This window comes from Hesperophylax consimilis, chromosome 17 (assembly GCF_061612785.1).
Source record: "Hesperophylax consimilis isolate HC1 chromosome 17, BYU_Hcon_1.0, whole genome shotgun sequence".
Taxonomy (NCBI): domain Eukaryota; kingdom Metazoa; phylum Arthropoda; class Insecta; order Trichoptera; family Limnephilidae; genus Hesperophylax; species Hesperophylax consimilis.
Window position 1 is genome coordinate 29,447,335 of NC_142852.1, and position 72,089 is coordinate 29,519,423.

Here is a 72,089-nt window from a genome sequence, read left to right on the forward strand (position 1 = left end):
TCTAGGACAGTTTACTGATTTTGTTCTCAACTCTTTGGGGATCAGGTGAGAGGCACGAAATATAAGACGTGAATGAGCTATGATGATGTCCCGATGGAGTCCATAGTTGATTACGGGCGGAGCCGGGAATATTGTCCTTCGCGCAAATAAGGTGCGCGGGTTATCACTCGCGAGACTTGTAAATTGTTGACGGCAGATTGATGACTGACTGACTGCTCGCTGCGTCGGGCTTATTAATACTGTACAGCCGACGGCAACAGTAGGTAGGTGAATTCGCAAATAAATCGGAGACACTCGCTCAGTCTGGGCCTTTCGGGAAATTTCGGCGGCGCTGCAATTACGCATAGGCTAGAACCTTCTAGCGAGTTGGCGTAATGTGCCAGATCTATTTGCGACGTATTGTCGTAGGTAGGCCGCGTTGTTTACGATTCGTTTTCGGTAGTAATGTGCAAGTATCTAAGTAGGTCTAACTGTTTATTATTAATGAGACAATTCTGGATTGTTCTCTCAACGCCACAACTCTATGGATAGTGGGAAACAGATGGATTCCATTTACACAGATTTTTCAAAGGCATTTGACAAAGTAAATCACGACATACTATTAAATAAGCTCTTGAAAATCGCTGTATGTGGAAATCTTCTGAGATGATTTTCTTCTAATGTTAAAAATAGAAGTCAAGATGTTGCCTTAAAAGGTTTCATGTCACAAATTATAACTATTCCCTCAGGGATACCACAAGCTTCCCATTAAGGGCGTCATTTGTTTACATTGTATATAAACGACATAAAACGTATTATTAGTCATCCTTCTTTCCTAATTTACGCAGATGATATGTAATTATATAAACTTATTGACTAACAGATGACTGCAACTTAAATTAATCAACTATATCTAAATACAGAAAAGTGTAACGTTATTACATTTACACGTAAAAAACAGCCGATTAATTATACTAACAAATTAAACCATATACCCCTACAACGAGTAGAATCAATCAGAGATCTTGCAGTACTGCTAGATTCTAAAATGTTATTTACGGACCATGGAATAGTTAGGGTAGCTACTGTTAAAACTCAATCTGGTTCGTTGGTTCGACCAGTGATAAAGCTTTGCCCGTTACCGGAAGAATAAAATTATTATTAGTGATAATTCTTAAGATATACATCTAAAATAGAATACGTTTTCATTTTCCAGTTTTGTTGTGTTTTATTTTTATTTTCCATTGGGATCTATATTTTTTTTTGTTGTTGTTTTAGATGTCTATACTCTAATTCTCGTTTTGTTTCTTACTCAGATTCTAGACCAAAGGAATATTACCAATTTTAAATATTTTTCAAAACCGAAATTTTTGTTATGGTCCAGGAACCATTCTTTGAAAAGTTATACTTAATTTAGTAAAAGTTATTTTTGTTTTTAATTGTTTTCTGCGAGGCATTACGGATACAACTTGAATGAACAATTTACCTATGTATATATTTAAATTTACCTTTTATTAAATTTTGTATCATAATTATTAATTCGTTCAAATTAGGTGGGCGGAAATGTTGGCACCTAGCATCGTGCTACCTACCTTCTATCCTTAGTAAAATTATTGTGGCCTATCTACCCAACTGCCCTCTCCTCTCCTATGCCGACGTTAGTTGAGTTAAAATATTCGTCCTTTCAACATCGTTTGATTACGGAGCCCCCTTTATCGACCGTGTCGAAAATTCAAAGCCACCGTGAGCTCGCGCGTGGTGAAATTTGTGAATTGTTGTGAACCAGCGCAAAGAAGGAAAGAATACCGTGGAAGAATAGAAAAGGGTAAGTCGGCATTCCGAACCTTTCCATTTCCTATGATTCCGCGTTGCGACGGTGCGTTTCCGTCCCCAACAGACCATATTGAACATATTTTAGAAAAAGCTTATAAACAATTGGGATTTATTATACGCATTACAAAGCCTTTCACTATAGCACACACTAATTCTGCCATATATGTCATACGTAAGGTCACAACTCGAGTTTGCCTAAGTCATTTGGAATCCTCAATATCAAACATACATTGATCGTATTGAAAATATCCAATCCAAATTTATTAAACACCTATCGTATCGCTTTAGCGATCATTGGTTTGACCCTATTGCTTTATATAAACACAAAAAAAAATTTGATGCCCTATTCTTATGAAAAATCGTGAACAGTATTGTTGATTCATCATATCTGCTAGAAAAGATTGCATTTCGTTGCCGTGAACAAAACACCAGATCGAACGACTTATTTATAACACCACACTGTAAAGCCAAATATGCGCATAACTATTAAATAGGACGTGTCTGTGAAACTGACAATGCCTTACGAGATGTGGACATTTTCAAGTGTAACTTGAAAACATATAAAATGCAACTTGCTAAACTGATACCTTTATTTTTTTTACTTTGTGTAATAATCCTATCATCCTAGTTTATTTTATTGTTTTTATTATAATTATGCAAAAATTGTATTACTACTAACTGTCTTTAATTGTTTTTATAACATTTTGTCTTTCCTTATAATGATTTTTCTTTATATTTCTTTGTCATTTTTTTTTAAATATATTGTATAGGTGCATACATAAATATATTGTATTGAATCAACGACTAGAATTAATGGAACACTATTGGTCTAATATTATAAATAATTGCTGTTTATGCTATAAATATAAATGACTATTTGTTTCCGAAGTAAAAAAAAAAAAAAAAAAAAAAATATCAATAAGAATTGAAAATAAAATGTGATAATCTACTCGAAAACTTATATAATTTTCTATTACATGTAGGTATTCAAGAATACAATGATAGTCTAATGAACTGCTTAAATGGGCAAACGATGAAGAAATACTGTTATTATTAATGTCAACAAGACAAAATGGATATGACATTCAGTTTTGGAAGAAAAGTTATTTTTACCGTTTTCTACTTTGTGTTAGCATTATATATTTTGTTCAAAGACAAGTAACTTTCAACACTTTATATTTATGTAAACAACCTACGTGTTTCGTAGGCGATGTAATAGGTCATCTTTAATCCCTGAATGCATACTGTAATAATTAATTTAAGCCTTTGGTTTACAGACAAAACTTTATGAAATTCTGGAGGTAAATAAGCATAAATTACATTATCATTTGTTTCAACTACCTAATTTTACAGTCAAAATATCGACAAATTACCCAATTGGTGTATGGCTGACAACTTATCCCTCAACGTCGATAAATGTAAGACGCTAATATTTTGTCTAATCAAGATCTCATTATAATTTTACCACGCAATCGCTGCCTCAATCGCGGCAGTATTTACTTTACTAGTTTTTGTTCAGAATGTTTTATTGGTAGGCGAAGTCCTCGTTTACGTATTTTATTTAGTCATTGGGTGACGCCATGAACAAGCCACGCCCAATGTATGCGCACATAATGTGTCTCAGACCTTATGAGCAGCTAAAAACGTGACATAAGTGTAGAAATGTCAAAATAATGTGGACGTAGTTTACTTGGGTCGAACCAGTTGTGAATAATACAACAACCTCTCGGTGTCTTATATTGACATTTGGTAAACGCAACAAAAACTATGCTATAATAATGGAATCATTATATGAATGTAAGTATTTCGTTTCGTGAAATTATTTAATGAAGTGGAAATATAAATAAAAGATGTAAACGTTTAATATGTACCAACTTATTATTTAAAAAACACTTTTGGTAGCTAGATTATAATGAAAAGCAAGTTTTTCAGTTCCTGGAATTGAATTTTAATAGATATTTGGTTTAAATTAAAATCGGGTGTTCACTAGGCGGCCATTGATACTGATGTGAAAGTTTTAGGGTTAGTGTTTTACCTCCCTTATTTAAACCAAAATAAATAACTATGATCCTAAAATAGGTTCTTAGTTTAAGTTCTAAAAACTTGGGTAAAAAAAGGAATATTAATATGTCAAAAGATGGCTTGAGGGAAAGACGTCAAAGAATCCGTTTTTTACGAAAAAGCTAATGAAATGCGGTATTTCATATTTCTGCAAGCTGATATACTTACTCTGATTATTAACTAACTGATACAAAGTAATTTTTAAATAATACATATAAAGCGTATCGCTATGTAAATTTACATTATCTACAATGAGCAAACAAAAATGTACTATCGTCAGAGGCGGATTTGCCCTTAGGCCTATGTAGGCCCGGGCCTAGGGCGGCCAGATATTAGGGGCGGCCAATCGTGACAAAAAAAGTCACAGATGATAACAAGAAATTACTTCCTAAGTACCTAAATATTCTACGTACGAAATAGCGATATGCAAGAGCGTGTTCACACACAGCGCGCCCCCACGCCCCGCAGCCGCCCTCGCCACTCCTATCATGCTCCGTCGCTCGCCCGCTCGCGTATTTCCAATCCCTACAGAGTTCAGTTTTTTTTTATGTTAGATAATGCTTTACGTAAATTTTTTTACCAACGTTTTAATTTGTATTTTAAGTTTAGTTATTATATTCGAATATGTACCTTAAGTTGATTTTTATTTAAAAGAGGTGCTGGTTTCTTTTATTTGTTTGGAGACTTAATAATAACTTTTTATCCAGCCCGTATCTGGCAACCCTAATTGTAACTGTGAAACACTTATATATTATTGTATGAGAATAAACATGAAACTAGTTAAATAAATTAAACCTAAAACTGTTTTAAATGTTTTATTAAAATCCTTGAAACCTTAGAAAGTATTACAAACTAGCAGCTATTATAGTTAACTAAATTTCTGAATCGATTTCGATAAAAGTTGTCAATAAAGTGAATTCATTATGTAGTCTATAGTCGATATCAGGGGTCTCCAAACAACGGCCCGCCAATGTCATCAATCCGGCCTGCGACAATCGACAATTATACAGTAATTGAACTAGCGAATTTAGCAAGCGTATTTTTTACATTAATTCCACACAGGAGCCTTTGAGGAAAATATCTTCCCTCACGACCTATGTCATCTTAGGTGATGCTGTGTGGAGGGTCTTTTTAAGGAAGGGAAGGATAGGAAGTTCTGAAAAGGAAAATGTATGAGGGGTGGTTGGGTAGGAATCTGGGGATTAGTGTGTCCAGGAGTGACATACGTATGAATACATCCCTCCAACTGCGGTGCAAGGCAATGGGTCAAGATAGTCCGGCTGGAAAGGTCAAAAGGCCTCCCTCACCCAGTCTCTCTCGATCCGGCCCGCCACGCAGCAGGTGGGCAGACGTATCCGCCGCCAAGACCTGGACAAATCTCACCCCATGAACCATGAATGATAATCGCAGGAAAATTAAAACGGTTTTGACCCTAGGAACTTACTGAAAAGTTTGGATACTCCTGGTCAATATGATGGGTACTGAGAAAGGGGCGGCTACATGGTCTGGGGCCTAGGGCGGCCAAGACTGCAAATCCGCCTCTGACTATCGTCCGTAGCGTGTAATCATGATTAGTGTTGATATATCTGTAAATTATTTCTCGAATGTTGTACAAGATTACGGATTAAAAAGTTTAATGTGACATATTCTGACAATAAACTGGCACTTAAAAGATCTCAGGTCTAATTTAGTTACTTTAACCTACTTACGTAAGACGAAGCGCTGCGGACAGTTCCGATGTGTTGAAGAAACGTCTGTAGAATGTAGAAAAGTAGATGAACCAACTTCAATTTATGATTTAATAAAAAAAAGTCACAATAATAATATGTTTATTGAAATAACCCCTAAATGCACCATTACTGAATATTAACCGTCGAACAAAAATATTGTCGTGCGAAAGCACGTGAATCATTAGATTGACTTAACCATAGACAATTCACAACAGACAAGTTTTTTTTAATTAGCCTATTACGGTACCTACTTGCAACTGTGATAATAAAAATGTTCAAAAGGGTTCCATGATAACTCAACACTGTGACAATTCAACACACTTTTAAAAAGTAATATAAAGTCATTAGAAACGATGATAGAAATAATTTTTTTACCTAACCTTACCTATTCTACTTAAACAAGTAAATAAAGTTTTTGTTCCATCACTTTCCATGACTTTAGATAACTTTTTAAAGATGAGATGAATTATCATTGTGATGATTTATCCGGTCACCGTTCAAAAGATAAAAATCAATGACGTTACAATTTTAATGTTCATGAACAAATCGGTAATATCAAAAATTGTGAATGGAACTTAACTGGTTTATTTTATACTCAACATCTTAAATGCAAAATTAATTCACATGGATATTTACTAAATATAATTAAAATAAAATAATAATAAACCAATATTTCCAAAACCCTAGGTACAGTAATTTCTAAATAATAAGAAGGCAAGCCGAGGGTATTTTTTGAACTGAGAGGAAAACACCTTATGGGCCGTTTTCGCAAGATTTTGGTCGCTAGAGGCGCTATTTTTCTACCGGTCCAGCTTTTTGTGTTTAACTGTCAGATCCCATAAATTTTTAGGCCGTTTGACGCAATTTAGTGTTTTTTAAATATTACAATAATGCCTGTTGTAGTGTTCCTATGTGTAGACATAGGGGTGTTTCCCAAAGATAGAGACTTAAAAGGGATTCATTCTATCAGACGTCTAAAATGGGCACCGAATCCTATATCTGTAGTCTGTAAAGCTCATTTCAGATTATGTAGTCAATGATATTAACCATAACAGTAAGTACATTTAATTAATATCTTACTATAATTCAATATAATATAAAGGTATAGTATAATGAACAAGTAAAGAAACATTATATTTAGCCTTCTTTCGCAGTTGACATTATATCAAACAATAACCGTAAATATAAGTGTAGTCAATCACAACTAACATTCATAATTATGGTAGACATAATATCTTATTTCCTTTTTTTAAATTAACCATATTTTTAATTATTGCAAAAATTTTATTACACGGTTATCAAACTGGCTGGCACGAGATTTCTAGGCGGCTGATTCTTCATTGTTGGCAATATAATTTACTTTGCATTTCTCGTCCAATGTCTGTGTATCTCGTAATTGTAATTTAATTTTCAGTAGGAGTGTTTTAGGAAAAAAAGATCAAATTGTTATTATTTCTTAACGTAGACCGTTTTGTATTTTATATCATGCAAGTATGGAAGTTTGAGCCAAATTTTATTTTCAGTTGTACTGTACAGGCAAAAGCTACTGAAAGGTGTAGTTCCTTCAATATTTCCCTGGATAAAAGTAGAAGGAAGTAATTTAGAATTAAGAAACAGACTGGGAAGGCATCTGAAACGTGAAAAAACATATATATATATATATAAATTCTACAAAACCAAAACCACGAGATGAAGCGGCGTTGCCTGTGAATCTAGAAGACCCGGCGTTGTCTGTGAATCTAGGAGACACGGCGTTGCCTGTGAATCTAGAAGACGCGGCGTTGCCTGTGAATCTACAAGACGCGGCGTTGCCTGTGAATCTACAAGACGCGGCGTTGCCTGTGAATCTACAAGACTTGGCAGTGGAAGTCATATTGCCTTTTGATACTCTGTGTGATAGACCGACTCTAGATAAAGACACTCAGACAGATAATAAAAATGAAAGGTTAACAAGAGAATTTTTAAGTCAAACCATAAAACACTCAGTTCAGTATAATGACATACAAGAAAGACCCTGCCTCAATTCATTTTTACACCGGTTTAGAGTCATACGAGAAAGTGCTGTTTGTTTTTCAATCCTTAGGACAAGCCTCACACTGTTTCCAATACTTTTATGGTAATCCTCCCAATAATATAAATGCATTTCAACAATTTTTTTTAACATTAATGATATTGAGAACACACAAAACATTTTTTGAAATTGCAAGAATGTATCTTATGTCTATTAAAGACGTTTCTAATATTTTTATTACATGGGTCTAATTCATATCACTGCAGTGGAAAGAGCTCAACCTTTGGACATCAACTGATTTTAGAGACAAATACCCTAACACGAGTGATTGACGGCACGGAATGTCTAATTAAACGGCCTACACTACTGACTGCCCACGCAAGCAACCTTTTCTACCTATAAAAATAGAAATACTGTTAAAGTACTTATCGGTGCTACTCTTAGTGGCCTCATAAATTATGTGTCTCAAAGCTATGCAGGCTCTCCCAGTGATCGCCAGGTCATTGAAAAAAGCAACCTTTTATCCCTGTGGTGATTCTATTATGGCTGACAAAGGTTTTAATGTCCAGGGGCCTTAGCATGAGAAGTCGATATAGCCCTATAGCAATACGATATCGTTAAAATACGTCATCAATGAGCACTTAACGACATATGCTAGCACGATCAAAATATAACAACCGACGATTGTTAAAATTCCTTGTCTATGGTCAAAGTAGCGACGGTATCGTTAATATTGCGAGCATGAGAATGTATCGATAGGATAACTTCCGACCGACGGTTGCTAAAAGCCCGCCGAATATAACGTGGGGTCTTGAGTGTCAGTTAAAACTTTGGTTGGCTGTCGATATACGTATTTTTTTTAATAATGTCGTTCATTATGCAAAATTTCTGGTTCAATGAAAGGAGGCAGGTTAGGGAAGATCGTAGGATTGAAAGGCGTCGTTTACGCGATCAATTGAATCCGTTCGAACTTGCAGAGACGGAATTCAGACAATTGTTTCGAATATCTCGTATTATGGCTAGAGATCTCATTGATCAATTAACTCCTTTTCTAGTGTCAAAAAATACATTAGGACTTCCAGTATACATTAAAGTGAGAGTATTAAATATTATTGATATCTTAGTAAAACAAAAACACAATATAAATCTATCCACCACTGGAACGACCACGTGAAATAAATAAATTTGCTTCGAATGCTGATGATAATTTTTCACAATAAAGTGATTAAAATGATCAAAAGTGAAGTTTATTAATTAGTTGTATTATTTATGATGTTGACAGGTACTCGCACCCATCAGCTTCTTTGCTACAGGGAGCTACCAACGTGGAGTAGGCCAAGATCACTTCTTGGCGATAGGGCAAACTACCGTTAGCAAGTGCATAAAACTGTTTATGAAAGCAGTTTTAGAACATCTGTACAGAAGATGGATACATTTTCCTGCTACAAATGAAGCCCGCAAGCAAGTAGAGAGTAGTTTTAGGGAAAAATTAAACTTTCCACATGTTCTGGGATGCATCGATTGCACCCACATCGCCATCGTCACCCCTTCCAGACACGAGGAGCAGTACAAAAACCACAAAGGATTTTATTCGCTGAATGTTCAAGTGGTAAATATTTTTTCAGAAATAAAACAGCCGGATTGTTGTTTTCAAATTTTATTGAAGGTTTTTTATGTTTGATAAACAGGTCTGCGATGCTACATTGAAAATATTGAGCATCAACACACGCTTCCCGGGTACTGTCCATGACCAATTCATTTGGAATAATAGTTTAGTCAAAACTGAAATGAACAGACTATACAATCAGAGAATTGGGACATATTTCTTGCTAGGTATGTATTTCAACAACTCATTTTAAAAAAAGGCAAAAAAATCATAATTTAGTAGTTATATGTACCTATTATAATGGGTGTTTTGTTTCAATCAGGCGATTCTGGATATACACTCGAGCTTTATCTGATGACACCAATATTGAATGCAGTCGAGGGGAGTGCCCAATACAGATACACAAAGGCGCACTGTGAGGCGAGATGTTCCGTAGAACGCCTATTTGGGGCATGGAAGGCTATATTCCGTTGCCTCAGGAAAGACAGAGTTCTCCATTATGAGCCCGATGCTGCTGGTCAAATAATTATTACTTGTGCTATACTATACAACATGATGAAGCACTATAAGTCAGTTTCCTTGTTGAACTATATGCATTTAAAAAAGTAAGGCAACAGTACAAAATATTAATAAATTGTTCTCTATTTTCAGATTAACAGACGATTATAATGATAATGTAGAGTTAAGAGAGGTTGAGCTGCTGCACCAGCCTGAAGATGTCAGCAGGGTTGTTGCAGCCCGCAGAGTGAGAGACGAACTAGTGCGAAAGTACTTCTCCCACGAATGATAATATATTAAACAAGGAAACTGACTTATAGTGCTTCATCATGTTCAAACATTGTATCGTATGTACCTACATTGTAAAAACAATTCACGCCTCACAGAGACATTGCGAGAGTTTGAAGAACTGCTACTAATCAAGTATACATATATGCAAAGCGCTGCATGCAATATTTCTCAAAAAGAACTTCAATAGTACTTTAAAACATTGTATTGTATGTACCAACACTGTAAAAACAATTCACGCCTCACAGAAACATTGCAAGAGTTTGAAGAAATGCTACTAATCAAATATACATGTATGCAAAGCGCTGCATGCAATATTTCACAAAAAGAACTTCAATAGTAGTTTCAAACATTGTATTGTATGTACCAACACTGTAAAAACAATTCACGCCTCACAGAAACATTGCAAGAGTTTGAAGAAATGCTACTAATCAAATATACATATATGCAAAGCGCTGCAAGCAATATTTCACAAAAAGAACTTCAATAGTACTTTAAAACATTGTATTGTATGTACCTACATTGTAAAAACAATTCACGCCTCACAGAGACATTGCAAGAGTTTGAAGAACTGCTACTAATCAAGTACATATTCATATATGCAAAGCGCTGCATGCAATATTTCACAACAAGTACTTCAAAAATACTTTAAAACATTGTATTGTATGTACCTACATTGTAAAAACAATTCACGCCTCACAGAAACATTGCAAGAGTTTGAAGAAATGCTACTAATCAAATATACATACATATATGCAAAGCGCTGCAAGCAATATTTCACAAAAAGAACTTCAATAGTACTTTAAAACATTGTATTGTATGTACCTACATTGTAAAAACAATTCACGCCTCACAGAGACATTGCAAGAGTTTGAAGAACTGCTACTAATCAAGTACATATTCATATATGCAAAGCGCTGCATGCAATATTTCACAACAAGTACTTCAAAAATACTTTAAAACATTGTATTGTATGTACCTACATTGTAAAAACAATTCACGCCTCACAGAGACATTGCAAGAGTTTGAAGAACTGCTACCAATCAAGTACATATTCATATATGCAAAGCGCTGCATGCAATATTTCACAACAAGTACTTCAAAAATACTTTAAAACATTGTATTGTATGTACCTACATTGTAAAAACAATTCACGCCTCACAGAAACATTGCAAGAGTTTGAAGAACTGCTACTAATCAAGTACATATTCATATATGCAAAGCGCTGCATGCAATATTTCACAACAAGTACTTCAATAGTAGTTTAAAACATTGTATTGTATGTACCAACACTGTAAAAACAATTCACGCCTCACAGAAACATTGCAAGAGTTTGAAGAAATGCTACTAATCAAATATACATATATGCAAAGCGCTGCATGCAATATTTCACAAAAAGAACTTCAATAGTACTTTAAAACATTGTATTGTATGTACCTACATTGTAAAAACAATTCACGCCTTACAGAGACATTGCAAGAGTTTGAAGAACTGCTACTAATCAAGTATATGTATATGCAAAGTTACACAACAAGTACTTTAAAATATTGTATTGTATGTATCTAAATTGTAAAAAAAATGACATTTGTTGTTGAGTTTCACTTTTTCACAAGAAACATAAAAATTATGAACATACAAAACGTTAATAAAAATTAAGATTTAACACAAAAAATATACAAAAAACTTATTACCTTGAAAATTATAAAAAAAACTTAACTAATCGTATTCATCCTCTGACTCCAACTGCAACGTATAGTTGGGCGAGTTGGCAAATGATGTTGACGGTTGTTTCGATGGTTGAGTTCGTCTAGAATTACAAATGTTTTATTAGAGATCTTATTCCTTCTACTTTCATCGTACCTCCTAGCTGGACTGCTTGCCTCTCCAAGGACAATTGTTAATAATCGTGTTCCATCCCTTGTGAACATACTTCGCAATCTCTCAAGTGACATATTAAATAATGCAATATTTAATTTAATTTGTTCAGTTTTGTACATTAAATGTTTTTAAAAGCCTGTATAGATGTATAGCAAATAAATACCTCGCCAACTGTCGTTGGAGTAAACAAACCCTTTCACGTTCCACTGCCGTGTATCTCTGAAACAAGAGATGATAATTCATTAATTTACTAACTTAATTTACCTTCTATAGTAAATTAGTTATTAGTGCCAGTGAGACGAGACCAGAAAAGCACCATGTCTATGTAGACACTGTATCTTGCCCGGTCTCGGGGTGCCCTGACAAATAATTACAAAAAGGAACAGGAAATACCTCAAAAATGTCAGCAAATCGATCCATTGAACTCTGAAATGATAAATAACAACTCATTAATTTATTTTAAATAACAATAGGTAGTCGACATACTAAAAGGAAGATTATAAATTAATTTATTCATTTTGAATTTCTCGCCAAGCTGGATTTTACATGTTTATTAATTTTTTTTAACACAAAAAATATCTAAACAAACAGAACAATAAAAACTCCACCGCGCGAAATGGAAAAATAGTACATTGGGAATAGTACAATAAATAAATGAAATAAGTCAAAGCTGGGCATTTTATTTTGTTCTACTAAGATTTAATTCTAATTTAAAAGTACAGCGCCACACTTATAAGTTGGCAGTGGCCTAAACATGAATTGACGCTATTTCTTTATATTTTAATCTGGCAACTTACACGTGTAGCGCTGTATTTGGGAGTGATTCGAAGAGAAATAGGAAATACCTTAAAAATATTGGAGAAATTATTAATAGCTCCCACAAGCTCCTTGGATGATTTGTTACTAGCCTCCTGCGCCATCACCATCCGAACCCCCACATCTGGCTTGTCAGTTAGCTTCCTCTTCTTGCTCGGGCGAGAAGGGGAAGCTAACTGCGCCGTCTAGAAATCTGTGGGCCCTTCTCCAACTTCATCGGAATACTGTAAAACACACAAATAATTTTCATTGATAATGAAAGATCAACTAAATTTTGACAGAATATATTATATTAACATTTTAAGACATTAGTGAACTCAACATCCTGCATTATGAGTTCAGGTCCCTCTCCTATACAGCTTTCTGGAAGTCCGCTGCCCTCAGAACTGGCTCTGCCGATGATGTTGATGACCTTCTGTGTCAGGTCAGTTAACACCGGTATCTCGGCAGTGTTTCCAGTCGTGAGGGCAGCTCGCTTGGCATCAGCGTTTTGGGCGCGCGATTTACATTTTAAGTCACGCCATGTCTGTAAAATGTAAAAATAATGTCAGGTTAAAAGTGATTTACGGTCTTATATCAAGTGTCTCGATGATAGATTATAAAGTCATTATTAGAAGGTCAGCAAAGTTTGCTGCAACCAGTTTGTATAGGTAGGTACAAATACTCACTGTTTTCCACTGCTCGGCTGACTTAGCAGGACCCAATTCTGCCAGTTGTTCCGCCAAATTCCGCCAAATTTCCTTATTTGAACCCTGAGGTCCCACAAACCTTCCAGCGGCGAACTCCGAATGGTCAGCCATATAGCTGGTTAGCAGATCCATTTGACTGGTCGTCGACCTTACTCTCTTCCTGAAATCATAATATCAGCATTTTGAATATCTTAAAATACTGCGTATGATTGAAATATTAGTAAAAATAACTTCAAAATTTTGACACAATAGAATGTAAGTATATCTCTTTGATAATAATGGAAATTCTTTCACATAAAAAGATAAATAAATAACTTACCCAGCTACCATTGCTTGCGACATCGTAAAATATTAAAAAAACAAGGCGGTTACAATGATCAAGCTTGAAATCTGACGTTTGACGTCTGACGTCTATCCAATTCATAGACAATTCCGTCCCAGTATTGCCAGCGTATATCGATTTGTATTTATTGCCTTATCGATGTCGTTAGAGATATCAATAGTGTTCTCATGCTAGGGAAGTCGTTATAAAATGGTCGGTAGATACGCTTAGCAATACGATATCGTTAAGTTCGATCGATTCTCATGCTAAGGCCCGGTTTAAGCACAGAAAATGCTATCGCTAACCTGACAAAAATCATCTCTAATAATATCGATGGAGGAATTAAATGCACTGCACTATTCCTGGATCTAGCCAAAGCGTTCGACACTATATCTCATAAAATTCTGTTGAAAAAACTACAGTGCGTTGGAATACAGGGTCAACTATTAAAGTGGATGGTTAGTTATTTTGAAAACAGAAGCCAAAGAGTGAACATTAATGATACTCTAAGCGATTCAGCAAATATTAAGTTTGGTGTACATCAGGGAAGTACTCTAGGGCCAATTTTGTTTAATATATATTTTAATGAGCTATGAAACAGTTCCCTTGCCGACCACATTATTACCTTTGCAGACGATACGGTCTTGTTATTTGAAGGTAAAAACTGGATTGAAGTTCACAGTAAAGCAGAAGCTGGTATAAACAGTGTTAAACAATGGCTAGATAATAATCTACTCACACTCAACACGGAGAAAACAAAATTCATCCGCTTCAGTGCAACTCAAGCGGGACAACCGAAAGAAACACAAAACATTATTATACACCACTGCAATAATCTAACTACTTGTAATTGTAACACCCTAGAATGCGTAGATAGTATAAAATATCTAGGAATTATGATAGACAAATTTCTGAGATGGGACCTACATATAGACTCAATTTCCACAAAAGTCAGAAAACTTACGCATCTTTTCCTGGGCATTAGAGATATTCTCTGCATTAAAGATCTGAAATGTTTATATTATGCTCTGTGTAACTCGTTACTTGAATATGCATCTTTGGGATGGGGCGGATGTACCAAAACAATACTGGATCCCTTAGCAAAAGCACAGAAATCACTACTAAGGGTCATCCTAAAAAAACCATTTAGGTACCCCAGTGATGTATTATTCGAAGAGATACGAGTTCTTGATATATGGCAACCATACATAAAAAAATTTATACTAAACACTCAAAAACAACGTCACCACTACCCTTCCATTGATCATTATCACGACACTAGACATTCAAGGAGGAATCCAGTTGTTCCACCTACTACTATGACATCCTTTGCCCAAAGACAATTCTATTACCTTGGTCCAAAATTATTCAACCTCTTACTCGATTTATAGAAATCGAAAAGCATAAGCATTCTGCGTAAATTAGTTAATGATTGGCTAATGTTTAAGTTAATGAACAGATAAACAAAAATGTTCTGTACTCACATTTATTCATTGTTATTGGCAGTTAAATAAAAAATTCCTACCATGCATCTGATCGATACAATGCGATTGATAATTTTTGTGATTGATAATTAGTTGCGCGTGAGGTTTTAAAATTGAAAAGCCTTAAATTCTTTCCCTTCACCCCCCTTTGCCCCTTGTCCCCTTTCCTTAATCCGAGCCAAAGACAAGGAGTATTGTTATCATAGCATCTTACCGCGAACGTTCGTGTCATCTTGAAAACCCGCATATGTTGAACTCGGCTGTGACTGTTTTTTTGGAGCATCACAATCGTCCAGTGAAACGTTTTTACCCGCCTCAGTGAATGTCACTGTTTTGTTTTGTGTTAAGTGAGCGAATGTTAAAAGGGAATTGCCCTTAATTGTATGCAAGCTGATAAGTGTAAAGAACCAGCGGCTTATGGAGGACGAGACCAGGGTAAGTCTTTGGCCTTTCCCAATCATTTCCTCTTGCAAACACTAAGGCAAATTCAATTCGTTTTTGTTTGTCTTAGTCTTTATCGCAACCGCAACCCCCGCACAAATGCGAACGAAAGATTTGCGCACCACCAATAATGTTTATACAATATGTTTTCATGTACCTTGTTTACATTTTTCTTGATTATGTATATTATATTATAATATGTACCTTGATTATGTAAATTAATACACAGCATAGTAAGAGCTAAGAAATTAAGAAACCCACCTAATATTTTTCTTATATTGTAACTATAAATTGAACTAATCCAATATGTTATCATGTACCCTGATACAGTGTTCCTTAATTATGCATATTATTACATGTACCTTGATAACATTAATCGGGTGTTTTAATTAAAAAAAACTAATAATCGTGTGTACAAATATGTCTGAAAAAGTTTTTATTTTGATTACTTTGAAAAATATATATGTATATAGACTATATATTACTAGCTTAACTATTAATGTAAAGTATGAAAATATAATTCATAACAGCAGCGTGTACAAATGTTAACTAAACGAGGCAATTTGACTGTCCTAAAACGGAAAATTTCCTAGTTGGACAGCCAAAGCTTCCTTAATATTATGTATGTAATTATTTGTATCTAATAAATAAATAAATAAATAAAAATAAATTTTAAATACATCTTTTTGGTGCAAACACAAACTTTTTTTAAAAATAGTTCGGCTTAAGTTTAAAATACACATTTTAATACACAAATATATTTTAAGGATTATCAGCACCTCACTTTTTTTCGTCATATTCAAAAATTATTACAAAAGGTCGGAAACTTCGATTACAAAGAGGTGTACGTTTTGATTATTTTGTGGTAAACTTCTATTTTCGAATATAAAGCTTGTTTTTTTTCTTCTTTCTAATCCCGTTTATTACTAACAATGCTGGTAAGGGAGATCTGTAGAGAGATCGTGTAGTTGAAAACATAGGTAAAAGAGAATTAAGTTTGTAGGAAATAAATAAAAATTATAGCGAAAAATGTGGATGACAGTTTCTTTATTTGAAGGAGTCCATTTCAAATTATTCGCTGACGACTGTCTGTTTTTAAAAATTAACTTAGATCTATTAAAATAATAGTTGTTACAAATCGTTGTTGACTTATTTCTAAATATAAACAAACGCCAATATATCAGTTAACTAAAATAAATTCAATATTCAATGAATATAATATAAGTTGATATAATTTAAAAAAAGAATCAACGATTCTTAGACAGAAAAGGTAACAGTATTTTAAACCGTTATTCAGAAAACCATTTTATTCTTTTCTAGACCACATTTTGCATCTTCACAAAATGAAAAAATAATACAAAAATAAAATAATTGTTAGACGTTAGGATAAAAAAGCAAAAACATTAATTTATTAATATTCGTATGCAACACTAAAAACACACACAGGTATCTACAAAAAATTATTTATACCATTAATAAATAAATTGATATCTTTAATAACTCAATTAAACACTTAAAAAAGTCGTTTTTTTTAATTTTTTTACAATGGTTGAAAAAAATGTGACCTTACCGGGGTACCCCGTTCTGAGGTCACAATTAACCACATTAAGCTGATAATGTGATGAAGCCCTGTAAAGTGATGAAGCCCTGTAAAGGTGTTTTAAAGAAAATCGAAAAACGTTTCCCACCCGTCGACTTTTCTGGTTGAATGGGTCGTCTTGAACTTTTATCACATCACATCCACGTCTCATCCCCCGACAATATATATATAGTCCAGAAAAGCTTCGCCCTTCTGTGCAAAATGATCCAGAATTTCACCCGGATCTTATACGGACGTGAGGTGGCGGGAGCGCACGATGACATCTCTATCGGAAGAATTTACTGTGACTGAAAACAATGGCCGTCAAACATGCGGGACCGAACACACTTACTGTTAAACACTAGGTGCGCCAACTTCGAAACTTGGATGATCTTCGAAATAAAATAAAGTATATCGCGAATGGTAGAAGAAATCGGGGACGCCCGACTATATTGGGTCTATCAGGTAAACCAGAGATGTTGAGAAAAACAGCAGAATACGATTTGCCGGTTTATTCTCGAACGAGTGTAACTTATATGAATTTTATTGGAACAATCTTAAATCGATCTTAATAAATTGAAAAACTGGCTTATTAAAAATATCCTAATATAGGTTAATATCTAAAAAAACGGTAAATTAATCTTAAGGGGGGGCTAGGGTTTAAATTTTTTTTAAATAAATGCTTAATATGTTAAGAATATTGTGTTCAAATTTCAAGTTGATTGGAGCAAAATTTACGAAGTTACGAGTATTTTTATACCTGTCGGATTTTAATCCCTACCCGACCATACGGATAAGCCGAGCAGAGCAGGAAGCTGAGAGACAAACTAAAGAAGGCAGGATTCGTCGTAGACAGGAGCAAAAAGGTGCTTTAGACATCATGGATGATAGCAACATCCTTTATGGACCTGGCATTGATGATTCAGTGTGAGGTAAGCCGATAAAATTTGCTTATAAACGTTTAATACCAGATTTTTTAGTGTTCAAAACTTTATAACGTTTTTCCCACAACTCACGTTTTCAAAGTCGGTGCCCGTCATAACTTCAAAACTACTTTACCGATCCTTTTGAAATTTTAAAAACTATTTCTGTACATAATTAACCAGGTAGAGTTTTTTCAAATTCGGTAATAATTATTATTTTACAATAACAAATTAGCCGATTTTTTTCACTAAAAATAGCATTTTTCCCTTCAAAGTGTTCCAAAAAAGTTAAAAACTAAAATTTCGAAAAACGCTCCCAGCGTTACCTGGGAAAAACTATTATCTAACGAATGAACTTTGATTTTTTGATTTCAGATGACCCAGCACCGAGTTATGAGGGGCACCGCCATTCTACTTTTTTTTGAGACACGTCCGAATAATTGCTGCCATTGCCGTGTTTTTTTTAATATTTCTCCCTGAAAATTTTATACAACATTCTTAAAATGTCATACTTTACTGTCCTATTAGATTAAACAAAGAGATTTTAACTGTGTTGTCACAAAAAATTGCGTTTTTTCGTACGAATTAACCCTAGCCCCCCCTTAAGGTCTCTAAAAAAAATTACGTCGTTACATAAACAATTACAAACAAAAGAAAGAAACCTACATATTTCAGATGTGAAATATTACTGGGCCTACAAAGTGACAAACACTTCACCTTTAAACAGCACATAGAAAAGCTGAAAGAAAAAAAATCATTCAACTAATTGATGTATTTGGTAGAATCTCTTACCTTCTACCAACAGAAGTAAATATGGGCTTATACTTTAGCTAAATACAGTCCCACCCAAAGTATCTGACAAATATATATGAAGAAACACACACATTACTAACCTAAACGATTAGCAAATAATACATAGTAAAATTATTAATAAAACTCATCGACTATAACCTATATGCGCCCACGAAAATACTATCCAAAGAAATCAAATAGTTAAAAATTAGAAAATTGTATGAATATACGAGAAACATATGACATTTAAACTACAAAATACAAAATGTACCAGTACACACGAACACAATATTTATAAAAACATCACACCAACACTATATTAGACAGTATAGTAAATTGTACACAAATACCTTAATGACTGAAAGTGGTAAGAGAAGCATAGGTCATGAGGGTTTTGATTTTAACATCCCTATTAGAACATGAATAATTAGTAACATGATAGTGACCAAACATAAAAATTTTGATAATTTTCTTCACTTTAATTCAGCACGTGTTTCATCACGTTGTAGTTGCATAAACATTTATTTTTTATTTTTTTATTTAAAATACATACATATTACAGATTTACAGAAGAAAAGCATGTGGTTTTAAAAACTAATCAAAATAAAATGTTTCCTTTTTAAAGTTACTAACCAATTCAATAGAGAAAAAAAAGATTCCCGTATTTGAGTTGGGGAGTAGTGCCATTACAATAAACATAAGGTAAAGAAAATAAAGAAAGTTTTTATTTATATAGTAAGAAAAAAAAATTAATATAGCATGAAAACAAAAGTATAGACAATGAAATAGACCAATATAGCAGTTACTAAATACGATACACAGTAAATGTAAATAAATTTAAGAATATGGATGTTGTAAAATAAAAACAATATTATTAAATTTCGATTAATAAGTAGGTGGTGAGTACATAAAGTTATTCTATTCAGTTGGAATAAAGCAGAGCTGATAATATTGCAAGAGTAGGTACATAATAAATTGCGACAATAAGCTGTTGGTTAGTTAGAATTCTGATATAATATTTCAAGAGGATATGTTAGAAAAATAAAAATATATTTATATACATATGTATTTTTTGTAAATTAATGATGAAATGAAATAATTTATTATTACTAAGTATGAAATATTCAAATTTGCATTTGATCCATATGAACATTTAATCAAAAGATACGTAAAAAATCGTTATATAAAATTAAATCTTACAATTATCACTGGCTTGATCAAGTAGTTGTTTTATTTGTGATTTAAAAACTTTATAATTTGGATTTTATGTGAGAGTGCACTAAAAAATTAAACCTTGATAAGTGTAATGGTGTTGAGAAGCACTCCTTTTAAATTATGGGATTTCTAAGTTGCCACGTGATCTTGATCGGTTTCTTATTTTTGGAAATGTTACCGTAGTATTCGAATGATCTTTGTGAGAATAACGGGAAAAAAAAACATGAATTGTTTACTATCGACGGTGAGTCAGCACATGTCTCGTCTAATATATATTTCGATAAAATGAACAAAGATCATGAAAAAACTAAACATAGGACATTTATAATGTTTTTATACCGTAATACTTCTCTTTTGAGGCATGAATAGTTCTGTTCGGCACAAAACAGATCAGGAAAATAACACTTTCGAGAACGTGAATAGTTGCACTCGGAACATTTAAAACATCTTTCTCCACTGTGAGTCAGCATGTGGCTCGTTACAATGGCTTAAAACATTAAAAACGTCTTTCTGGACAGTGGAAACGCGCGTGATTCTTTCTTTCGAATAAATAAAGAGTTGCACTTTGATAAATTAAAATTTAGAGAATCTCCCTTAAGAGAATATGAATTATTGCACAAAGGAAATGAATTTTTTTTTCTCCAACGTGAGTCAGCACGTGGCACGTCAAATATTTCTATTGAGTACATGTATAGTTGCACTTATTTGGAACACGAAAAAGTGTTTTCGCCACTGTGAGTCAGCATATGTCTCGTCAATTTTCCCTTTTGAATAAATGAGCTATTGCACAAAGAACATGAAAATCCTTTTTTTCTAGTGTGAGTCAGAATGTGGCTTATCAAATTTCCCTTTTGCGAAAATGAGTTATTGCACAAAGAACATGAAAAAGGTTTTTCTCCAGTGTGAGTCAGCATATGTCTCTTTAGGGAGCCTGTTTGAGAAAATGAATAGTTGCACTCCAAACATGAAAAAGGTTTTTCTCCAGTGTGATTCAGCATGTGGATCGTCAAATATTTTTTATAGAAAGATGAATAGTTGCACTCGGAACATTTAAAACATTTTTCTTCAGTGTGAGTCAGCATGTGTTTCTTTAGATAGCTTTTTTGAGAACACGAATAGTTGCACTCAGAACATGAAAAAGGTTTTTCTCCGGTGTGAGTCAGTATGTGTTTCTTTAGATAGCTTTTTTTAGAACACGAATAGTTGCATTCCAAACATGAAAAAGGTTTTTCTCCAGTGTGAATCAGCATGTGGATCATCAAATTTTTCTTATAGAAAGATGAATAGTTGCACTCGGAACATTTAAAACATTTTTCTTCAGTGTGAGTCAGCATGTGTTTCTTAAGATAGCTTTTTTTAAAACACGAATAGTTGCACTCCAAACATGAAAAAGGTTTTTCTCCAATGTGAGTCAGCACGTGGCTCGTCAAAGATCCCTTTTGAGAACATGAATAGTTGCACTCCAAACATGAAAAAGGTTTTTCTCCAGTGTGAGTCAGCATGTGTCTCGTCAAATTTCCCTTTCGAGAACATGAATAATTGCACTCGGAACACAAAAAAGGTTTTTCTCCAGTATGAGTCAACATGTGGCTCGTTAAATTTTTCTTATGGAAAGATGAATAGTTGCACTCGGAACATTTAAAACATTTTTCTTCAGTGTGAGTCAGCATGTGTTTCTTTAGATAGCTTTTTTTAGAACACGAACAGTTGCATTCCAAACATGAAAAAGGTTTTTCTCCAGTGTGAGTCAGCATGTGGCTAGTCAAATTATCCTTTCGAGAACATGAATAGTTGCACACAGAACACAAAAAAGGTTTTTCTCCAGTATGAGTCAGCGTGTGGCTCGTTAATTTTTTCTTATGGAAAGAAGAATAGTTGCACTCTGAACATTTAAAACATTTTTCTTCAGTGTGAGTCAGCATATGTTTCTTTAGATAGCTTTTTTTAGAACACGAATAGTTGCACTCCAAACATGAAAAAGGTTTTTCTCCAGTGTGAGTCAGCATGTGGCTAGTCAAATTATGCTTTCGAGAACATGAATAATTGCACACACAACATGAAAAAGGTTTTTTACCGATGTGGGTCAACATGTGCCTCGTCAGAAGGCTCCTAAGAGAAGACGTATAATTGCACTCAGAACATGACAAAGGTTATTTTCCACTGTGAGTCAGCATGTGGCACTCCGTGGATTCAGTTGATTGTGTCTTCAGATCTGACGATAATTTTGAAAAAAAAGGATTAATAGTAAGCTTCATGTGACTTATTACTTTCGTGTCAGAAAAAAACTCATGTAAAAGTAAAAAAAAAATAGGTTCCCACAGGAACAGGTAACTAATTTGTGCCTTGCACTTATTTATACTTTCGAATTGAAACGTCGAGTTTTAAATAGATTTACTTTTTAAAACAATTTTATCAATAAATAGTGATTGCAATGTAATGTTCAGAATTAAAAATTATTATTCTAACAAAGACTTTTCATAGATAATGGTTTTTAGCTACAGAAAACATTCATTCACCGGGCATCACATTCATCTTCAAATATCTCATCAGTATTTTCAGACGTGTTGCTGCAAGATAAACCATTTCGGAGGCCGCATATAACAGAACTCTCCAATACTGCTCGGTTGTTTTTTTTTCAGGAATTTATGTGAATACGGGAAATCAGTGCGACAAATTTTAATTATTATTTCCCTTTATTTCTGAATTGTAAACTGTTAGTATTTTTTACGAAATCACTTCTGCAGCAACCAAATCAAACACACTCGACCATTTAGATTTCACTTTTAAGCTCCATTCGCGTATTTATGTTTTGCGATATTCATGAGCATAACATAAAAAGCATCTTTTGTCACAAATGCAGTCTTCCAAAAAACTTAATTTATTTTCTAACTGCCTTAGAAATGTTGTAGTAATAATAGCTAATTTTACGTTTGGAGCATTTTTTCTTTGACCATAAAATGAATGAAAAAATTGAAGCTTCAAAAATTATTTAAAATCAAGTAATTTTTTTAAACCATAATCTCACAATTATTTGTAGGTAGTTTTATAAGGAGTTCCACATTGGAATTAATATTTTCACATGTTTTAGTTTCGGAGACATAATGTCTTAGAACTTCCTTTTGAGATAATTTTTACCAGAAAACATCAGCATTCAGGTGTTTTTGTCTAGATTAACTGGACTACTAAGAATGAAAAAAAACATTTTACCTGCTGTCTTGACAATTCTTTCCAAGCGTTCTAAGCACTCCTTTTTAACATCCGGCAGGTCTATGTCAATTTCCGTAGATGGAAATCCCCCTTCATCTTCTTCGCGGGGTCCAAGCTCCGCCTTGATGGTAACAGACTCTATATTAAAGCAACCTGAAAAACCGTCAATGTACAAAAAAAATTGTTTTTAATTAAAATTAAAATTTTTAAATAAAAGTAAAATATCTACGACAAAAGATAACATTGATTGACCACACAGGAGCAAGAATAAGGTGAAAAGACTTTAAGCTTAATTAAGGAAATAATAAAGATGTCACTTCAAGGACCGATGTTTCAAGAAGGAAAACATTTACTCTTAACTACCTTCAGAACACGGTTTTATTATTTTAAGTCAATGGAATGATATTTTCTTTCGTAAATATTTAGTTAATAGACACGAAGATATGTTAAAAACAGATGAGGGTTTATTGTGAGCAATACTTGAGCTAAAAGAGTTTTGTAGTTAAGCTGTTATAGCAAAGATTTATTTTAAAGTAAATACGTCCTGTTTGCACGACATTTTGAAACGGACATGGATTCCGAATATCCAAATTTAATATTCTATATTTTATACGAATGCAATGCAACTAACCGTCTGTCTGAGTACTCTCTGCATATTGCAAACATTCCTTCTTTATATCTGGAAAATCGAAATTTATATCTGTATACGGTATTTCATCTCCGCATTCTTCCTGGGGCCCTGGTTCCGTCTTGATGGAAACAGTCTCTTGATTTGGTAGATCCATAGCACTGCTGTTGTAGCGTTTGGTAATTTGTTCCGGCCAAACAAATATACCTGAAAAAGAACATAGTTGTGACGGAACCCTACTTTTTATCTGCTGTGAAAATTTGGTTTGGCTTGTAATATTCTGTAAAAACAAAGAAATAGTATTCATAACACATTATTGGAAATTAGAATATAATTACGTGTGTACCTTGACCTTGAAGTTAAGACAACTGGAAACGGTTGAAAAAGTCGTCGTTAATGGTCAGATATATTAATATTTAAATAGGAATTACCGTTCCGCTTTGGGTACCGATTGGCGTAAGTTAAACTAGATAGTTTTAGATATTTGAGCATGACATAAGAACAGTGGTCGCTACCAAAATGAATTGCAATGAAAATAAAAATTATCACTAACTAATATCAACTATCTTAACGATACTTAACAACTATCACAAGTATGGGATTATGCGTTAAACAGCGCTGGTGACTGGATGAAACAATGGACGTTAAAGAAAGCATGTGTCAAAAAATATATGAGTTACACATAGACAGACAATTATTGTTGTAATTTCCAAAAACCCGATCTCGTCGGGGAGTCGCTATATGCACAGCGACTAGTCGACTGGGGGCGTGGCCAACATATCCGAGCATACCCGAAGTCAGGGGCATTTAACTAAGCTTTGGCCTCGAAACTCATTTGAAACCGCCACGCCCACCTCAAAATTCTTATAGAAAACGACTAATATGGCTAAAAGCTCAGATCTCATTGGTGAGAGCAGAAGGATTGGTTTGATCTCTCGCTCTCTACCATAATGACTCGTGTAACAGAAAGAGATGACGGAATTTTGCCGTTTGACAGTTTCAAATCATTCAAACAAAATGAGTGTGGTTTATTTATACACGCGGGTTGTCATTTTCTGCCGAAATACTATCATTTCCGTCGAAAATATTGCGTGTTAAAGTTGTTCGTGATAAAAATACAATATAAGCCACTATAGTGTTAGCGAGTTACAAACATATTATATTCAACCTACCTACGTAAGTTCAAGTTTAAAGTCAATTAACAGTTTTAGGTTATTCGTTCGGTTTTTTGAACAATGCTTCATACTTGACATATGTCTTCCTCCACAACGTATAAATGTTATTTATTTTATCGATAAACTTATTCATGTTATTGATTAGTGTTATCCTGTATTATCTTATTGTTTTATTGAAATTAAAGATTTTTAAACTTATGTAACCATGAGTTCATGAGGCTGAAAAATGTCGGAATTTTTCGTCGTACTGTCGGACAATCATGTTTTGGAAATTTTCTTCAGTGTTTTTGCAAATTTCTTGTCATTTTGGGTTTCTTCTTCTCAGATTAACAAGTTTCATCTTAAGGAAATGCACTGTAAAAGTTTATTTTCTTAGTCAGATGAACCTTGCCCTTGGAAAACATTTCGACATTTTTCTGCTTCAAGGACATTTTTATTTTTATAATAGTTTTTTTGGGCTAGTGAATGAATAGAGTAGGCTGAGAGCAATTATGTTGTCTATGGTCGCATCTTTTTTTAAATGGCCTTGAGTGGTTCATTTATGGCCTTAAGTTTCCTCTACCTTGTCTACTGCTCTGCTCCGCACGCTAGGTACTGCTTGTATATCTGTGGTTAAGTACTGTATAATTCTGTTGGATACAAAAAGCCGGAAGATATCGATCTAGAGAGTGGTATATTTATGCCCGAAGTGAAGTGTTTCGGCGCTTTATTTGAAATTGGTTCTCCGTTCAGATTTTTTTAGTGACGTCACGGCCGAGCATTTCCGAATATTGCCGAGCAGCCCATAGCTAATTTTCATCTTTCGTTTCATACGATTCTTGCACCTTGATTTCATTTGGTTATATTACGTTACTATAGGGCCAATATCACAAAGTCGATTCCAAAACCTTAATAAAGACTGTTTGGTATGGCAACCACATTCTAATTCCTGCAAATATAATTAACTTTTGGACAATAGAAGACTTGTGGTAGGCCCTATGTTCAACTTTTGTACAGATTCGTACTAGGGTATATATACTCAAAGTATCTCATCTTTTTACATTACAAAACAGTACACCTATGGGAAAGTAAAACTAGCATTATTTGGAGACTATGTGAAAATTTGGATGCCATATAGCATGTTGAAGGATAAGTGAGCAATAAAGGAAGTTGGGCAATTCATTGATACATATTTGATATTATTTTATTAATGGAAAATAATACATCACACCACACAAAGGAAATATAAACATTGAGGGAACAAACCCCTTTAAAAACATTACAGATAAACCCTGCATTGAGCCGATCAGGTTTTGCCTCATCCTGAAATTTATGTTTAATAAATTGCTCCAACAATAGAGACACATCTCTTACTGAGGAAACTCCAGCTTCAACAAGCTTGTTAATCTCCTGTATCAGGTCAGGATGAATTTCTTGGGTCATCTTGGCCGCGTCTCTGCTGTGGTTGTGGCTCGCTTCTCCGGTTGCCGAGACGTAATAACGTAGCACACATTTAGGTGGGCATGTAGATTGAAGGGCTGCCTTCACTTGTTTCAGAATCTGATAACAAGCCACAATGTTTTACTTTAATTAAAAATAATAGAACCCTACAAAAACAGTAATTATTGGTTTGGTAGGCAGTAAAAAATATAAAATAATATTTTCAACAAAAAAATATCTGATTTCCTGAAGGGCACAGGGAAGTATGCTTCACACCTTCTATTTAGCAGTGTTGAGGCCCTGGGCATCATATTTCCGGCCATGGTACTGTGCTGACATCTACAATTGGCCTTACAGTAAGATTCAATAGATAAGAATGTTGAAAATGTGTTTAAGTAAGCGATGGGAAGTTGCGTATTCCCACATGTTCCCAGCACATTTCCTTCTAAAAAAATGTGTGTTGTCCAAAACGGTATTTATTTATTTTTTTTTTTTTTCATGTTCTCCATGAAACGGTTATACACTAATATATCATGGAGAAGATTACAAATTAAAAGGTTTACACAGGCAGTTTTACTATTTTGTCACATGTGTTCCACTGGATTGCTTTTGGTAATATAAATGCGCCAATTTAAATGCCTCCGATTGCTTTATTGAAAAAAATTTCAAATTATCTCGTGATTCAGAAAAATATTTATATTAAAATTTTAGCCAATCTCGCGTTTTTTATTTTGCACTAAATTCGAAGCTATTGAAATGCTTTATCCGTTAAAACATAGATGCCGCAAATCCTAGGATTAATTCGTCTTCTATGGAAATTTCAAGTTGCATCTTTTATTCAGAAATTCTCTGTGTTTTTTTGCGTGTGTTTTACAACTGTCAGATATATAAATCATTGAAATGTCGTAAATATATCATTTTAATTTAATATTATTGTACCAGTATATCTGCTAATCATTTGTATAACTATTTAACGTGTTTTCAACTCTATTATATAAAAAAATATTGTTTTTAATACATTTCTAAAACCAAATGTGAATTTTTGTGACGCCATTACAGAATGTGTTTTGTTTTTACAAAAACGATTTAATTGATTCACGTGTGCATTGGAAATAAAGTTATTCCATTATAGTGATTTGTAACAAAGAGAAAAATATAAATTTTATATAGATTGGGTGTTTTTTAAACAAGTAACTTTCATTTGAAATCTGTAGCAATTTATGAACATAAATTCGTAATATCAGGCCATTTCTGGAATAAAGGTCCCACTACACAATACGTTCTCGATGATTTCGTTTTATGATTAATTAATTTATTTCAAATTTGAAGGTTTGAATGTATTTTACAAAATGTAAGTATTTACATTAATTATTTTGAATATAAAATATATAGTGGACTGATGAGAGGCAGAGGGATACGAGGGATTGGGCCAGCCGCTGGTGCCGCTCCAGTATCAGCACTAGCTGCAGAACGAGGGCGAGGTCGTGGACGTAGGCGAGGAGCTGTAGCTACAGCTCGGTATGGAGTGTTAGTATTTTTTAATATTTTTAAAGTCGCTCTTTTATTGTGGATCTGTGTTGTGCTATCATATATTTTTTTTTTTATATTTTAATAGTGATCCAGCTTTACTAATAGTGAGAGAGGATCGCGCCAGGGCCCAAAAGGCAGTAAGGGCCCAGTCTGCTTCCTTCCAACTGGAATTTGAATGCAGAAAGTTCCAGAAGCAGGCGGCGCGGATCCTTCTCCCCACTGCGCCCGCAAGAAAAACAACAAAAAAAAAGTAAGTGAACGTGTTTAAATATGCATGATACAATATTATTGTTTTCCTGAGTGTTCTGCAACAGTGAGTTGGATTAGCGTTGGTTATATGTGCATTGTATACATGAGGTAGAATCGGAGCTGTCCATGACACTATGTTGATTTTTTATTTACTTTACCTAGTGGCTTTTTACAGATTCAATAAGCTGTTGGTTAGTTAGAATTCTGATATAATATTTCAAAAGGATATGTTAGAAAAATAAAAATATATTTATATATATATATGTATTTTTTGTTAATTAATGATGAAATGAAATAATTTATTATTACTAAGTATGAAATATTAAAATTTGCATTTGATCAATACGAACATTTTATCAAAAGATACGTAAAAAATCGTTATATAAAATTAAATCTTACAATTATCACTGGCTTGATCAAGTAGTTGTTTTATTTGTGATTTAAAAACTTTATAATTTTGATTTTATGTGGGAGTGCACTAAAAAATTAAACCTTGATAAGTGTAATGGTGTTGAGAAGCACTCCTTTTAAATTATGAGATTTCTAAGTTGCCACGTGATCTTGATCGGTTTCTTATTTTTGGAAATGTTACTGTAGTATTCGAATGATCTTTGTGAGAATAACAGGAAAAAAAAAAGAATTGTTTACTATCGACGGTGAGTCAGCATATGTCTCGTCTAATATATATTTCGATAAAATGAACAAAGATCATGAAAAAACTAAACATAGAACATTTATAATGATTTTATAGCGTAATACTTCCCTTTTGAGGGATGAATAGTTCTGTTCGGCACAAAACAGATCAGGCAAATAACACTTTCGAGAACGTGAATAGTTGCACTAGGAACATTTAAAACATCTTTCTCCACTGTGAGTCAGCATGTGGCTCGTTACAATGGCTTGAAACATTAAAAACGTCTTTCTGGACCGTGAAAACGCGCGTGATTCTTTCTTTCGAATAAATGAAGAGTTGCACTTTGATAAATTAAAATTTAGAGAATCTTCCCTTAAGAGAATATGAATTATTGCACAAAGAAAATGAAAAAAGCTTTTCTCCAACGTGAGTCAGCACGTGGCACGTCAAATATTTATATTGGGTACATGTATAGTTGCACTTATTTGGAACACAAAAAAGTGTTTTCGCCACTGTGAGTCAGCATATGTCTCGTCAATTTTCCCTTTTGAATAAATGAGCTATTGCACAAAGAACATGAAAAAGCTTTTTTTCTAGTGTGAGTCAGAATGTGGCTTATCAAATAGTCATAAAACGTGTGAGTCAGCATATGTTTCTTTAGATAGCTTTTTTTAGAACACGAATAGTTGCACTCCAAACATGAAAAAGGTTTTTCTCCAGTGTGAGTTAGCATGTGGTTAGTCAAATTATGCTTTCGAGAAGATGAATAGTTGCACACACAACATGAAAAAGGTTTTTTACCGATGTGGGTCAACATGTGCCTAGTCAGAAGGCTCCTAAGAGAAGACGTATAATTGCACTCAGAACATGACAAAGGTTTTTTTCCACTGTGAGTCAGCGTGTGGCACTCCGTGGTTTCAGTTGATTGTGTCTTCAGATCTGACGATAATTTTGAAAAAAAAAAGATTAATAGTAAGCTTCATGTGACTTATTACTTTCGTGTCAGAAAAAAACTAATGTAAAAGTAAAAAAATAGGTTCCCACAGGAACAGGTAACTAATTTGTGCCTTGCACTTATTTATACTTTCGAATTGAAACGTCGAGTTTTAAATAGATTTACTTTATAAAACAATTTTATCAATAAATAGTGATTGCAATGTAATGTTCAGAATAAAAAAATATTATTCTAACAAAGACTTTTCATAGATAGTGGTTTTTAGCTACAGAAAACATTCATTCACCGGGCATCACATTCATCTTCAAATATCTCATCAGTATTTTCAGACGTGTTGCTGCAAGATAAACCATTTCGGAGGCCGCATATAACAGAACTCTCCAATACTGCTCGGTTGTTTTTTTTCAGGAATTTATGTGAATACGGGAAATCAGTGCGACAAATGTTTATTATTATTTCCCTTTATTTCTGAATTGTAAACTGTTAGTATTTTTTACGAAATCACTTCTGCAGCAACCAAATCAAACACACTCGACCATTTAGATTTCACTTTTAAGCTCCATTCGCGTATTTATGTTTTGCGATATTCATGAGCATAACATAAAAAGCATCTTTTGTCACCAATGCAGTCTTCCAGAAAACTTAAATTATTTTCTAACTGCCTTAGAAATGTTGTAGTAATAATAGCTAATTATACGTTTGGAGCATTTTTTCTTTGACCATAAAATAAATGAAAAAATTGAGCCTTCAAAAAATTGTTTAAAATCAAGTAATTTTTTTAAACCATAATCTTACAATTAATTGTAGGTAGTTTTATAAGGAGTTCCACATTGGAATTAATATTTTCACATGTATTAGTTTCGGAGACATAATGTCTTAGAACTTCCTTTTGAGATAATTTTTACCAGAAAACATCAGCATTCAGGTGTTTTTGTTTAGATTAACTGGACTACTAAGAATGAAAAAAACATTTTACCTGCTGTCTTGACAATTCTTTCAAAGCGTTCTAAGCACTCCTTTTTAACATCCGGCAGGTCTATGTCAATTTCCGTAGATGGAAATCCCCCTTCATCTTCTTCTCGGGGTCCAAGCTCCGCCTTGATGGTAACAGACTCTAAATTAAATCAACTTGAAAGACAATACAACAAAGTATATTAACAGTCAATGTACAAAAAAACTTGTTTTTACTTAAAATTAAAAAATTTATATTTAAGTAAAATATTTACGAAAAAAGATAACATTGATTGACCACACAGGAGCAAGAATAAGGTGAACAGACCTTAAGCTTAATTAAGGAAATAATAAAGATGCCAGATGTCACTTCAAGGACCGATGTTTCAAGAAGGAAAACATTTACTCTCGACTACCTTCAGAACACGGTTTTATTATTATAAGTCAACGGAATGATATTTTCTTTCGTAAATATTTAGTTAATAGACACGAGTATATGTCAAAAAAGATGAGGGTTCATTGTGAGCAATACTTGAGCTGAAAGAGTTTTGTAGTTTAGCAGTTATAGCAAAGATTTATTTTAAAGTAAATACGTCCTGTTTGCACGACATTTCGGAATGGACATGGATTTCGAATATCCGAATATAACATTCTACATTTTATACGTATGCAATGCAACTAACCGTCTGTCTGAGTACTCTCCGCATATTGCAAACATTCCTTCTTTATATCTGGAAAATCGAAATTTATATCTGTATACTTTATTTCATCTCCGCCTTCTTCATGGGGCCCTGGTTCCGTCTTGATGGAAACAGTCTCTTGATTTGGTAGATCCATGGCACTGCTGTTGTAGCGTTTAGTAATTTGTTCCAGCCAAACAAATATACCTGAAAAAGAACATAGTTGTGACGGAACCCTACTTTTTATCTGCTGTTTGAAAATTTGGTTTGGCTTGTAATATTCTGTAAAAACAATGAAATAGTATTCATAACACATTATTGGAAATTAGAATAAAATTACGTGTGTACCTTGACCTTGAAGTTAAAACATTTGAAAACGGTTGAAAAGGTCGTCGTTAATGGTCAGATATATTAATATTTAAATTGGAATTACCGTTCCGCTTTGGGTACCGATTGGCGTAAGTTAAACTAGATAGTTTTAGACATTTGAGCATGACATGTTGACTATACCCAAGTTTAAGTGCGTCACTAATTGACAGCTCCGTATTTAATATCAATTAAGTGACAAAAAAGTAACCTAGTAAAATATTAAGAGTAAACAAATAAACAGCGATACGCAAGTAAAACTGGCAGTGTTTGCGACAGTGGCAGTGTAATCTTCAGCCATCGATCGTGATTTTAAATACTAAATTTAAAGTATGAAAATATTGTTGTCATCGTAACGTCAAATAAAAACCATAGACAATATTTACTCATTCGCCATCGACTTGTATTTTCTGTGGCTATCAAAGGCGTTTGAATCGGTGGATCATAACGTATTGATCGAAAAACTGAAGCATTTGGGTATTGTTGGTACACCTCTGGAGCTTTTCCGATCTTACTTATCAAATCGCTTTTCGGCAGTAGAATTTGGAGGAGAAATGAGTGAATTAGGTAAAATAACATGTGGAGTACCACAGGGATCAATTCTTGGTCCGTTGCTATTCCTAATCTACGTGAATGACATAACAAAGTGGGGTATTAAAGGAACTATACAACTTTATGCTGACGATACGGTAATTTTTAACTTACAATAATTTAACAATAAACTGAACCTAGCGGAGCTTGAAACGGAGATGAATGCTGATATTTCCCATCTCACAAACTGGTTGAGAATAAACAAACTAACTCTTAACGTAAAAAAAACCCATTATATAGTTTTCGGTAACAAGAAAAATTTCAGCCTCGATATTAAAATTGGAGACAACTGCCTCGAAAAGAAAATGAACACAAAATATTTGGGTCTAATCGTAGATTCCCAACTCTCGTGGGATCTCCATATAAATCATATAAAAGAGAAAATTACCCCTATAACTGGTGTAATAGGCTTCAAGGATTACTACCCATTCCTTTACTAACTATGCCATGGTACATTCACACCTTTCCTATCTCTGCTGTATCTGGGGTTTTGCCTCAAAGAAATTGATAGCTGACCTGCAGGTGGTTCAAAACCGAGCTCTCAGAAATGTGTTTGAACTTCCATGGGACACTCATGTTAGGGACATCTATTCAGATTCTGGTATCCTTCCAATTACAATCCTTCCTAAATATGAAATCACAAGCACCATCCTACAAATTACCCAAAAATCAACTCACACCAACATCAAGCCACTTTACAATCAAGACATCCACAACCACAATACTCGAAATAACAATAAAATACGCATTCCTCAAACACACACTACAAAATATGGGTTAAAATCACTGAACTATATTGCCTATACACTATAAAATTCGCTTCCAGATATGTACAAACACAAAACCACCATGATAAAAAATTGCAAAGCAATGCTTTAAAAGAATATTTTTTAACTACATTTAAAAATGAAAATATGTAACTGTTTTGTCATTTCTTGTTGTATCTTATCCATTTTTTTTCTTCTTTCTGTACTTGTTTTCTATTGTTGTTTGTTCTACTTAACGTGTCATTATTTTAATTTTTAATTTTTATGCTGTATTGAATGTGAAACTTTTATTTGATATCAAAATACCGTTGTAAAATTGTACCTACTACCTCCTACATATGAATTGTAAGTTCCTCCTGAAAATAGAGAAAATGAGTTCTGTAACTCATCGGGATTGCTCTAGCAAGAAATAAACACAATAAAAAAAATTTAATTGAAAAAGGGCTAACTTTACACAAAGAGGCCCAACTCACAAAAATGACCAGATCTGCTCAAGTGATGGATATTTTAACAGAATTGAAACAAGAGTTCCAAGAGCTTCGCAAAGACATCATTGACTTTAAGGTCACAATCGATTACTGCGCCAACGAAATTGACGACTTCTCTAAGCATATCCAAGAAATGGACAAACAAATGAAAAAAGTTGAGAAAAATGAAAACGACATTTCTGTTATCAAGAGTGCACTAAAAGAAGTTCAACGAAAATTGAACGATATGGAACACTCAAATAAATCGTGTTACATCGAAATTCGAGGAATTCCAGAGAAAAACAACGAAAATCTTTTGGAAATCATTAACGAAATAGGTTCAACCGTCTAACTTGACCTCGCTAATCTTGAAATTAACAATTTCTACCGAATCCAACGGAACCTGAAAATCTCTGATGATGTGCCTCCCTATCAACCTGTGCGCCCAGTAATAGTCAAATTTAACAATCAGCTGAAAAGAGACAACTTCCTTGCGGCCATAAAAATATTTAACACTAAACAAAAGCTGAAAGAAGACAAAATAAATACAACCCACTTGAAGAGGTTCACGACACAAAAATGGATCCCATCTTCATAAGCGAGCACCTCACTACACACGAAAAAAATATACTAAGCCTAACAAAAGGATTCGCAAGAGATCAAAACTACGCTTTTGCATGGTCAAGAAACCGACGATGCTTCATCAGGAAGACATCTACATCTAAGATTATAGTGATCTCCCACGAGGATCAACTATTGCCTGAATCATTGATTAAACAGTCCAATATACACTCAGACCAACATATTGCTGGAAGAATAAATTGATTGATAATTTACCAATACGACAATATTCATAACCACTTTACATTCTACAATGATCAACTGCATGTATATGAATATTAGAGGAATGAGGACAAAAATTGATGAAATATACGAAAACATCCTTATCAACGACTACGACCTAGTAAGCCTAACAGAAACATGGTTAAAGGAATCTATCTGTGACCAGAAATTAGTAGATAATCGGTATGAAGTATTTCGGAGGGATAGAGTTCACAAGACAAAAAAAGATGGAGGAGGAGTCATGGTTGCTGTATCAAGAAAACTAGAGGCGAAGAGGATGGCGCATTGGGAATGTCAAGCGGAGGACTTGTGGATCCAACTCAATACAAACCAAAATAACAGGAGTATCAAATTGAATGTTTGCATAGTATATCTACCGCCAACTAAAGAAGAATCTATTGTAAGCTCATTTTTAAACAATCTTAGGAATATGTACCTAACAACACCAAACCAACACATCTTAATATTTGGCGATTTCAATAAGTCTAACATTCATTGGATTACCGATGAAACAAACAATTTATTACCTTTCACCACAAACACAAATACAATCACCTCTGACATCATCGATACACTATCATTCTGTAATCTTAAACAATTTAACGGAATAGTGAATCACCAATCCAAAATATTGGATCTCATTTTATCAGATAAAGAAGACATATCAGTAATACGTTCTTCATCTCCAGTAAGCAAAGAAGATCCATACCACCCTGCTCTAGAATTTAGTTCTTTTTAATTTTCTACGACTTTCATTCAGCTTGATTAGAACCAGAACAAAAAATCTGATTAGAGTTTGTTATCATAAGCATTTAGACTTAATCAAACAAAATTTAAAAGCTAACCCGAATGATTTTTGGAAATTTGCAAAAAGCAAATATAAAAACAGAACCGATATTCCAAAAGAGATGTACCTAAATGATATAAAAACTACCCAAGGTCAAGTTTTCTGCGGGCTTTTTTCTAAGCACTTTCAATCTGTTTATAAACCTCACAATGCAAACTATTCACCACAAATATCTGAAGATTTCTGTAACGAAAGCTTTGGTATGATTACTGTTTCGCCCTTAACGATATTAGTCAAGTGTAAGAATTTGAGAACCAATAAGGGATCAGGTCCTGATGGTATCCCGCCAATATTTTTGAAAATGTACAGAGATGTTCTTGCCAGACCACTTAGCCTTCTTTATAACAAATCATTACAAGAAGGTGTTTTTCCAGTCAAATGGAAAACGGCTTTTTTAACACCTATATTTAAGAAAAAGAAAGGTTGTAAGAGTGATATAAAAAAAGTTTTAGACCTATCTCTAAACTTGACTGCATAGGAAAGTTGTTTGAGTCAATAATATATGACTGTCTATTAGCTTATGTAAGTAAATATATTATCATTGAGCAACACGGGTTTTTCCCTCGGCGTTCCACAACAACCAACCTTCTCGAATACTCCCAGTACATCCGCGATAGCATCTAAAAACGTTTACAAGTAGATGCCATCTACACGGATTTTTGCAAAGCATTTGACCAGCTAAATCAATCATTACTCATCAAGAAGCTGGAAAAGTTTGGCATAAATGGAAATACTCTGAAATGGTTCGAAAGTTACATTACAGAAAGAAAACTGCAAGTGGTTGTAGGAGGGTATTCCGCCGATCTTTTTACTGTAACGTCAAGAATTCCGCAGGGCTCGCATCTTGGACCTTTGCTGTTTTTAATCTTTATCAACGACATAATTTTAAGAATAAAAACATAAAAATATCTCCTGTTTGCCGATGACCTTAAGTTGTACAAAAAAATTACATCATTAGAAGATTGCACCGATTTGCAAAAAGACTTATCATCACTTCATGAATGGTGCACACTAAATGATTTATATTTTAATGAAAACAAATGTGCCGTAATTTCATTCACAAAGAACATTAATAAATTCTCAAACACATATCACATTAACAATATCCCTTTACTAAACACAATTTCAATCAAAGACTTAGGCGTGACATTTGACTCGCCACTTAGCTTCAGTAAACATGTAGATACAAGTTCAAAAAGTGCATCACAAGTATTAGGATTAACGCTAAGAATCACAAATTGTTTTAAAAGTACAGAATTAACCTAACATTATATAAATCAATTGTGCGAAGTATTCTCGAATACGCATCGACAATTTGGTCTCCCAATTATGAGATTCATAATTATAGGATTGAATCCATACAAAGGAAACTAAACCGTGTAATTGCTTATCGTAAAGGTTTATCTGGTCAATTTGGAACATATAATGACCGAATTTTGCACTATAATCTACACTCACTGACGGTCAGACGTAAACTTTCTGACGTACTGCTTCTACACAAAATTATACATGCATCAGTTGATACACCAAACATTTTATCCCAAATTAACATCAATACACCATCAAGAAAATCAACAAGGAGGATAAAAGACATTTTCTATATTAAAGCGTACCACACAAATACAGGATATTTTTCCCCTGTACCACAAACATTAAGAAATTATAACATTATACATGGCTCTAATAATGAAATAGACATTTTTAATGACCAATTTAAACACTTCAAAAAAAACGTATTACCTTTAATCATATTAAGCTGATTGTTGTGATGAAGCCCTTTATTTAAAGAGAAGCAACATTGTACCTACCTAATCAGTATCTCACCAGTACAGGTGTGACAATAACAAATCGTTTATGAACATATTTGTTTTTTCCTTTTACCCATTCTTATTTGTTATTTACTTCTGCATATGCTTATTCATTTTGTAACTATTTTTGTTATAATAATAATAATAATAATTGTTTATTCCAGAATGTGGGGAGGTGAGTGCAATTCCACACAATCCATAAAATATAACTACAATGTTATATACAGGGAAAAGTAGGTACAAATAAAATAAAATATGAAATGTAAGTAGGTATCATAAAACAAATAAAACATAAGAACAAGTAAAAGGAAATATATAGAGTGGAGAGCGATATCATAAAACTTTTACATTTCTTGTAAGCTTATTGCTAAATCGGAGAGATAATTATGGGGGCCAATATTTTTCTATAATGTTTTTCGATGCTCGATCCTGAGGTCTGGCGGGATTCGATGATGAGGACGTTTCTGGGGTTGTTGATCCTTCCTCTCGTTCCTGCTACCCTGGTTCTCATTAGGGCTGCAAAGCCGGGAACTCTCCCCTCCATGAACATCGAGGAGGCACTTCAGTACCTTGGAAGTCCGAACATTATGCGGTAAGCATTATTATATTGAATCCGAAGCCTTTCCATGGTACGTTTTTTGAAATTGGCCCACAGCTCGCAAGTATACAAGGTAGTGCAGAATACTAAGAATAGCGTCCTTTTCACCTTCGGGCTGCAGAGTCTAAATCTTCTACTAAGCATGTTATTTTTTATGCTCAGTGCTCGCCTCTGCCTGTCGATGTCGTCGTCATCCGTTAAGTTGTTGGTGATGATACGCCCTAAATATTTCGTTGTTCTACTATTATGAGAGGTTCTCCATTCAAAAATGCTGGGGGAATATTTTTTGGTCTTTCTCTGTATTTGACGACCAGCAGTGCTGTTTTTTTCGCGTTATATAACATGTTTGTTTCGAGTGCATATTCTTCGCAGATCTTCAAGAGAATTCATTATCATTTTGTTATTATTATGTATTTAAACATCCATGTATGTAATTTTTTGGGCACCATGCCTGTTTTATGTACCTACTTAAATAAAAATAAATAAATGACATAAGAACTGTGGTCGCCACCAAAATGAATAGCAATGAAAATAAAAGTTATCACTAACTAATATCAACTATCGTAACGATACTTAATAACTAGAGACCGGATTACATGCAACAAAAATAGCCTAAAATATGCAATAAAAATAGCTAAAATATCCACGAAAATCCATAAAAAGAGTCAAAATATGCAACATGAAATAATACAGGATGTCGTGTTTTTACATATTTGGTGATCTGGTGAGGAGGCACGGAATGAAAGATGTTGTGAAGGTCAGAGTGTTTATTTTGTGAGTCAGGGCCGTGATGAGAGTGGGCGTAGGACTGATGTCGTTTTCTCCGGATGCTGGCTGTGATGGCAGGTCAAGCGCGGGTCTGTGAGTCGACGCCGGGCGCTGGTGACCGGACTCGTTGTCTGTCAGGCACTGGTGATCTTGGCAATCAGTACTCCAGTGCTGACGAGAATGCCGAAGGTGCGGTGGACATTGTTAGGCGGTTGAGTGGGAGTTGAGCAGACCAGTGAGGATGCTGCGTGTCCTCGTGGTGGTCATGGTGAGTGGATGAAGCGCTGGTCAGAGACGCTGGAACCAAGGCGCTGTAATCCACGTAGCGTTGGCCAGGAACGGCGATCTGGGCCAAAGCGCTATGATGATGTCCCGATGGAGTCCATGATGAGAGCCGGGAAGAATGTCCTTCGCGCAAGTGAGGTGTGCGGATTATCACTCGTTGAGCACCTTGTTAACTGATGGCGGATTGATGACTGACTGACTTCTTCATGCTGTCGATTTTAAAAGGTGAAGAAGCTTCTGGAACAATTTGGTTGCTATGTAGAATTTTCCAAACAAATAAATAAAAGAACATCCAAGAAGTTTGTTTGGAACAATCGAGACTTCTAGAATTTCGTTCGAATGAAGTAGTTGCGTACCACTACACATATTTTTTTTATTTTAGTAAGCTATTTGTTCTCAAGGATAACAATTATATTTTAGAAAATATCAATTATAAAAAGTATTTAACAATAAAATTTAGAATTTACCTTTAAAAACGTATATGACTAAGTTCTGTTCCAAATGTTCTGTAGACAAATTGTGTCTACGATCGCTCAATATATTTTTGTAAGCGGAAAAGGAACGTTCTACGTCTACTGATGTGGCTGGACAGAATTTCAATTTGGGTGCGATTTTTGAACTTATTGTTCCGGGCAAAATTTCACCTGCCCCGTTGATGAAGTTATCAATTTGGCACAAAGGTTCAAACCCTGGGTTATTATTCAGTATGTTTTCAAATTTTTCTTTGAGTTTACTCGGGAATAGCTTTGGCAACGAGGAATTCCGGGTTCATACTATGGAAATAATGGCCGAATTTACATCAACGAAAATCTCACTAAAGAAAAAAAAACCTCCTGTACATCACAAAACAAAAAATGAAAACAAAATTTAAATATATATGGGTTCAAAATGCAAAAATATTAGTAAGAAGTGAAGGTGAAGGCAAAATCATACACATCAAAAATGAGAGTGATATAGACAGATATATTTAACAATAAAATAAAAACATCTTTTGACTCGGAACACTTATTTTATTATAGAGATACATATTAATTACAAATAAATTTACCCATCCCAGGAACATTAAATACCACCAAATAATTTGCAAAACTATTCCGTGAGTGAGTCCGCATGTCCCTTATGGCCAAATCCGGATTTCGATAAAGTGAATGACTGCAGTACGACTAAGAAAAAGTTTTTTCTTCCCTGTGAGTTAGACTGTGTATGGTCAAACGTTCTATTCGAGAACATGAATAATTGTAGTGGGGAAATAAAAATGTTTTTCTCCACTGTGGGTAAGCATGTTCCTTAGCAATTCTACCTTTCGAGAACGAGAATAATTTCAGTGGAAAACATGAAAAAGGTTTTTCTCAACTGTGGGTCAGCATATTCCTCTCAAGACTGAGTCATTTAGATACTCCCTTAAACCTAGATTGCATTCAGTTGGCAATATTTTCTGAGAGAATATAGTTAAAAGAAGGCTATAATTACACAACTCAGTCACAATAATCGAAATTACACATGATACGTTTCTGCGTGAGTCCTATATCATATTTTACTAAATCAAAACTATGTTTTTTATTTTTTTTATATTATATAATTAATAAATTTACAGTATAATAGTATTACACATTATAATCGAAAATGTAAACTTAAATAATTCAAACAATTAGTTTTCACTGCTTTTGATTTTTTTAATGTTCCTCTTCTTTAGAAGCTGGCGCTTGTGAGAATTTACTCCAGATATCTTATAGGGTTATCTCTCATTTGTGTTATTTTATTAAAAATATTATTTCTTATTTCCAAAAGTATCATTAAATCGTTGACAGCCCTGAATTATTAAAGCCAAATTGCGATACCTACCCAGCCAAAGATATTAGAAGAACGAGATGTGCTATGAGCAGTTCATACTGTGTGGAATTGCTTTGCCGAGTGTCGCCGGTTTTGTTCACCAATACTACTGCACACCTTCGCTTACGCTAAGGCATCGCTAAGGTATCCGCACTAATACATAGAACAGATTTCTGTGCGTACACGTCCCGATACCGTTCAAAGTACCCTAATTAGTTAGTACTCCGCCTACGGTCCGGCGGCCAACATAGCATATCTCGTTCTTCTAATATCTTTGTACCCAGCTATACCAAGGAGAATTAATTTTAAAGGTAACAATAAACTCATTACTAATTACTTTATTATAATATTTTGCTTACAAGTCACTTTTTATGAATATTAATCTTCTGTTTAAATAAAATAAACATGTTATTATAATACCCTATACCTAAATAGAATTAATTTTATATTAATTACTATCAATTATCATAAACACCTCATATCTCGATTTATGTCACGTCATATACAAACCTGGTACTCATTCAAATATTATTACACTAGTAGATATGTCTTTAAATTATGTAATCTCTCACTGCACTTCTATTAACAATTATATCACTTGCAATACTAATTTAGTATACACATTACATGTTCTGTAATTTATGACTCATATTCTCCTGTGTACCACTATATGGTTACAATCCGACAAATCTTTCTATTGAAAAAAAAAAATTTTTATAGCGTTAAATAAATAATTCTCCTTTCCGTGAACATGAATAATTGAAGTAGGAACTTGCATAAGGTTATCGACCCGTATGATCATGCGTGTGTTTCTTCAAATATTTATTTCGTCAACATGAAAAGGGGTTTTCTCAGCTTGTGACTCGTCAAATGTCCCTTACGAGAACATGAATAACTGCAGTCAGAACATGAACAAGGTTTTTCTCCACTGTGCGTCACCATGTGTCTCGTCAAACTATCCTTTCGAGAACATGAATAACTGCAGTCGAAACATGAAAAAGATTTTTGTACACTGTGAGCCACCATGTGACTCTTCAAACTTCCCTTTCGAGAACATGAATAAGGGCACTCGGAACATGAAAAAGGTTTTTCTCCACTGTGAGTCATCATGTGACTCGTCAAACTTACCTTTCGAGAACATAAATAACTGCACTCAGAACATGAAAAAGATTTTAGTCCACTGTGAGTCACCATGTGACTCTTCAAACTTCCCTTTCGAGAACATGAATAACTGCAGTCGAAACATGAAAAAAGTTTTTCTCCACTGTGAGTCACCATGTGACTCGTCAAATTTGCCTTTCGAGAACATGAATAACTGCACTTGGAACATGAAAAAGATTTTAGTCCACTGTGAGTCACCATGTGACTCTTCAAACTTTCCTTTCGATAGCATGAATAACTGCAGTCGGAACATGAAAAAGGTTTTTCTCCACTGTGAGTCACCATGTGTCTCGTCAGACTTACCTTTAGATAGCATGAATAACTGCAGTTGGAACATGAAAAAGATTTTTCTCCACTGTGAGTCACCATGTGACTCTTCAAACTTTCCTTTCGATAACATGAATAACTGCAGTTGGAACATGAAAAAGGTTTTTCTCCACTGTGAGTCAGCATGTGTCTCGACAAACTTCCCTTTCGAGAACATGAATAACTGCAGTCGGAACATGAAAATGGTTTATGTCCACTGTGAGTCACCATGTGTCTTTTCAAATATAGCTTTAGAGAACTTGAATAATTGCAATGAGAACATGAAAAAGGTTTTTCTTCACTGTGAGTCAGCATGTGTGTAGTCAAATCTCTCTTCCGAGAACATGAATTACTGCAGTCGGAACAACAAAAAGATTTTTCTCCAGTATGGATACGCAAGTGATGTTCTAACTTTGACTTGTAAAAGCAGGAGTAGTTACAATAGTTACAAGATAATCGTTTTTCCACATGAGGCGTCTTGAGATCTGTCGATAAGTCTGAAAAAAAATACGAATAAAACTTAATAAGTGCAACTGATTCATAGAACTATTAGATTATGTAATAAAAGAATATGATTTTTTTATTTCTAACGGACAACATTAATTTTACCTGTTTTCTGTGTTCTTCTTTGAAAGCGATCTAAGCATTCCTTTTTGACATCCGGAAGGTCAATGTCAATTTCCGTATAGGTAATTATCCCTCCGTCTTCTTCTAGGGATCCTGGTTCTGCGTTGATGGGTAGTTTCCAAATAAATGTTACCTGGAGAAACAGAAAAACAATATGCAAGTATGATATTCGTTGATATGCTTCGACGAATGTGAGGTTCGAGTATCTGAATACTCGCAGAAGAGCAAATTATAATCAAAAATAATGTTTTTGCGGAGGTATGAAAAATTCTAAGTGACAAGGCGTGAATCGAATTTGTGTGACTGATTTTTGAAAATATGCGAAACTATTTAGCCATATATTTGCACACTTCATAAACTAATCATTGATTCAAGCCACATTTCTGAAGAACTAAAATACAGTGTTGTGAGATTTATTTTAAAAACAGAGAATTACTCCATAAGGGCTTAAACTGTTGGGATTTATAACTAGGCTAACCAGAAATTCAAACAATATAAAGTGTATTAAACTGTTATATTTTGCCTCCGTAAGAAGACAACTTGAGTACAATTCTGGAACCCACATTATAATATACCTAAATGTACAAGCTGTTGAAAGAATACAAAACAAATTCTTACGTTTTTTTCAATTTTAAAATGGGTATTCTAGCAATTATGTTGAACTACAACACTTTGTTAAATTATATGAATATGCTCAAATTGTCAGAGAGAACAATTTTTACTGACTGGTATTTCTATATAAAACTCTAAGTGATTTAGTTGATACTCCGGTATTGCTAGAATTAATAAGCTTTCGGATTCCACAACGTAATACTAGAAGTCAGGATTTAATTCAGTTACCTACCATATGTATTCCTCTTTGTCCAGAATACTAATGGAGGGAAACAATTATACCAAGTCAGTGGACATCTTCAATTTATCTTTAAACAAATATAAAATGTTATTAATGAAGCAATTCAGTTATGTACAATAAATAATGTATATTTCTCAATATTCTTATGTAAAAGCCCCGAAAAAGGGCGTTAATAAATAAATAAACAATAAAAAAGCAGATGCCAATTTCCAATATACATGAACTAATAAATTAAGATAAATAAATTTAAATAATTAAGGTATTATCGATGATATCGGTGAGAATTGAAAATAAAATCTGATAAACTACTCGAAAACTTATATAATTTTCTATAATAGGTATTCAAGAATACAAAGATAGTCTAACGAACTGCTTAAGGTGAAGCAATAAGTGAAAGCACTATTAAGAGTAACCTTTACTACGAATCGGTATAGGTTATCAATAGCAAAAATATACTATGGATACATTTAAGCGTGTTCTATCGCTTGGCTTGATCGGAATTAAAATAAAATTATTAATTACGTCATGAAAAATATAAGCGCAAACTACTAAATAGATTTCTTTTTCAAGAGTTTACAACGAACTCGTATAAGAAACAACTTTTAAAAAGTACAGTTTTATGGCTATGATTATTTGCTGCCACTTGACATGATTTACTTTTTTTCCGTTTTCATTAAATTATTCACAAAAAATTAAGATCCATTTTGGCGCTTACGTAATAATTTTTTGAGTGAAACATTGTATTGAATTCTATGATTTCTTCAGAAGCCTGCGAAGAGCGGCACCGAACAGACGTCAGATCTGTGCCAGTATTTTTAACGGTTTCTTTACTGGTGACATAATTTTAGCTGGGGTCATTTTTAGTTCTCAAACCGTGACGATCAGCTGGCGTATATTTCTGATATCATTATTTTTCGAGAAAGAAATATTATACCTTTTCAAAACATCTATTTGAAATTCACTTTCGTTTTCTTGAAAGTATGTATGAACTACCTGACATCCAATCGAGCTGAAACTCGGCAGATACACTCGTCGTCGATGATAATGCATTGAAGTGGACAGCGCCCTTGAGGTGATTTCTCACGAAAACGGCGCTATATAAATTAGCCAAATATTATTAATATTATTATTATGCATTTATCTGAAATTGAATGACATTACAAGAGTTAATATACTCAATAAATGTTGGTCATACCAAATTGGGATTTGGCTCATTTATTAGCATGGTTGACCCCAGTCCCTGGGGAGGAAGATTTATTATTAAGTAAAATCTAGATATACATTTATTAATAAAAACAGATGTATTTATAGCAACAAAAACTTCGTTTTTTACAGATTCATTTTTTAAATCTCGTAATACTACTTGTTATTCGATGTTTTTATTCCGTGTTTACCAGAGTCAATGATTTATTTCTCGTGGAAAAATGCTTTCCGTTTGTATTAATAATTACTAATGATGAGTTTTTATAGGTCCATAATTAAAAATGGGGAGTAAAAACAAAAACAAATATCCAAATGTAAGCAAGCTAAGAAAACGAGAAAATATTCTCAGGAAATGTGAACTCGCGTACAAAAGATGTGTTTTATTCAATTTACGGTTTTTTTTAAGTAGACTAAATTTAGCTACCAAAATTTGTTTAAATATTGTTATTGCCACCGCACTACTAATTTCAAGATAAAAAAATGTCTATAAATCATAATAAATTCCAAGAAAGTTTAAAACACTATACAAACCTATCTCAGTTTATATTTTCAACCTAATTTTGGTTCATAAGTTCAACATTGGTAAAAAAAAACATAAAGAATTATTGCTCTACTTAAGTTTTTTATAAAGTTGCACTGAAATTCACGAAAAACCAAACCTAGTCGTGCAATTAACTTGTTTGCATTTTTACGTCTTTATCTCGGTACCTATTAGAGATAGAAGGAAAACTGTGAATTGAATTTTTCGCAGAGAATAGTGTGAGAGTTCATTTATAATATAGTTTTTATATTAATTTGTGTCGATCCACAAATTGATAGATTGAATGAAGAATTATTAGTTCATATGAGATGGTTGTGAGTTGTTCCTTGATAATTTCTAATACTGAGATTTGTTTGCTTTAATTGTTATTTGAAATTGCATTTAAAAATGATTTTATAATAATATAAGTATGCAAATTTGGTAAAAGTGCATGTAAGTTTTAAAGGTGTAGGTTTTGCATGGTAGTTTATAAGTAATGTAAGTTAGATTTTCAATTATTTTCAGGTTATTTGTAAGCCGGGAATGTTTGCCTTTCTTTAAAAAAATAATACTATTAACACTTCTTCACTTTAAACTAAATAGAATACTCGAATCGGTCTCGAATTGGATTTTGTGCTTGGAATGTATTATGATACATAATTAATATATATAATTTTACTAACGCTCTTGTTATTTTTAATGATTATTCATATAAATATATAAACAAAAAAAGATTAAATTACAGCATTAAAAAATAAAAATTAAACTGTGTAATTATATTAATCATTAATCCCTAAAGATTAAGAATTCTTCGCAGATGAAAGTCAGCGCGTTCACGACTGCTGTTTTTACAAAAACTCCGCTAGTATGCGTCCACCAGTTGAAAAGTGTTTTAGCAAGCGTGCGGAAGCGTCAACGGAAAAAGATCTTTCCGGGCGCTTCCTACCTATTGCAGGTTCGACGCGCACGGCAAATGTATTATTTAACAATTCCTTGCCTCGCGCAGACATGACATACAATCTGAGTTTCATGATTATTATTATGGAAGGGATAAGAACAGAAATACTTTTGACTTTCATATTCCTCTTATACAGGCAAACGCTGTAGAACTACTGATATTATTAATGTCAACCAGACAAAATGGATATGACATTCAGTTTTGGAAGAAATGTTATTTTTACCGGTTTCTACTTTACACCACGTGTAGCGGTTACGTCACCGCTCCTAGGGTCATCATATCATAACCAGACTACACGAGTTAAAAAGCTGAATCGGACTTACGAAACTTCAATTAAAATATTGGTACTGCGATACGTAAAACGGCTGATAAGAGAATGTTTGCATACAGGGTGATGCAAATGCTCATACAATGAACCGAGGCGATCCTGCGGGTTCGAAGTCCAGACGCTACTCCAACCCGTGGCAGACAAGAACAAAGGAATCAGCAGCTCAATCAGCAAAGAATCGGCCATTATGGCCGGTTCCCCCCGCGTCACGCTTCGGTCTTTCTTCACCACATCGCTACACACTTCACCCTACCTTGCGCGGACTACAACCATGGACTCTTTGGGAGCTGGCCCAGGCTATCATTCCTGGCCAGCGCTAACTTCACGCGCCTAGACCCTGCGACCAGCTCATCGCCGTCTGCGCCTCGGCTCCGCGACCATCGTCGCCAGCCTGTACCTCCCGCTCATCTGCCGACCAGGTCCATCGCACCTTCGGCTACCTCGTTCACGCTAAAGTTCCCGGAAGACTCCTCGCCTTCACCATTGGAGGGACCCACCACTTTCCCGTCCCGGTATAGGTGACTTATTTTCACCCCTTCGGGGCTCTTGCAAGGAAGCTAATTTTTTGGTATAAATGACTCTACAATTTCATAAATAAGGACTCTAGACCTCCTCGCCTTCACCAGTGCTGAATGAGTCCGATCTCTATCAACGCGGTGTCGACCCACTGACCCGCATCTCGACCATTCTACCGCAGTCATCGCCGTCTCTGCCTGGTGTCATGATCATCATCGATCCAGAGCCATCTCCCAACTGCGTAACTCAACTGATTTGTTATACTGACGCACAATAAACGCTGTGACAACAACAACATAATCTTTTATTGTCTCACTACCAATTCCCATATATGTAAACAACCTACGTGCTTCGTAGGCGATTTAATAGGTCATCTTTAATGTCTGAATGCTTACTGAAATAATTGATTTTAGCCTCTGGTTTACACACAAAATATTATAAAATTTTGTAGGTAAATAATCATACATTATATGATATGTTGTTTCGACGATATAGAAGTTCTGCTGTTTGCTGGTGATATCAAATTAAACTAATAAATATCCAATATAAGCGACTACCTAATTTTACAGTAAAAATATGGACAAATTACCCAATTGTTGTATCGCCAACAACTTCTCCCACAACGTCGATAAATGTAAGACGCTAATATTTTGTCGGGTCAAGACACCATTATCATTACCATTACCATTTACCACGCAATCGCTGTCACCATCCCGGCAGCAATTTTTGAACAAATGTTTCTACAGAATATTTTATTGTATGCAAAGTCATCGTTTACGTATTTTATTAAGTCATTGGGTGACGCCATGAGCAAGTATGCGTCCTGTCCGCGAAACATGCTAAAATATTTGAAATTAACATTCAACATATATACTCGCTCCGCATCGAAGGAGTACAGTCGCGAAATTTTGTAACAAGTAAATCAATAAATATAGTTTACATTAATAACTCGCCCACCTGGGCGATCCATTCCATCCAATATGGAAACTCAAGAAATTATTAAAAACATTAAAGAATTAATAAACAAGATCACTTCAGTGAAAGACTCAAAAATAAAATTAACACTGGAACAGAACATTATATCACTGGAAGAAAAAATTCAACATGAACTAATAAACCTACAGAAAAAGATTATAGAATTACAAGAAACTAATATTAAAAACAATCATCACTACGCACAGAAACTAGAAGAAATTCATAATAATAACAAAAGGTCATATGCAAATGTATTAGGTGACAATAAAAACTTCGTGAATACAAGTGCACACATCCCAGAACAGAAGCACGCCATCATAATTACATCTAAAAACACCTTGAAGGCCGAAGATATAAAAATAAAAATTCAAAAAAACATTAATTTAACTAAAATAAAAGTTGGAGTAAATGGAGTAAAAAAAATCGGAGAACAAAAATTACTGATTTCATGTCAAAAAAAAGAAGATGCAGAAAAGTTAACCGAAGAAATTAATAAGGTAATTGGAAAAGAAATATTGGCCGAAGAAATTAAAAAAAAGAAACCGTGTTTAATGTTGAAAAGACTGCAATGCCAATTGACTGAAGAGGAAATAATAGATGGGATTGTACAACAAAATGAAGGATTTACCCTGGAAGACAAAAACAACATCAAGCTTATCAAAGAATTAAAAAACAAATACAATGAAGGAAAAGAAAACGACACCACTAACTACATTATTGAAACAACCGGTAAATTAAGAAAAACGCTACTAGAAAAAAACAAAATAAACATCAAATTCCAAAGAGTATACATAGAAGACTGTAACCCGCTTACTCAATGCTACCACTGCCTTAAGTTCGGCCACACAGCGCAAAGATGTCTCGCCAGGACGCAGCCCCCCATTTGCCCTCACTGCACAAAGGAGCACATTCTGTCTAAATGTGAAAATAAAGAACAACCTCCAACATGCAACAATTGCTGTGTTCAAAACAAAAGATTTAATATGAATTATTCTACAGAACACAGAGTTGATAGCATGAAATGTCTCTATCGGCAAAAAATGCTTCAACTAGCTAGAGAGCGCATCGACTATGAATAATACGGTAAATTTCATTTCTTTAAACTCTAATCTAAAACTTTAAAAATGAATGATTTTTTATGTAACGCATTAGATAAAAAAATGTATATTGAAGAAAATTTATGTCAATCTATGAAAGATTTTAACTTAATTTGCACTGAAAAAGGATTTACCCTATTTCATATAAATATTAGAAGTTTAGAACGAAACATGGATGAATTAGTTATAACATTAAAAGAATTAAATTTTTTCCCGGGCCTGATTGTCTTAACAGAGACACACTCTGCAGGCGAAATCAATTACACTATTCCAGGCTACACATACCATGCGACAATAAACAAAATAAACAAAAACTCAGGTATCGGATTATTTATTTCTAACCAGTATAATGTTCTCAATATTAAAGAAATAATTAATGTGAGTAATGTTAATATATTAAATATAGAATTTAAAGACGAAAATAAATATTACAACATTATTGCTATTTATCGCACGCATAAATCGATAGTACCTCAATTTATAGATGAATTAAAAAATATTTTGTTAAATTTTAGAAATAAAAATACCATTATTGTTGGAGATATGAATTTAAATATCGCAAACGACTATTCTAGTAAAGATAAAGACACATATCTAAATATGTTAGCAGAACTCAATTATTTATCGTGCATAAATTCTTATACTAGAAATGTTGAAGGTCAACGCCCCTCATGCTTAGATCACATTTTTACAAATATTCCTGATATCAAAAATATAAAATCAGCTGTCATTCATACATCTATCACTGATCATTATTCATGTATTTTTAACTATAAATCAAGCAATCCAACTTTGCCATTATTTAAACAAAATAATTACTCAAAAAAAGTACTTAATATGGATACATTAAAACACCAATTAGAATCAGAAAATTGGAATAAATTATTACAATGTAATGATGTCAATATATGTTGTAAAATGTTTGAAGAAAAAATATCTAAATGCATAAATGACTCGACAAATAATAATATAATAACCAAATCCAAAGTGTCGAACTTGAAACCTATAAAACCATGGATTACTCATGGTTTAGTAGTATCTGTACGACATAAGCAAGCTCTTTACAAATTAACTACTCAACAACCAAATAATAAAAATTTACTAAATCATTTTAAGGCATATAAAAACAAACTTTCATATATTATAAAAAACACAAAACAAAAGTATTATAAACAAAAGTTGAATCAGGCTGAAAATGATAGTAAAAGAGTGTGGACAGTTATAAATGAAATAATTGACAAGAAAAAAAACAAGAATAACGACATCGCTACTATATTTCATGACAACATGAAAACATGTTGTAAAGAAAATCCCTCAAAAGCTGCAAACATATTTAACACCTTCTTTGCGAACGTAGGGGAAAATCTTGCCAATCTCATTCATACTGACCCAAATATAACATTTCCAGACTGTAGTATTGATACTGACAATAATATAGCAACATTCCAAGTCACCACAGAGAACGAAATAATATCAATTATAAACGGTATGCAAGGAGGTTCTGCCCCGGGTTTTGATGGAATAACAGTTAATATTTTAAAAAATATTAAAAATCAAATTTCTAAACCGTTAAAACACATAATAAATGTAAGTTTCCAAAGCGGAGTGTTTCCATCAATCTACAAACAAACTACCATTACTCCAATATTTAAATCTGGTAACCCAGAAGAAGTTAGCAATTACCGACCCATATCAGTAATCTCGAACATAGCGAAAATTTTTGAAAAGATAGTTAAAAAAAGGATAAACCAATTTGTAAAATGTAATAAATTAATTAATGAAAATCAGTTCGGTTTTATGGAAGGTAGAAGCACTCAGGATGCAATTGCAAAATTAACTAGTCTTGTTCATAATTCATTAGATAAATCATTAAAATGCATTGGAATCTTCATAGATCTTAAAAAAGCTTTTGATAGCATATCACACGACAAACTTATAAGTAAATTAAGAAACATTGGATTAAGTGGTACAGCTATAGAATGGATAAAAAGCTACCTTTTCAAACGCCCTCAAGTCGTAAAAATCAACGATGTACTTAGTCAACAAAAAACAAGTCACTTCGGCATACCTCAAGGTACAGTCCTGGGACCGTTACTGTTTATTATTTATGTAAATGACATATTCAATCAAAGATTAAATGGAAAAATAATATCTTATGCTGATGACACTGTCATAATAATTGAAGGTACTGATTGGAATAATGTTAATAACTTAGCAAATACTGATATTAATATACTGAAAAATTGGTTCGATAAAAACCTCCTCTCATTAAATACTGAAAAAACAAAATGTATCCCATTCTCTATCAACAAATTTAAATCAATACCAGAATTAAAAATTATAATACATCAACTTAAATGTAACAGAACTAATTGCAATCAAGAATGTTCTATACTTAGTCTAACTTCTGAAATTAAATATCTTGGTATATATATAGATCAACATTTTAAATGGAAAAAACAAATTTGTGAACTTGTAAAAAGAATTAGAAAATGTATTTATATATTTATAAGACTTAGAAATATTCTTAGACTAGAAAACCTAAAAAGAGTGTACTATGCAATTGTACAATCTATATTACAATATGGTATTATTGGCTGGGGAGGAACTTATAACAATATATTAAATCCACTTAAAATAGTTCAAAGATTGATAATTAAAGTAATATTGAAAAAACCATCCAAATTTTCTACTGAGATTCTCTTTTCAATATTCAATGTTCCCACAATAGACAATATATATAAAAAATATTCAATTCTACAAATTTATAAAGAAATACAGCTAAATAACTTACAATTCAATTCATCAGCAAGATATCAAAAAACTATCAAAATCCCAAAACTTAATACAAAGCACACACAAAATACCTATCTCTATCTCGGTATAACATATTTTAACATCCTTCCATTATATCTAAAAAATATTGAAGATATTCAGGAATTTAAAATAAAATTAAAAAATTACCTAAAACTACTATAAAAGTCCATATCTTACTCTTATTATTATTTCCTTCAAATCTTGAAACTGTATTATTGATAAATCTTGCCTATTTCTTACTTATCCCTTTGGTTTTGCAAATATATTATTTACTTACTTACATGATTCCATATAATTGAGCTAGGATTCACTCACCAAACACAAGAGCCTCGTCTCTTTATGGTGAGGAAAAGCTATTATTATTTACCTTGATAACACTGTATAATATGTATAATTGTATATTTATTGTAAAAAACATACAAATATTAAATAAAAAAAATAAAAAAAATAAAAATAAAAAAAAAAAAACATTTTCTTGCTTCTACAACTTACTGTCTGTCGGAGTATACTGCAAACATTCCCTCTTTACATCCTGGTGGTCGAAATCTATAACCGTATACGGCATTTCACTTCCATCCTCTTCCTGGGTCCCTGGTTCCACTTTGATGGAAGCGCTCTCTGGGTCGGGAAGATCCATGGTCTTCTGTGATAACGTTCTGTTATATAACAGATATTGAACCCAGTTCAATATACATATGTACTGAAACATTTGATAAATTTGTCAGTTGACTTCGTTTTGAGGGAACCTTTTAATTCTAACATAATATTTCAAGTCTTGAGGTTTTTTTACCGTGTTACTTTATTAGGATAACCCAGTTCAATATACTGTAGCAAGTAAATAAGTATTATTGGATTGGTTAAAAATATTAATGAGAATTACACTCACAATTTATTATTACACATTTAATTACTTAGTAGTAAGATATTCACAAAATTAAAATTTAATTAATAAGGGATTTTGTATCGCCTTTTAATTCATGTAAACTGCTTTTTAGTAACCTAGGTGCATAGGTACCTGTAGTAACAAATTATCTGAAACAGCGTGAAAGAAAACCGTTCTCGCGTTTAAAAATCGCCGCAGGTTCCACAGAAATAATCTAACTAATACCAAGTACTTTATTAATAAAAAAGTGAATATAATACGTGTCCTTATGTTTTGTATATTTACTAATGATCTTTCTACTTCCTCGATTGATAAGTGACACGGGCTGTAAGTCTACAATGAAGAAACAAAAATGTTCTATCGTCCGTCGAGTTGAAAAAACAACTGTTGAATGTAGAAAAGTAGAAGAACCAACTTCAATTAAACATGTCAATAAAAACTTCGCAATAAAGAAATCAGGTTTAATGAAATAACCACCCTTTATACGACATTTCTATATAAAAGAAGCGAAACAAAACATTTTACGTGGCCTGTTAGCAAGTGAAACGTCAGATTGAGACTGGATATAGCCATAGACAATATTCTTTTTTTATGTGAGTTAATGAGAGTACTTATTTAATATTGCATGCAAACAAAAATGTTAAATTTTTAATTCAATCGTTGCTTTTGTATTACAAAGATAAAAATTTAAAAAATATTTGACGGTGCGTTGTTTTTGTATTCAAAAGTTGCGTTTTATACAATCTCAAAGCCTACTAGAGTAATAAGCCTTGGCGCTTGACGGATTTTGAGGTGTCAAGTGATCAAATCAGTGCCGTTCCATAATAGAGCAATGACGGTTTGCAAATCGCGGCAATTGTTATTGATCCTCGCTGTCACTGCTGATTTGTATGTTGTTTTACCGAAAGCGCTTTCGTAAAGAGAGTGATTAGTTTATTAACAGTGGAGTTTAGTTGTTCTTCGTAATCAGGCCGTTGCGAGCCTCGCCCTCTGCTGTAGTCAGCCTTGCATTTTGACGCATGAAATCTTTGAATGTGAAACATCTGTATTATTACGCTTAGATGGTTTGGGCATGCAGAGCAAATGAGCAAAGATAGGAGTGTAAGGAGAATATATATGAATATATGTGAATGGTATCTGAACTCGGGGACGCCCGAGGAAGACATGGCACCACCAAGTGAATCAGGTACTTGAGTCGGACCATGTCAAGAGTCAGAATAATAGAAGAGTATGTATGAGACGATGTACGAATGTTAATGATGCAAGGAGTGTGTGGTGTGACCGAATTGTTTGTCGGTCTGTCCTCTCTGCCTACCCCTGCGGAGAAACGGCATGATGGTTAATTAGTTAGTTAGTTATGACCTCTCATATTATTACACTTCCTTTGGCCCTCTTTAGCTTACGGGCCACACTGCGTGTACTATAAATATGAGAACCGTATATTCTACTGGATTATACTAAGATTGCGTTCGCTTTTAAGAATATTACCTTTACAAACAACCAAAATTATTTTATTATGTAATAAAGAGTAAAAATAAAGGTTTTTTGGTTTTCTGGATTCTTTCCATTGGTATTTGAGTGGGGATTATTTAAATTTTCGGCTCTTTATGAAAAATGAACGGCGTTTGTTGTGCTTCTTAATAGTTGCACCTAGTTGCACCTAATACTGTTGGCTGCGTGGTCCGTGGTGTTTTTTTCTCCATATTTAGAATTTTGTCTAGTGCAGTTTACACATGCTGGTACTGTTTTTTCGCTTCCCGGACATTTTGAAAGGATGTGATCGCCCATGCAGTGTGGGCAAATTGGAGGGCTGGTTCGGTGTAGGCATCTTTTAGCCGTATGCATGAACATACAGCAATGAAAACATTGAGTCAGTGGATCGCAATCTTCAATTTTTACTCGTTGAAACTGTATATTTAGTTTACCGAGTGCAAGGAGACTTTTTCGCATTTTGCCACTAGTTTTCATGATGTAGCTAGTGAACTGGCGCTGCTTTTCGTTTATGTTTGTGTTTTTTATCTCCGTTATAAGTGTGATTTTGTTGTCTTCACTTTCCTTGTAAACATCTTCAATTCCTTCGTTCTGGGTAATTATTCCGCAAACTATTTCGTCTTCAGTAAGATTGGATTTTAATCCTTTTATTATTATTTTTGGTCTTTTCTTTTGAATTTCATTTACCACCAAATCGGTATTCAGTTTTTTTTTTATTTCGGCGGTTAAGGTATTTGCATATTCCTTTTTTGGGCATGATATTATTATTTTTTCTTCTTTTGTTTTTCTCAAACCATTTATTCCTATCTTTATGTTGCTTAAATTTATTTCTTTTTTTATTATATTTTCAATTTCTTCTGCTTTAGCATTATTTTTGGTCGACGAAATGATGATTGAGAATCTCTCTTCTTCTCGAGGAGTGACTTTGGTTGTTGATAATACCTGTGCATAATAGGATGGTGTTGATGCGTTTTTCATTATTTTTTCAAAGTTTCCCACCAGTTGATCGTTTTTTTCGATAAGTTTGTCTTGTAGTTGAATTATTTGCTGTCGCATTTTTAATATTTCAGATTTCACTTCATTGTCAAGATCAATAATAATTTTTTCGATATTAGTTTTGGTTTTCGAGTCTTTAACGGTTAATATAGATATATGTTGAACACAGTTGAACTGAATCGTACCAAATATAAACAAATATAACAACACCCCCATACACACAAGCCCTGCTTATTTATGGGGGTACATCGAATACTTATATTATGTAATTAATAACCTACTATATTGTGTAATTATATTATGTAATTGTTATATTATGTAATTCGTGTATCTTTTTTTTACTAATAAAAAAAACAAAAAAAAAAAAAAAAAATATTAACCTTTAACGGTTAATATATTGTTCTAGTATGCCAAATCGTCGAAAATGTAATTCTTGTATTTGTTTTAATAATTTATAATTTCGTTATTTAATGAGTGCTCATAGGAGAGTAAACGCAAATTTTATTTTTTGTTTTGTGTTTAGTTAGTAGAACTCCATTTTTTAAAAAATTTAATAAAATCCGCAAATATTCTTAATATTGTTTTTTAAATGACTAAATGGTGAACTTACACAAATTATTCAAATAAAAATTACTTGCGCACGCTGGAATCGAACCCCGGAGGCCGTCATCTTAACTTTTATTAGTTTTTTTTAGATTTTTGAATTTATTCATTTATTATAACCTACACGTTAATTATTTATATTAAGATAATAAGTACATATTTCTAATTATAATTATAACATATTTACCTTTACGAGAGTCCAACACTCGTGTGTAGTTATATATCTGCAATAAGCAGTTGTCCCTTACAGGTATAGTAGCATCTATTTCCAGCAAGTAAAGGTCATTTTAGCTCAGTTGTTAAAATTTTATTTTGATGTTATTGTTAAGTTTAGTATTAAGCATTGGTTTTTATTACAGATAAATTACACAATGAGAAAACAGCCTTGTAATTTCACCTACATTGCCAAATCATACATACCAAACTATTCTGTCTTTGCGGTCACCAAATGCATGGATAATTCAAAGAAAACCACATATTCCAGGCGTGCAGCAAACGCACTTGACTAGAGAATTCAAAACACTCTAAAAACAATAATGTATTTTATTTATTGGTGGAATTTGGAATTAACGAGAGTCAAATTTTGCTTCGTAAACTTGGGCATGAATGGGCATTGGGTGGTGTTGTAAATTGTATTTTTTTATTAATTTTATGTACGAAATAAAAAAGTCGCACATTTAACAGATCTGAATAGCCAGGTACTTCCCTCTTTCCCATCTCCTTCCTCTCCACATTACCTTCCGCCGTACAACATACCTACCTCATTTGGGAATGCCATAGCCTCACTGCCTCCAGATGTTAAGGAGCAGTTGGGACTGTTGTGGTGTCTACACATGAAAACAATCAAAAACAGGAATTTCCGAGGTTACAGTTAAAATAAACTTATTCCACGTTTGAGTTTTATAAATGCTTTGTTTTTAACTATTTTCCAAAAATTCGATTTATTTCGAACCTCGAAAGACGGTCGCGTTGATTTGATGTCATCTGCACTACCAAACTGTTCACCGTGAAAATCACGGACATAGGAATTAATAGACGAGAAGATAATGGCGAGGGGTAAAATCAACTGTTGAAGAACGAAGGGGGTTAAGCTGACTGTGATTCGTCAATAAATCAATCTGACAGTAAATAGGCATCTCGCATTATAATATCACCATTTACTTCTTAAAAGTAAAATCTGCTTTTAAATGAATAGACATTTTTACATGGGAGCGCAAATTACTCGCCACGTTATGAACTAATTTGCGAAGTCCAAATTCGGCAAAGTAAATTTCTTCTGTTTGCAGAGTAGTTAGTTTCAGAGTATTTAGTTAAGACACTTTTATAAATGTTCATAATTTACTTCCCAGCAACCAACCAGCTTTGTGTTTCGCGTCCAGACGTTTCTCGATGTGATGGTATATGTTTCTAAAACTGATCTATATTATACGATGTGAATATGCTTAAAATAAAGTTAAATAATGCTTATATATGGAATGTAATACGACAATTGGGTTTATTCTCTTTTTCACATCTATTTTTACAAGTTTTCATAGTACAAGTCAACATTTTGCCGTGTTATTTCGTAAAATGAACCGATGATGCCTCGACCATAGTCCGCACAAGAATGATGACGTCACGTTTTCAAATTTCATTTGTGGCCATACGCGAGCCCAGCCGGCTCAATGGAACCGGTATGGGGAGTGGGGATAATACGCTTTTAATCACTTAGGGCAGGTCTACTAATATTCATATGTCTATGGTGAAAAATATAAGAATTGTACTGAAAATTAAAAACTTTTAAATAACCAATTTTTTTCTGAATACATTTTTCGCCCGTAATATGTACATACAAACGAACCCATCATTTATGGTTATTCAAACACTACGATTTGACCCTAAATGTAAATATTATATATCAAATCATTAATTGAGAATTCAGAGTCGAGGAGTTATGCCCGTTGTCGGCCCGCCTTCCCTGTTTTCACGGAAAACTAGTTTCTAAATTCATTAGAATATTACCCATGACTTTATTTGTAAGATAATGACTACTGAAACACGGTGACAAGATTATGTAATTTACATTTTTAAATTAGCAAAACAAATTGGGGAACCCTAGTGACCCCATTCGGATCTAATGTGATTTTTTCTCTCAGGGACGAAAAGGTTAATGAGCTAAATATAATTTTCACACTTTTCTCGAGTATTCGTTCGTAGCAGAGGAATAAAAATCAAGTGCAGGTGAGTATTATTTGATTGGTTTTATTTGTTTAGTTATAAGCTCCGAAATATATTTTTTTTTTTAGGTATAAGCTCTGATACATATCATTTCTTCAGAAAGAATATTTTATTAAAAGTGTTGAAATATTATAAAGGTGAAGATAGATCCAATATATAATTTTAAATTAATTTTTTGAAATAGTTTTAGGAAGTCTAAGAATTCTCGCTCCCTTACAAATATCCAGCGTTGAACACCTATAGTAAAAAGGGATATATTCTTAGTTGATTTTATATCGGTGCTCAAAGAGTTCTATGTTTTAGGGGCGATGAACCAGAATTGTCGCTGAGCGAATGTGGTTCTAGTTTTAGGGACCTCGCATCCCAGGTTTGATGAAAAGCGAATGTGTATACTTGATGTTGTGGAGCCACCAGCTGGTTATTTTTACGTATGTAGGATAAGCTTGTCTAAGTGAATCCTTGGCGAATATCTAAGACCCTGATTTTAGCGAATAGCAAATTGGAGGGGTGTGTAGGTTGGCCTTTAAATATAATTCTCAGTATAAGTTTTTGTACTAGAATTTTTGGATAAATGAAGGGTTCAGCACAACCACCCCATCCCATAATACCATAAGTTGCAATGGATTGAAAAGGGGCAAAATATACACTTCTTAGAGTTTGTTGGTCTAAGAAGGATCTAAGAAAGCAAAATATATGGCAGAGCCTACGAAGTATTTTTACTGTGCCACTGATATGTGCTTCCCAACGTAGTTGGTCATCTATGAATATTCCCAAATAATTAACTTCCTTTGATGATTTTAGGGTAGGACATGTGCAATTAATATTAGGTGAGCTTTAAGGCGAATGTATATTGAGTAAACATCACTGAATCATTGGTTTAGGACAGCTTTTGGGGAAATTATGGTTTCATTTGGAAAACGTCATAAATTGTGTTTTGTCTATATTAAGTGTGAGGAGGTTTGTATCTAGCTTATGTTTTATTTTAATTAGGTCAATATTAGTTTTGTTAGAAACTGCTAGCCATGTTTCGGCTTCAAATATTAAGACTGTATCATTGGCTAGTGATAATATCTTACCTCCAATATCCATAGTACATCATGATTATATGTATATAAGAAATATAATTGGTCCTAATACTCTGCCTTGAGGCACGCCGAAGGACATTGATAATTTTTTGCTTAAATGAATTTTGTCAGATTGGATAAGAGTTTGTTGAATTTCGTTTGTTAGAGTTTTCAAACCAAGTGTAGGGTACCCCTGTTATTCCGATCTGTTGAAGTTTTTTAAGCAGTAAGGGGTGGGATACCGTATCAAACGCTTTTGCGAGATCGAAAAAAAACTGCTAGTGGTTTGCGACCAATGTCGAAATTATGTGAGGGCGGCTATTGCTTCTGAAGTACTCTTGCCTTTGCGGAAGCCATATTGGTTATCCGATAGTATTTAGTTATCTTCAAGAAAATTACCGCTTTTACTATGATTTTAGATACTGTGTTATGTTAAGATATGGGTCGGTAGTTATTAAATTAATTATAATGTAAAATATTTTTTGCTAAGTTAGGTCCGATATTGGAAAAAAATTTATTGAAATGGTCCGATATTTTTTCAGGGTCAGAGTTGTCGTGTATTGATTGACCTTCGATATTAATCTTAACCATGGGTGAGTTGGTTTTATTAATATTGGAAATATCTTTAATAAAATTCCAATGTTTTTGTCATTGGAAGCTTCACTGATTTGTTTTTGGTTGTATTCCATTTTAACGCTGACAAATATTTTTTTACAGTTGTTTCTATAGCGTTTGTAGAATAATAGAGATGCATAATCGTTGGGATTTTTTTTACAGACGCTGTGAATCTTATCACGCTTTCTGATACAGTGAAGAATATCAGAAGTTACACTTGTTTTCAGTTTAGCGTTGGATCGTTTTTTTTAGTTATGATGTAGGATATGGCAGTGCTCCGCAACCTTCTATCACCTACGACACACCAAATTTCTTCCTAGAATTCCGCGGCACACCAAAAGCTAAAATATATAGATGTGAAATTGATACACAAATTTTACAATAATTTCTTGTTTTTTTATTTGAAAAGTATACATACATACATATAACTATAACATTTTTATTTTTACGCAATCTTTATAACTATTATAAAATAATAATAAATTAATGAGCGATTAATTGTTCAATTAACCTGCGCATAAGCGACCTAAAGAAAAAAACGCACAAGGGTCCCTAAAAGCCGAATATAAAACTTTTGTGTTCATTGAAACAATTCAATGAACACAAAAGTTTTATATTCGGCTCGATTTTTACAACGCAACCCGAAGTTCTTGGTGAAGACCTTTTAAGCATGACCGCTTATCATTTTTAATAAATACAAGCATTGAAAAACTTTGCTTACATAAATATGTCGTTGAAAATGGAAGTAGTGTTACGAATGCTTTGACGGAAATGTGAGGATATTCTTTTTTAACGTAAATCCAGAAAACATCTAATTGATCTTTGTAGAAGTGAAGTTTTAATGTCATGTCATTATTTGAATCTGTAAATTTCACTCGAATTTGCCGAGGCAGTGCTTTCGTCGAATATATTGCATTGGTTGCATAAGGATTTCGAATCCAATCGTATTGTTCCGTATTAATGGAATAAAAATACCGACCAAATTTCTGCTGAAGCATACTTAAATGTTGTTGGGCCAGATCCATAGTTAATTGTTTGTTTTCAATTGTACTATGGTTGATCCTTTGGTACATTTCCAAACATCCTTTTTGCAACTCTTTCTGCCAAAGTTCGTTATTAATTTCATTCAAATGCTCGAATAAATCAGCCATGTATGCAAGTTTGGCTATCCAGTAATTATCATCGAGGTGCTGATACAGTATAATAGTATTACCCAGTATAATCTTTAATGTTAACTTAAATAATTCATACAATTAGTTTTCACGGCTTTTGATTTTTTTTAATGTTCCTCTTCTATAGAAGCTGGCGCTTGTGTCTAGAGAATTTACTCCAGATACCGTATCGGGTTATCTATCATATGTATTATTTTATTAAAAATTATTATTTCTTATCCAAAAGTATCATTAAATCGCTGACAGCCCTGAATTATTAAAGCCAAATTGCGATACCTGCCCAGCTATACCAAGAAGAATTAATTTTGAAGGTAAAAATAAACTCACTACTAATTACTCTATTATAATATTTTGCTTACAAGTCACTTTTTTATGCATATTAATATTCTGTTTAAATAAAATATACCTGGTATTAAGCCACCTTATACCTAAATAGAATAAATTTTATATTAATTACTTTCTATTATCATAAACACCTCATATCTCGATTTATGTCAGGTCATATACAAACCTAGTATTCATTCAACTATTATTACACTAGTAGATATGTCTTTAAATAATGTATTCTCTCACTGCACTTCTATTAACAATTATATCACTTGCAATAATAATTTTGTATACACATTACATGTTCCGCAATTTATGTTTAATATTCTCCTGTGTGTGTGGTACATGCTTATAATTCGATGAACCGTTCTATTGAAAAAAGCCATTTTATGGCGTTTTAATAAATAAATAAATAAAATAATTGAAGAAGGAACATGAATAAGGTTATCAGCCCGTATGAACAAGCGCGTGTTTCTTCAAATATTTTTTTCGTCAACATGAAAAGGGGTTTTCTCCTTTGTGTGTAAGCTTGTGTCTCATCAAATGTCCCTTACTAGCACTTGAATAACTGCAGTGGAAACATGAAAAAGGTTTTACGCAACTGTGAGTCAACATGTGTCTCGTCAAACTTTCCTTTATATAACATGAATAACTGCAGTCGGAACATGAAAAAGATTTTTCTCCGTGAGTCAGCATGTGTCTTTTCAAATATATCTTTCGAGAACATAAATATTTGCAGTGGGAACATGAAAAAGGTTTACGTACACTATGAGTTTTCATATGTTGCTTCAAATATTCTTTTCGAGAACATTAAAAAATGCAGTTGGAACATGAAAAAGGTTTTTCTCTACTGTGAGCCACGATGTGTCTCGTCAAACTTCCCTTTCGAGAACATGAATAACTGCAGTCGGAACATGAAAAAGATTTTTCTCCACTGTGAGTCGCCATGTGTCTCGCCAAACTTCCCTTTCGAGAACATGAATAATTGCAGTGGGAACATGAAAAAGGCTTATGTCCACTATGATTCTGCATATGTTGCTTCACATATTCTTTTCGAGAACATAAAAAAATGCATTTGGAACATGAAAAAGGTTTTTCTCTTCTGTGAGTCATTTATTTATTTTATTTATTTATTTATTTATTCGAGACACAAACAGGATATTTATAAAAACATTAATTATGGGTTACAAGTTACAAGTACAATTATAAATATCCCTAGACTAATGTGTCTGCAGCAATCACATTTGCACATTCACATAAGCAAACATGTAAAATAATGACAGTATTTATATACAAAACTTAAAATTTAATTACAAAGATTGAAGCACATAATAAGTAGAAAAATTTAAAGAGTACATATTAAAAAAATTCTAAACCACTAAACAATTTTTTTTTATTTATTTATTTTTCTTTTTTTTTTAAGTACAGAAATCGTGGAGATATTTCTTGAAACACGTTATATTATTTGCAAAAATATCTATGACAGTGTGTATTTTAGCAAGATCATTGTATGATCGAGACATTCAAGATATAGGATTAAAATATCCAGTGTTATTGGCAAAAATTTCGGTCCAAAATATGTTCATATTTCTAGTATATTTGGGCCTGGCGTAAAAATTGATTTGATTGACTAAGTTACTATTAACACGATTATTCACAATTTTGTAAATTACAGTACATGATGTACCATACACAGTCATGATGTGTCTCGTCAAACTTCCCTTTCGAGAACATGAATAACTGCAGTCGGAACATGAAAAAGGTTTATGTACACTGTGAGTCAGCATGTGTCTTTTCAAATATCTTTTTAGAGAACATGAATATTTGCAGTGGGAACATGAAAAAGGTTTTTCTGCACTGTGAGTCAATATGTGTATTGTCAAACTTACCTTTCGAGAACATGAATAACTGCAGTCGGAACATGAAAAAGGTTTTTCTGCACTGTGAGTCACCATGTGTCTCGTCAAATGTCTCTTCCGAAAACCTGAATAACTGCAGTTGGAGCATGAAAAAGATTTTTCTCCACTGTGAGTCACCATGTGACTCGTCAAACTTCCCTTTCGAGAACATGAATAATTGCAGTGGGAACATAAAAAAGATTTTTCTCCAATATGGATACGCAAGTGATGTTCTAACTTTGACTCGTTAAGGCAGGAGTAGTTACAATAGGTACAAGATAATCGTTTTTCCAGATGATGCGTCTTGAGATCTGTCGATAAGTCTGAAAAAAATACGAATCAAACTTAATAAGTGCAACTGATTCATAAAACTATTAAAAGATTATGAAATAAAAGTGTATGAATTTTTATTTGTAACGGACAACATAAATTATACCTGTTGTCTGGGTACTTCTTTCAAAGCGATCTCAGCATTCCTTTTTGACATCCGGAAGGTCAATGTCAATTTCCGTATAAGGAATTATCTCTCCGTCTTCTTCTAGGGATCCTGGTTCTGCGTTGATGGGTACAGTTTCCACATTAATATTACCTGGTAAAACAGAAAAAACAATATGCAAGTATGATATACTTTGATATAGCAGTACTGTCGCATGTATTGCGACGAGCGGTCGCCTAACGAGACGGCCTCTATAAAAGTAAACTGCCTACAAACATAAAATTAACACCATCGGGACCATGTTCCAATACTTTCTGAACTCAACAAAATAGGCAGTACAAAAACAGACGAAGAAGCTAAAACTGAAATTGAAACAATGTTAATCAATATCAAAGATTCGTGGAAGCTTGAGATAAAGTCACTTCGAAACACAATAATTTGTCTACAAAATAAAGAGATTCAAAATCAAGATGATTACATCAGAAAATTAGAAACATTGATAAAAAAAGTAACAAATGAAGAAAAAAAATTAAAGATAAAAGCTGTGAATGGTAGCAAGGGAGAAACATCACCCAATACCGAAAGCAAATTTTCCTCTACTAATTTCTTCAAAAGCAGACAAAATCGAAAGCCTGCAGATGAAATCAAAAAAATATTAAAAGACAAAATAACAGATTTGATAAATCAAAATGAAGACCTAAAAATGCCTTGACCTCGGAAACTGATAATGAACCAATTGTTGTTAAAAATAATAAAATATCTGCTAAATTAGCAAATTTCATTATACAAACAATAATAAAAAACGAAATCAACAAAAACCAGGATATTGGAATACACGCTAATGAAATAAAGAAAAAAAACCTCGCATTATCATTAAGGGTGCTGATGCTGGCTACAAGGAAGAATAACGTCTAACAGATTTGATAAATCGAAATGAAGACCTATAAAATGCTGAAACTGACAATGAACCAATCGTTGTTAAAAAAAAGCTGAAGAATAAAAAAAACTGATAAAATAGCAGATTTCATTATACAAACAGAAAAACTAAGAAAAATAATATTATCGAAAGAAAGGATCAATATTGGATTCATAAGAGCACACGTAGAAAACTGTGACCCATTGATGCAATGCTATCATTTTCTTGGTTACGGACACACTTCACTGAGATGCTTCGAAAATTTGAATAATCCCAGATGCCTCCACTGCGCAGAAGAGCAAAAAATACAACACTGCACCAAAAAACAAGAGCCTGCCACTAACAGAAAGGGTTATCAAAATGATCACACAGCTAACAGTCACCTATGTGAATTCCGCAAGAAAATGTTCCAAATGCGCAAATGCGAATTGAATATGAGTGAGTTGTATTTCGCATACTTATTTCCTTATTTCTTTAAAAATGAATGATTTCTACACTGAGGAATTAGATAAAACCCTTAATTTTTCGGGATATATATTTGTCATACTTTTAATGATTGTAATAAAATCGTGGATAAAATACCGAATTCATTCACAGTGCTTCATTTAAATATCAGATCAATGAAACAATACTTCAATTAATTTTTACTCTCAATTAATTAACTAAATCATGAACCGGACGTTAGTGTTAGAGTGGGCGGAGTTTATCAGAAATAGGAATTACAATATCAAAAGACGGGAAAGACCTGTTGAGGGGGAAAATATTTTGAAGAGAGTTTATAAAAAAAATCTTGTTAATTATATCTGCTTTTATATTAACAGTTTTTCTAATATCTAAATTTTTAAAAATTATTGTTTTGCGATGCTTTATATCGTATGTGAAGTATATTAAGACCTGAAAAAAACAAATAGCATATAACCATAAAACAACATATTCATAAAACAAATAGCATTTAATAACGCTTACTCTAATAAATTGATAGTTGAAATTCTAAATAAAAAAAATAAACATAATCTCTTCAAATGGTATATTTACCCTATTTCTAAAGATATTAATTAACAATGGCGTAGAATTCTATTTGTGGATAACGATACTTCCAAAATTATAAATTAAAATATTCCTGGTACTATTCAACCGGCGTTTTACACTAATAAAAAAATGAAGAAATATATTCTTAATAAGAAAAATAGAGATAATCAAACAAAAAACTCGGGAGTTTATCAACTCAATTGGGATGATTGCAATTTATTTTACAGGGGTAGAACCAATAGAAAATTTGAAGTCAGAACTAAAGAACATCTCGGAGCTCTAAATGGAAATAGTGAATATGAGTTTGATTATCTTTTGAATAACGATCACACTTTTGATAAAAAATAAGGTCTTAAAATACTTCACACAGGATATAAAGCATAGAAAATAAATAATTTTGAAATATTAGAAATGAGAAAACATGTAAATATAAAATCAGATATAATTAACAAGCAAAAAAAATATAAACCCTCTTTTAAATATTTTCCCACTCAACTGGTCTTTCCCGTCTAACGATATTGTAATTCCTTATTCGGATAAACTCCGCCCACTCTTACCCCTCCCCCCTCCTTCCACTTCTTCTTTCCAATTGTAATCTATATTTAATATTTGACTTCAGTGAATACTCCTGATGAGGTTAACTTCGTTCATGAAACATGTAGAGGTTGTATATTATAAAGTGACGTAAGCAAACTTATTATTATTTAAATAAAATAAATAATGCCATTACAAAGTGATAAGCTTCCAGAAGAAATGCCTATTACTGACTGTCCTAAAACAGGTTAATCTCCTAGTTGGACAGCCAAAGATCGATGTAATATGTAATGTTTTTTTTTTAAATTAATAAATAAATAAATAAGAAATCTTCTTATTAAACGCTTGTTAATGGTCAAGTGAATTTGCATAACTATGTATATTATTAATTGCATATTTAAATATTGGCGCCAGTCATTTGGTTCGTTCTTATACCGCCAGAGGTGGGTCTTAATTTTAAAGTCTTATTTTTTTGGATCCGGTCGCCTGCAAACCGAACTGCACCTTACGGTTGGTTAACATTTAGAGGCAGAGTGGTCGTTTTTTGCCTGTAGACTACCTATGCGAAATTTACACGAAATAAAATATTTGAATTCGACCAATCAGAGGGCCTAAATCGTTCAGACACTACCGTAATAATACTATAATATATAGAGGTATTGTTGTATTTGTTAAATCCTGCTATTCAAACATCGCAGTGGAAGAAGTACCTATGCAGCGAGATATTAATCTAAATGTAAATAAAATATGTTTTAATATTATCGCAATCAACCGAACACATGGATCAAATGAGTATACATTTATGGATGAATTAACCCTAGATTCATAGCCTTATCTAAGAGGAACATTATTCATAAACATTCATCTCAAAGACGACTAAATTTAAGTGACGAGTTTTGGGGTACTTGTAAATAAAATAAATAAATTTAGTATGGCACTCTTTAATATGTTTAATTAGGTAACAAAAAAAATAATAAACGAGTTAAAATTAAATTTCATCGGTACATTCCACACACATGAGACCGCGATGGTCCATGCACATATACTTTTTGCATTGTTTGCATTGGAACTTTGTCATATGCCGTTTTTTTTAATCACAATAACCACAAACCTTTTTTTGAGTACCACTTAGACCAGGTGTGGCAATGGTAGGCATTTCATCTAAAACTTCGGCGATTTTCCATTTTAGGCATCTCTTCAAAGTTGGCATTTTGTGTTTTTTACGTATCCATGTCGTTATCACTGTCGGAATCTGTCGGGACCATTTCATCTAATTCTACATGATCTTCGATATCACTGATTTCTACATCCTTTTGCTGACTGGTAAAATCATCATCACCAGAATCAGATAAACGATTCAAATAGTCATCAATTTACCGAACATCCATTCTAAAATAAAAAAAAGATTTGATGTAAAATACACACAATAATACATTTTGAACGGTAAAATAAGATGTAACTATAAATAATAACTCATATAGAATAATATCATATACTTACTTTTACTTTGTATAACCAGAACTTATCAAAAGCATTGTTTTCAAAATAACTTGCAGTCTCGTCAAAAGTTACACTGTTCATAAACATTCGTCTCTCAGACGTTCAAATGTCTATAACTTGTCCACAAGACATGCACAAGCGATCTAGGAAGGTACTTGAGAGATCATCATTCTATATCTTTCACTCGAGACACTAGAAACAAATTTACGTTTTGCGCGGTCTGTGGGACGAATGGTTATGAATTTAGGGTTAAGAAGCAGTATCTTATGAAAAAAATAAATAGAACATATTTGATATTATATGCAATTATATTACAGCATCAACAGATGTTAAATCTTAAAAAACTAAAACCATGGATCTCACTTAGCTTAGTCGTGTCTATAAAAATTAAGAAATATTAGTTTGAATAGTGGAATATTTCCCTCCGTTTATAAAATATCTATTGTAACACACGTTTATAAATCTGGCAGCCCTGAAGAAATATCAAATTATCGACCTATATCTCTTGTCTCAAACATTGAAACAATTTAAATAATAATTTAAGCAAGCATTGAAAATAAAGTGTGATAAACTATTCGAAAACTTTGATAATTTCCTATAATATGTATTCAAGAATACAAAGATAGTCTAACGAACTGCTGCTGATGGGCAAACGCTGTAGAACTACTGTTATTATTAATGTCAACAAGACAAAATGGATATGACATTCAGTTTTAGAAGAAAGGTTATTTCCGGTTTCTATTTGGTGTTTGCAATATTTATATTATTCAAAGACAAGTAAATTTTTTCTTAAAAATTTTATATTTATGTAAACAACCTACGTGTTTCATAGGCGTTGTAATAGGTGATCTTTAATCCCTGAATACATACTGTAATAATAAATTTAAGCCTTTGGTTTACAGACGAAACATTATGAAATTCTGGAGGTAAAAATCATAAATTACATCATCAGTTATTTCAAAAATGTAACATCCAATATTAGGAACTACCTAATTTTACAGTCGAAATATCGACAAATTACCCAATTGGTGTATCGCTAACAATTTATCCCTCAACGTCGATAAATGTAAAACACTAATATTTTGTCGAATCAAAATCTCATTATAATTTCACCACGCAATCGCTGCCTCCATTGTAGCAGTAATTACTTTACAAGTTTTGGTACAGAATGTTTTATTGATATGCGAAGTCCTCGTTTAAGTATTTTATTTAGTCATTAGGTGACGCCATGAACAAGTATGCGTCCTGTCCGCGAAATATTCTAGAACATCTGAAATTAACATTCAATTTTTTTTTGCTTTTGCAATACTACTTACTGGCTGTCGGAGTAGTCTCAGAATACTGCAAGCATTCCTTCTTTACATCCTGGTGGCCGCAATCTATAACCGTATACGGCATTTCACTTCCATCCTCTTCCTGGGTCCCTGGTTCCACTTTGATGAAAGCGCTCTCTGGGTCAGGAAGATCCATTGTTTTCTGTGATAGCGTTCTGTTATATAACGGACATTGAACCCAGTTCAATATAAATATATACTGAAACAACGATTGAAAACATTTAAATTCGTTTTGAGAGAACCTATTATTTGGAACATAGAATTATTCTGGCGGATATATTTATAAAGAATATTAAGGAATACATTTGACAGGATTCGTATGAGTAACCAACAAAAAACTTGTTGACAGCGCTATAAGGTTGCAAATTCATATCAGCCGAGCTGTAAGGGGGTGACAGATTACATCATAACTCCATATTGCTCGCCATACAATCCCATACAGGCCTGTCACACATAAGTGTGGACGTAGCGAGGATATACGCCGTGATCTGCTAGCCAGGCTTTATTTTAAAATAATGCGACCCCCTCTCCTACCAACCGCATGAGAAGGGGTCTGAAAAAGTAACGAAGAGCCGTAATTACAAAGTGACAGCTCCCATACATGAAATGACATTCCGCGGCAGTCCCCCAATTGATTTGACATACTTTCCTAAGGAAGATTTTAGCGTAATGTATCAGCACAACATATAATACGTCCATGCCACGCCCAATGTATGCGCACATAATGTGTCTCAGACCTTATGAGCAGCTAAAAACGTGACATAAGTGTAGAAATGTAAAAATAATGTGGACGTAGTTTACTTGGGTCGAACCAGTTGTGAATAATACAACAACCTCTCGGTGTCTTATATTGACATTTGGTAATCACAACAAAAACTATACTATAATAATGGATTATATTTATTTATTTATTTATTTATTTTTACATTTATTACATACAAGATATACAAATATAAAAGGAAGCTTTGACTGTCCAACTAGGAAGTTTCCCGTTTTAGGACAGTCAAATTGGCAGGTTGAGTGTACATAATTCCAGGTAGGTACATGTAAAATATAAAAATAAAATTAAAATATAACATATAAATGTAAGAAAGAAAATATTTTTTTTAGGAAAATACAATTTAGCAGTAATAAACAATAAAATCCAGATAGGTACACGTAAAATATAAAATAAAAATATAATATATCAATGTAAGAAAGAAAAATAAAAAAATATTTTTTAGGTAAATACAAAATACAAAATCGAAGAAATCAACTCAGACTACGTTTTTTAATAATTTTTCGGAATCTGTCCTACCTAAGTCTAATAACCATTTAGTAATTTTAGTACCGAAGGCTGATAATTCACACAGTTTAAATTGATAGGGGATTTTGTTGTATATTTTTGGTCCCAGGTATGAGAAAACTTTTTGATAAGCTGCAGTATTACTAGTTGGAATAGAAAGGTCGTTTCTGCTCTTACTTCTGGTTTGATGATTATAATCGACTGTTATCGTTTTGTTTTTATTTTTGTGGACGCAGATTGTTATTTTTTTTATGTAACACTGTCGAACATCAAGCACATTAAACTCCTTGAAGAGAGCGTCGCTCGAGTATCTGAAGGGTTTCTTCATAATGACGCGTAGAATGGATTTCTGTGCCTTCAGTAGCGGGTATAATATTGTTAATCCTGTTCCACCCCATCCAATGCAACCGTAGGTTATGACTGAGTTACAGAGCCCGTAGTATATTTTTTTAATGTCTTGAGTTTTTATAATTTCCCGCAATGCTATAAATATATAAATAAGCTTGCGCACTTTATTAGCTGTGTTTTCAATTTGTTGTTTCCATTTAAGATGGTTATCCACTATTATACCTAAATATTTAACAGATTTAACACATTCAAGGGTTTCGCATTTACAAGTATGGTTATTATTTCCAAGGCTACACTTAATATTATGTATTGTGAGGTGATGAGGTGTTTTGGGTTGACCTGCAAGGGTAGCGCTAAATGTGAGATATTTTGTTTTTTGTATGTTTAGTGTAAGCAAATTACTGTCCAGCCACTGTTTTACTCTGTTTATACCTGTGTTCGCAAGGTGGTGTGTTTCTTTCCAATCATCTCCTTCAAACAAAATAACTGTATCGTCAGCGAACGTGATAATTTTGCCACCAATGTGTTGGTTACAAAGTTCGTTTATGTATATAATAAAGAGAAGGGGCCCAAGTGTACTTCCTTGTGGTACCCCAAAAGTGTATTTTAGTGAAGTGCTAATAGCTTCGTTAATTCTGGTTTGTTGAAATCTATTAGATATATAACTTTCTATCCATTGAAAAGCTTTTTCCTTTATTCCTATGTTTCTAAGTCTCTGTAAAAGAATTTTATGAGATATAGTGTCAAATGCCTTGGCCAGGTCCAGGAAAAGGGCAATAGTTTTCTTGCCACGGTTCATATTCCCTGCAATAGTTTCAGTGAGACATGCGATGGCATCATCCGTTCCCTTACCCGACCGAAAGCCGTATTGGTTAGGACTTAGAATGTTATGTTTCTCCACATATTCGTTTAACCTAGTTTTGAAAAGCTTTTCAATGACTTTGGATATCGCGCTTAATAGTGATATTGGCCTATAGTTTTCTACAAGAGATTTAGGTCCACTTTTGTGAATTGGGACAATTATTGATTTTTTGAAGTGATCAGGAAATATTCCTGATGCAAAACTTAAGTTGTAAATATATGATAGCGGAGCAGAAATCTGATTTTTAATTTTTTTTAGTATTTGTGTATTTAGACTATCTGGACCCTTTGCATGTGTAGTATTAAGGCTGTTGATTATTTTTAAGACCTCTTCTACAGTAGTTGGTTTAATATTAAATGAAAAAGATTGTTCCTTTGTTTCAATTGTCGATGCTAAAGAGTCTTCCGTTTTCTGGGTTTCTAATAAATTTTTTTTTGCTAGATTTGATCCAACAGATGCAAAATATTGATTAGTA

The 72,089-nt window shown here is 33.3% G+C and overlaps 1 long non-coding RNA gene across 1 annotated transcript; it reads left to right on the forward strand.

Moving 5' to 3' along the window:
* The first annotated feature begins 27,447 nt into the window (after positions 1 to 27,447).
* Positions 27,448 to 28,325, forward strand: LOC149416390 (uncharacterized). Its single transcript, XR_016303597.1, has 3 exons — positions 27,448 to 27,479; positions 27,967 to 28,101; positions 28,190 to 28,325. It is a non-coding gene; the product is annotated as an uncharacterized LOC149416390 (long non-coding RNA).
* The last annotated feature ends 43,764 nt before the right edge of the window (positions 28,326 to 72,089 follow it).